This window comes from Rhea pennata, chromosome 11 (genome assembly GCF_028389875.1).
Source record: "Rhea pennata isolate bPtePen1 chromosome 11, bPtePen1.pri, whole genome shotgun sequence".
NCBI lineage: Eukaryota > Metazoa > Chordata > Aves > Rheiformes > Rheidae > Rhea > Rhea pennata.
In genome coordinates, this window is record NC_084673.1 from 2,222,485 (window position 1) to 2,293,425 (window position 70,941).

The 70,941-nt window shown below is 48.1% G+C and overlaps 3 protein-coding genes across 3 annotated transcripts in view; all 3 read left to right on the forward strand.

Moving 5' to 3' along the window:
* The first annotated feature begins 9,370 nt into the window (after positions 1-9,370).
* Positions 9,371-20,744, forward strand: LPAR4 (lysophosphatidic acid receptor 4). The gene is made up of 2 exons (XM_062584891.1): positions 9,371-9,663; positions 19,055-20,744. Exon 2 carries the CDS (start codon positions 19,208-19,210, stop codon positions 20,252-20,254), a length of 1,047 nt encoding a protein of 348 aa, XP_062440875.1. The 5' UTR covers positions 9,371-9,663; positions 19,055-19,207; the 3' UTR covers positions 20,255-20,744.
* A 38,990-nt stretch (positions 20,745-59,734) lies between these two features.
* Positions 59,735-62,347, forward strand: LOC134145249 (putative P2Y purinoceptor 10). Its single transcript, XM_062584593.1, has one exon. The coding sequence runs from the start codon at positions 59,753-59,755 to the stop codon at positions 60,725-60,727; it is 975 nt and encodes a 324-aa protein (XP_062440577.1). The 5' UTR covers positions 59,735-59,752; the 3' UTR covers positions 60,728-62,347.
* A 4,005-nt stretch (positions 62,348-66,352) lies between these two features.
* Positions 66,353-70,941, forward strand: part of LOC134145263 (putative P2Y purinoceptor 10) — a 5,597-nt gene continuing 1,008 nt past the window's right edge. Inside the window, exons 1-2 of the mRNA XM_062584619.1 lie at positions 66,353-66,494; positions 69,554-70,941. The exon at positions 69,554-70,941 is cut by the window's right edge and continues 1,008 nt beyond it. Coding sequence (XP_062440603.1) covers positions 69,604-70,719 — 1,116 coding nt within the window. The 5' untranslated portion in view covers positions 66,353-66,494; positions 69,554-69,603 and the 3' untranslated portion in view covers positions 70,720-70,941. The remainder of the gene's footprint in view (positions 66,495-69,553) is intronic.

Below are 70,941 nucleotides of genomic sequence, written 5' to 3' on the forward strand. Positions count from 1 at the left end.
CTGCTGCAGGAGAAGGAAGGGGGGGGGGGGGTTTGTAGCTGGAGCCTGGTTCGTATTCGGTACCAAGGAAACATTGTGCTGGTCACGGTGCCAGAGATGCTGCATCTCAAAGGAGGAATAACACTGAGCTCCAGACCACATGTGGTCTTCACGTTTTGTAGGAGATGGGGTGACAGCCCCAAAGACGTGGACACATTCCAGGTTATTTAATTGCTTTCTGCCTCCCTGAATTCCTCCGGCACTTCCCCCGGGTGTGCTGTACCTGCTTCCTGTCCTGAGCCGAAGCATGGTGCAGCTGGAGTCACATTCCCCCAGGCATGGAGTTGAGAACGTGCTAAAAAACACTGGATTGATTGAAAACTTGCTGGTTTTCAATGCTAGGATGAAGCTGCATCTGTGGCTCCTGCAGAGGAGCTGCCTCTCTCCGCAGGGCTGGGGCAGCCTTGCAGCAGCACTCACAGCTGTCCACCACCAGCAACCCCGTTGCAAACCATCAGACGCCACACACCAAACCTACAGAAAAGCAGGGAGGATCAGGCCTTCATCCTCCACCAGGACCTAATCTGCAGTGAAGGGGGCAGGGCGATGTGCACGTGCAGGCGATCAACAAGCAAAGGCCCAACCCGATGCTGAAGACCTGTGAAGGCTGGTGGAGCTGCTGCTCCAGGGCGACGCTTCTCCCCGCGCACGTTCTCAGCAGGCTGCTAGAGCAGAGCAAGGAAAAGCAGGGCCAGGGAAGCGCGACTCGCTCCTGAGCTCCAGCAGCCTCCCCAGCCTTGCGGGGCCTGAGCCCACCGAACGCTCTGCTGCCTGACGGTCACAACCTTGCTAGCAAGCAGGAACCCCAGCCCTGCCCAAGGAGGGCAGCTCAGAGCCAGGCACAGCAACTACCAGCTCTAGCACTTTGGAAGTGTTTGGATGCAGGGGGTTAATAAAAGCTGTTTCCAACACCTGCAAAATAGCTCCATCAAAGTTTCAGCGCACCTGCAGTGCTGAGCGCATCATTCACTAGCTGGATTCGGAGAAAAGCCTTCCCAACTTTCCTCTTGCTGAAAATCAGATCTGCAGCTCTGACAAAGCAACGGAAACTGGATTCCCCTAGTTCTATTTAAGTCCAACCAATACACTTTGGAGAAGGGCATCACTGTTAAGCATTAAGCAAAATCCTCCCTTTAAGAAAACTCCATGGGCCAGGAGCACCCATGGCGGGTACAGCAGCAGGGGTGGTTTCAGGACTCATCTTGGAAGGCCACCACCGGTGTCAGCAAGTCAACAGATGAAAGGCTAAAGAAGATTGCCTGTGTGGTGTTGCTTTCCTCTGCAAAAACAATGCCTCTTTTTTAAAAGAAAAAAAAAAGTGCTTCTTCCCCTGTGATAGCAAAGGGCACCGTCACACTCGTGTTTCCACACTTATCTAGGGACTTCCAGACAGAGTGGCCTTTCCCTGACAGGGCAGACCGCCTCTCCAAACTCCTCCTCCCTTCAGAAGCAAAAACACTTCAGAAGAGCAGCTTTTATCACATCGATTTTCAGTATTTGGTTTATTGATCTTGATGCTCTTTTTTTCAACCAGGAAAATGCCCATCTCCTGCGAAAGGCCACCCTTCTGCGCGGCGAACGGCACGGCACTCCACCGGTCCTCCCTCTGGAGAGGCACGGGGGCTGGCACGAGAACCGAGCTCGCGGCACTGAACCTCGTCGTTCACGCCCCGAACACCCCCCCCGTCTGCAGGTAAGTTCGGTTCGAGACGCCGTCATTCGGATTCACCTCTCTTTCTGAACCGCGCGGGCTGCCCAGCTCGCCCTGCATCAATGGCAGACTGTGAAGCTGAGCCTTAACCCATATGCCGCTGGGATTTGTAATTAGGTATTTGCCATTGCCTCCTTGCTGGTGGAAGCTATTACTGAAGCGTATGAGCACAGTTGGGCCTATTAATAACTTCTCTCCAGGTGACTCCATGAAACAGTGTTTGAATTCACTTTCTAGAGAACATCTGGTGACAGACGGAGTACAGCAGAGCTTCGCCAGCCAGGACGCTTCTTCGGTGTTAGCCAAAGCATCAATTCCGAGCTGTTAACCAGAAGCTTTGCGATTAATTTGTAACCTAAGACTCAACTTCCATTCAATGCCAAGAGACCGTCATGGTGCTGGGGAAAGACAGAGTTTGCAGGAAGAACGTCAGGTCCTGGCAGCACTGGAGGGGTTTGTGAGAGCTCCCTGATGTGCAGTTTTGCCCCGTTTTTCTCTTTGGGGGCGTTTCAGTGCTCAGTCATCCACCGCTCGGCCAAGAACGCGCTGTCCCAGGGCAGCGTTTCGTTGCAGGCTACCAAAGGGGGTACAGGAGCTCTCAGCTGAGAGCTCTCCGCCGCCGCCGCGCTGCAGGTGAAGCTTTGTGCTGTAGCCTTACTTCAGGGGAACCCTGAGGCTCCCAGCTGGTACTAAATGACTGCAAGTTACCTTAACTTAAAATAGAAGCAAGTTGGCCAGCGCTTAGCTTATAATTCCTGTCATTTACTGTTTGCTGCTTTAAGACAGACATAAATAGCAGTTCACAGAATTAGACCTGCAAAATGAAGTATAACGATCCAGGGCAACATGGAGAGAAACCGTAGGTGTTCAAGAGAGACTGGAACAAATACTGTGCTAGGTCAAATGTTAAAGAATTATTTTCTCCCTGAGATTTCTGGGTTAGGTGGATTGCAAACAAGAGAGGACTCCAGAATAGCAGAGCACAACATGGAGAGAGTCTCTGCAATCCCTGTAAGCTGATGTAAAATAAAAGATTTGACCAGCCTAATTCCTGCACATTGAGCTCATTTGGAAAAAGAAATAAAGAAAGAAAAGCAAAAAAACCCCAGGTACCAAAATAATGTCCTGAGGCAGCAAAGAATGCAAAGCTTTGGTTGCAGAAGGCAGGGGAAAATAGGCACCCCAAGCTTCAACCCAACGAACCAGCCTCCTCTCCGCGAGCAGGGCTCCCCAAGATATGGACCTTCCCGACGCTAATCCGACACCGCTGCCTCCGTGCAGACAGTAACGAGCTGTGAGAGACCTTCTGCTCCTTTGCAGAATAAATGATCGTCACTGCTCTATTATGGATTCTGCTGAGCCAGTCCAGCAAGCTTCAGCTGGAAATACAATCTATTTCCAAAACGAGTCGCAGGCTTCATTTTACTTTTATTTTATTTTATTATTTTTTTACTTTTATTTATTGGCAAAATAGCTAGCCCTGGATATCTATATCAGAATCTTTCCTTTATAGCTGTTGTGCACATAGCATCCTATTTTCATCGAGAAAACAGGCATTTTTCTGAGTCTTTGGTAAAAGAAACTTTGAGAAAGTCTTTTGCAGACTACCTTAGAGCATTAAATAGAGACTATTCTTTCCTTGGAAACCAGGAAAGCAAGAAGGTTAGTACCAAAATAGCCTTCCTGAGTCATAAAATACTATCAAAATTATCAGAGAAGGCCGTTAGCAGAGCGGCTGGCAGAATGTGCTCGGGGACACCCAGTGTGGGGAGCCTTCGAGAACACGAACCGTTCCGGCAGCCTTGAGCGACGCTTTGCAAAAAGCCTAATCGCAACCAGACGGACGCAGCGCCCGAGCGCTACCGGGGCCGTGAGCGCGGAGCAGCCCTGCGCCACCCAGAAACCGCGGGGCACCGCAGAGCGCTCGCACGTCGAGCAAAAGTGGAAATGCACGCTTTTTCAGTCGCTCTAGCACTTCCACCACCAAATTTCTTTGGCGGCAGCTATAGCCACGTACGTTGTGACGCTGCGGGAGACGGTGGAGATAGCGAAGCTACGGCCCGCGAGGGCTGCCGCCCGGCCGCCCCGCTCCTCCGGCCTTCCCCCACCTGCCTGCTGCACCCAACCGCTCGCAGCCGCCTCTTTTGCGAGAACGCTCGCTAAATCCGCGCGCGGAGAAAGGGCCGTGCAAGGGCGGCGCGACGCTCGCCAGGCGACGCGTCGCGGAGCGCGTATCGCCGTGGCTCAGGCCCTCTTTGCAGTACGAATACGCTCCGGCTTTGTCTGCGGCTCTGGTATTCCGCCCAGGCAGGCTTTAACCACATCCCCTGGGAACCTAAACTGAAGCCTAATAGCTCTCATTGTTAAAACCCGTTTCCTGACATTCAGCTGCTTCTTCCTTCTATTCATGCCCAGCAGAATCGCAAGCTCCCGCCTGGTTGCGCCTTCAATTGTTCGAGGTGCTCCGGGTCCTTTCAAACCCTGATTTTGTCCCCGGAGAGCGTGGCATGTATCCACCAGCTTTTCATGTCCTCTGGATTTGTTTTGTTGAAACCTAATATCGCTCCGAGAGCGCGGGGACGTGGGGCAGCTCGGGCTCCGACGGACCGGTGTTCGCTGCCAGCTTGTTGAGCTGCTCCGCCAACATCCATCCTTGGCGTTGCAGCTCTTCATTCTTAGCCTTTCCCAATTGTTTTGGAGAAACACAGTTTATTCCAGTAAAACACCAGCGCTTAGCAACGCTACGGTTAACGCCAGCAGCTACGCTATAGGCTCGGGCCAGGAAGCCCTGCTGTGCAAGAGGCAGCTTTGCCGGTGCCTGCTGCCAGCGCGGACAGCCAGCCTGGGCCCGGCTGCACGATGGCTATTCCTGCTAAACAAAAACAGCCAAAACAGCCTCCGTCCTGCCAGCAGCAGCAGGAGGCATCAGTGAAGCTTGACTATCGCTGGAATTCAGAAAAAGAATAACCCAGCGTAACTGGTGCCTCTCCTCAAAACAGGGGTATACGTTACCCCGCGTTTATTAAAGCAGGAACTCTGAAGCATGCAGGATTAAAAATCAGTCCCCTTGAACTGGATAGAAAGTGCTAACAAATCTAGATTCCCCCACCTAAGCAGGACGTTGCAAGTTTCTGAACAGATTTTGGAGGTATTTCCCACCTGAAGACTTTTTCCCGAGTTAAACCCGAAGCTGGACGCACTTGCTGAAGTGAGTCGACGTTACGGGCTAGCTTTGGTCATGCAAAATTGGAAATGGCTCCACGTGGTGGGGAGAACGACTAACGAGAGGGGAGTCTGCAAAATCAATCCGTTCTCAGTTGAAAGACTCTGAAACTACTGAGACACACTTGGAAGAGCCACAAAACATGGAAAGCGAAGAGAGACAGACGGGCCTTGAGGCACAGAGAAGACACTGTCCAAAAGACTGGCGTTCGCTTAGCCCATTGATGATGCTACACAGCAAAGGAAAGCAAAGGTTTAGGAAAAAATGCATGGTTTGGAGGATTATTCAGGTTCAGGTATTTGCTGCCACTGAGGAGCTGTACGACAGACCCAGCAAACTACAAATTTTTATTTTACCTTTTGTGCAATGAAACACTCTTCAGCAGTTCATAATCTAGTGCCTTTGCTTCCAGTTAATTGCACCTAGTAAAGCAAGGACTCATCGGAAAGAAAATGACCGCTCTTTGGTGGCTCTAAGAGCCCAAGAAATAACTCAAAGATTAATGAATTGACCCACTCCTTAATGAACTGATGGTTTGTATTTAGTGTTTTAGGAGGTTATCTCCACTGAAAAGCTGTCAGCAGCACTGGAAGCAACGGGGACCTTCTGGATGCTCCGTCGCTTGGCTGGCACAACGGCACCTTCCCCTCCCTCCCACTAAGGGTTTGATTTGAATAAACATTTGGAGAAGAAATATCCTGTCGTTTACTAGCAAAAAGTCTTGTTGGATTGAAAAGTAATGGAACTTTCAGTGCTGGCAAATCAACAAATCATCTAATTTTCAAATGAAGCTTTCCTAAAATTGTGAGGATACAGATTCAAATGGACACTCACATTTTTATACCATCTATCTGCAACATTTAAAATGACTAAATGAGGTCCTTCCAAATGTGTATTTTTTAAAAAATAAACAGGCTGAGGCTTTGAGCTTCCATTTGATTCCAATTTTTTTTTATGGCCATGTTATAAAACTCTTCAAAAAGGTTTTCAAATGGAAACACTGACAAACCATTAAGCATCAGTGAACACTGCAGCATTACTGAGCTCTTGCTGCATCCTGCTAGATCTGCTCAGGAATTTTCCTTCAGAATCTTTTCCAGCAGAGAGTGTGGTTTCTGTAAAGTGACACTTTTTCCAGGAAAATGTCAGTATTACTAACATTTTCCCCTTAGCTTTCCTAGGGAACATCTAAAAGAAACATTCTGGGCAGCCAGAACCGAACCTTCTGGTTTAATCATCCAAATGTTTCCTTGAGGTCACCAAACATTAACCTCTTTCCAAAGAAGCTGCTGTAGGGTGGGAGCTGTAGTCCTAAAACTGCTGTTTTAAAAGCATGAGACCTTAAGAAGACGCATGTATGATAGAGTGTGCAAGTAATGCAGATGCCACAGGGCTACACTGCAGACAGCTAGCGTTTCTAAACACAACAGCATTTGCAAGCTCAAAAGGGAACTATTTTGGCAAGGTGGGCTTCCCCGTTGCCCTAAGCAAGGTGACTCTTCCACTGTAATACCATCAACCCATTCCCGGATGGTTCATTTTGACCATACGGTGATTTGACTTCTGCAGCTTAAATTTCAGCTTGTTCATAGACTCTTTTCTGCAGGGAAGAGCTCCACCGAGTCTCAAAACATCTGAAATACGCCACAATACCAGGAACAAAGACATGTCACGATCAGCTACAAAATGACAAATTAAGCCTGCTTCTGCTGCAGAGCAAAGAAAGGAAATAAATCGAGGAGGAAGGAAAAAAGGTAATATCTATATCACATATAGTCTATTGGCTTTGGCCTTGATACACAATCTAGATTCAATTTGTGCTGTTGGCTCCCTTTGGCGTGCCCATAAACGCCCTAAAGTAGGAATCTTGACATAACGGGGCACCAACTGACTGCAAATACTGAGTATATTTGACAACATAAGAATTATGTGGAAATACAGTACTCCTGCAGGCACAGTTTCTCCTTAAATTCAGATATTCCTGCCTGGCTGAAATCACTGCAAATCTCACGTGCCTATCCAAAAGCCATGGCTCGATGCTTTGATATTAGACCACCGACACCGCCGACAACCAGAAACACGACAGAAGTTACCTATCAGTAAAGGTTTCAGCGCACAAGCCTCTAATCTGAGTAGCGTAAGCGGGTGGTAAATTTTTTGCTTGAGCATGCTATGCCTCCTCAGCAGCCGCGCTTCCCGACGAGATAGCAGTTCAGCGTGCCTTGTTTTCCAAAATAACCGGAGATTATTGATGTACTGCCAATGTTTTAACAGGAGAGCTCACTGAATCCCTCCCTGTCCCGAGCGCCGTGGGATCAGGGTGGGGACAGCACACGGGCTGCTGCAGGGAGGCGAGATGAAGAGCCCCAGAGCCTATTCATTGTTTTTCCATTTTAAAGAAAACACTTGCCTGTAACCGTAACCAAGAGGAGAAGCAGCCACCTCCTTTTTTCCTTGTTTGGTAAATAAACCTATGTTAAGGGTACTTTGTTGGAATGTTTATATGTTATTTATTTTAAAAAAATATACAGAGTACATTGATAGCACAGCATTTGGCCTATGTAAACAGGCATGGAGAAGGAGGGCAAAAGCATCTATGCACTGCTATGTGGAACGTCCTTTGGAGGGAGCAGGGATTTGTAGCTCTGCAGGCTTTCGCTTTCACGTTAACAGGAAAGATTAATTATGCCCCAAAGGTTAATAGCTTGATTTTATATATATATATATATATATATATATATATATATATATATATATATATATAAATATTATTTCTAGAAGGTCGAGAATAGCATCATGGGCCAGCCTTAGGGATTCTCCTCGTCCAGCTTGTAGGTACGGCTAGGGCTAGTGCAAAAGCACTGGCACAGGTTGCCCAGAGAGGTCGTGGAGTCTCCTTCTCTGGAGATATTCAAGGCCTGCCTGGATGCAACCCTGTCTAACGTGCTCTAGGTGAGGTTGGACTAGATGATCTTCAGAGGTCCCTTCCAACCTTACCGATTCTGTGAAAAGGATGCTCCTTTCTAAGGAAAACCCCATAAACGGAAGGTGACTGAATAACCTGTTCACTGGAGAAGTTTCTGAACTTCATGGAGACCGTGGATCGCTAGAAAGGCTTAGAAGGAGGGGCTCCACCGGGGCAGGTACCACCCCGTCTCCCACGAGGCTGCAGGTAGCACCACAGGGAGCTCCTGGGAGCCCTTGAAATTCACCACAGCCGAAAATTTCTGGTAGGAGGGTTTAATTAAACCAATAGCTCCAGAGGGAAAGCAAACAGCCTGCCTAAGTACGCCTGCGTGGGTAAGTACCAATGGCATCAAAGCTGGCAAAATTGCCACTTTTGGACCAAAGCACAGACGTTTTGCTCTGGTTTGGGATGTATCTCTATTTATTTGTTGAGGAGTAATTTGCCGCTATTCCAACTTCAGCAGAAATACTGCAAGCCCAATTTCTGACGGGTTTGCCGAGCGGTGGCTTTGGCGGCTCGGACGCGAGATGTTAGCCCGCAACGGGCTTCGGGGCCCTCGCTCCGCTCGGCGACATCGCCGCGGCACCGCCAGCCTGACACCGCCCAAGCGCCACGGCTGCCCCTAAGCGGGAGTCCAGACGCAGACCTGCTGGTTGGGCAGGCCCCACCGAGAGCACCCACGCCGCCGGCGAAGGGTCCTGGGGCGGGAGAGCTGGCCGCGTCGCACCGGAGCGACGAGGCTTTCCAGGGAGCCTGCGCCAGGAGCCCCACGGGGCCAGGGCCCGAGCCCATCGCTGCTCCCAGCGAGCCGGCATCAGCTTCCAGGCAGGAAGGCAGGAAGGAAGGACGGGAGGTGGCAATTTTGGGACGGGGTGGGGGGGGGGGCCGTATCATGGAGTTGGCTCCAGGGGCGAGCGGCAGCCCGCGGCGGGCAGTGCGGGGGGTCTCGCGGGCTCCCGCGCTCGGGAGCCCCCGTTTGCGGGCGCTGGGTCTCCCGTCCCCCGCGCGCGGGGGGCAGGCGGCTCCCGCTCCGGCCGCGGCAGAGCCGCGGGAATTACCCCCGTCCCGTTTGCTAACTGCCCCGGGAGACCGGCGCGTTTTGCATCTCCAGCCCTCCCCCAGCCCCGAAACTCAGCACCCGCGCTGGCACCTGGGTGCCACGCTTTGGCCATCCCTTCCCAGCGTATCCAGATTTTCCTCCTGTCTTTCTACAAATGCTTGCTCGGAAAAAGAAAAAACAACAACAACCCCCCCCCCCATCACTCCCGATCCGAATCCGCAGTGGCGTTTTAGAGCCTGCCCGCGCCAGGAACCCCCGGAGGACGCGGTGCCGCCGCGCCCGGGGCTGTTACGCGAGATCTCCAGGAAGTCGCTTGAACCGCCCGGATAAAAGCCGGCGGCAGCTGGGCGGGATGCAGAAGCGAGGCGGCGCGGGCTGCATCACCCACCGGCCCGGGGAATAAAGCGTTAGCCCCAGCCGCGCGATGACTCGTTCACCGGCCTCGGCCGCCCGCGGGAACTGCCAAAGGGAGCGGAGGAAGAGGAGAAGCAAGCGCCGCGAGCACGGGGCGCGCTAGCGGGGAGGCCGGGCTTTAAAAGCGGGCTCGGGCTTCCCACCCTATGGAACCGGAGACGGCTGGAAAAGCGAGGAGAGGGCAGCGACCGCCCCGCGAAGGCGCCGCGGCAGATCGGCCCTTCCCCGCCGGAGGGGTAACAGCAAAGGTAAGAGAAAAAACAGAGCGCGCCGCGGCCGTGCGCGGAGCGGAGCGGAGCGGCTGCAAGGCGGCGGGAGCTTCCCCGGAGAAGGCGCTGCTCCCGCTTACGTCCGTCAACAGCTGAGAGCCCACGGGTTTCCCGGCGGAAGCCCAAGCCTTTCGCGGCGAGCCCGGTCCGTGCTAGCTCGCTCGGTGGAGAACGTTTGCAAAAGACTCGCTTTAAACCTCAGCTTAGAAAGATGCCTTAATTTCTCTGCCCTGCAGCTTTTAGGGGCTTTCAGATGCCTCCCCGCTCCCCAAATCTCCCCTCGCCTCTTTGCTCTTAGTTTTGTAACTGGAAGGGAAAATAATTAGTGGTGCTAAAGAAGAAAAACCCAGGCTTTCCAAGAGCTTTCCGCGCTGCTCGTGGCCAGGGGCAGGCCGGGGCAGCCCCGCCGCAGGCGCCGGCGGCTCGGCCCGGGGCTCCCCCCGCCCGCCCGGCGCGGGCAGCGCGCCTCCCCCCAGCCCGCACCGCTAGCCGAGGGCTGGCGGCCGCCGCGCTGTGCGAAAGGAAGGGAGGGGAGAGGAAAAAAAAAAGAGATTTGAATGGTTTCTAAAATCCGCCGACCGGGAAGAAGCCGCGGTGCGAACGCGGTCGCCTGGCCGGAGCGGCACGCTGCAGTAAAGCCCCGCAGCGGTTTTTTTCCGTCCAGGCAGATCTCTTCCTTGAGCAACGCTGTGATTTGGCTGGAAGAGGGGAAAGTGCCTGTTTAAAGCACAAAAGATGGTCTCCATTTTTTTTTTTGGGGGGGGGGGTAATTGCTGTGCGAGCTGCTCGGCCGTGTTGTTGTAGGGGAAACTCAACCCTCCTCAGCCCGCAACGCTCATCGCGGCACCGAGCGGGCCGAGCGACAGAGTTTTCCGCCCTTATTGTTTGGTTCAGGCCTGTGGAAAATATCCCTTGCTGAGGGAATTTTTCTCTACTCGCAGTCGGTATCTTAAAGACACAAGCTGAAGGGAGGCTGGTAGATAAACGTGGCAAGAACGGAGGCTTCCAGCTTACAAGATGTTCTCAGCTTCGCGTACTGGGCTCAAGAGACCTGGTTCCTACAAGCTGCCTTAAAAAACAGGATAAAAGATGTATTTTTATACTGAAAACTTCAAAATATCACTCTGCCTTTCATTTATATCTAACATTTAGTCCTTTTAAGTAACTCGTTTGCAGAATTCCACAAGAAAATCTGAATATAGGTTTACACAAACAGAAAAAGTTGTCAGAGGTGAAATGACCGAGGCACACCACACTTGAGGCCATTTAAAGATGCAGCTGTTCGAAAGAAATATGACTTAATACAGAAGTACCACTGCAGAAGAGCTTGCAAGAAAAGCTTGTAATTTTTAATAATGTTCACCCTCTTTCTTTCTTTTTTTTTTTTTTTTTTTTGAAAGGAGATGATCATATCTTTTATTATTGCCCCCCTCTATGAACAGGGCAGTAAAGCCTAGAGGATGGGCAGTGCAGGGTCCACAGGTCAGTGATAAGGATGTTCCCCCGTCATAGCACTTTTTCGTCTTCTTTCTCTTACTAGTATTCTGAAAGCCAAAATAAAGCAGGCAGGAAGCTAACCTCACTACTCGGGTGGGTTCAAAGCCTTTTAATTTTAAAAGAAAGTCAAGGGAGGGAGGAAAGGAGGAGGGGACTCGGTGTGCATTTCACTTTAATCCCCAGAGAGTAAAAATGACACTTCTCCTTGGCAGAGGTTAGGTCAGTTGATTAAAAATCAATGTCTTTTAAATTCTGGAGTTAGGAGTTGAGCTCATAGGAGGACGGACAGACAGATCAAACGCCTGAATGCAGCTGCCCGCTCGCTTTTGTTTTTCTTTGCAATTTGACAAAAGACACGAAAAACAGCTGCACCTTCCAGCTGCTCCTGGAGGCCAGTCCGGCCCTCCGCAGGTCCTCCCAGGTGGAGTCCCGCGTGTGCGGAGACTCGCCCTGCTCCTTCACGCGTCGCACCTCCTCCGTAAAGACGGACCTGATTTAATCTCAGGGGAGAGGAGCCCGCTGCCCTGCACAAAAGGCAAATTCTCTCCTTGGAAAGAGAAGTTACTCACAGGAGCAGACAGTGGCCCCGCAAGAGTTCCTCAAACGGCTCATCTTCTGAATTTAGTCCCGTAAAGGGGGGTAAAGAGCCATGGCTTCAGAAGGAAGTTCACCTTAGCCGACCCCCGTTGCAAGGAAAGTTCTCTGAATTATCTGGAACGGGGGGGTTTCGTTCTGTAGAAAATGCAAAGCCTCTTTATCTTGGCAAGTTTGAGCAAGTCACATTGAAGGGCATTCATCAGCGCCTGGGCGCGGGGACAAAGATGCACGCAAGCAACAGAATACATTGCTTTCTCTGTACATAATACGCTTTTATAATATTTTAAAGTCCTGCTATGCCCACAGACAGCCATGACTGAAGATCATTCATCTAATATTTTTCCCATTTTAATTTCTGAACTTGCAGATAATGCACCGCCTTCCACCACAACACGCACTCGCTCTCACACGGGAAATAGGAATTACTGCCCTGATTCTCCTTCACTGGTGTCACTATTAGAAAGGTTTTTATGCAACTTAATGCAGAAACATCACTTGCTCTCTCTCATTTTGTATTTTTGCATTGTGTAGTCATTCTATGTTGAGCCTCTTAGTTCAACTTTGCTCTCTGTAGTAATGAAAAGTACTGTAGCTGCACGTTCTCTTTCCTTGCACACGCTTTCATTACACCCCACTAAGTATTTCTCAAGACCTTAATGCTTTTCCCAAGGAGGGTGGTGAGGGAGATGCCATGAAAACCCTGCTCATGCCTCCAGATCAGCCAAACACCCCGAGACGAGGGGGACGAGCGGCCTCATCCCGCCGGGGCGCAGCAACCCGGGAGGGCACCAGCATCTGCTGCTGCGGCGAGGCCGGCCCACGAACCGGGGGAAACTCAACCTGTCTGCACCAACCAACCTGCACCAAGCTTTGGCGAGGAGGGAGGCCTCGCACCTCGGACTAAAGCACCTGGAGAGCAAAGCCCTGGGCGACCAGCTCCCTCTGGCAACACAGCCGGATCCACCAAGGTCCTGAGCAAAGCGCTCGTTGCCGCTGGCCTCGCCGCGGGTGGGACATGCCCAGCACGCAGAGGGAAGGCAGGTCCCTGCCACCGAGTTTCACCTGGCGAGAGCTGAAACGGGCGTTTGTGCTGCTGGGAAGCTTGCTGAAGCTAATGCATGCAAAGAGGAGGAGGGGAAAAATAAAAGCCTGTAATTTTTGGATAAACAGAGGTGAAAGTTCAGCTCTGCCACTTCAGCCAAGCGCCTGGAAAAAGGACGGAGCCCGGAGGCAGAGGAGGAGCCCAGCAGCTTCCCAGGCACCAGAGAACCACTGCAGATGGTGTCAGAGGAAGCAAAGGAAGGCCACAATTTTGGGCAGAACTGGAAAAGGTTTTGGAGCCAAAAGCAAATAAACTGGTTCCTGTTGTTAGATTCCTGAGTGTATTCAGAGCAACAGGACTTCTTTCTTTCTTTCTTTTTTTAATGCTTTCTGTCAATAAACAAGACTACATCAAAGACGACGCTACCTCCATCATCAATTTCTCTTCCAGATTGAAAGCAACCTTCAAGCATTGAGTCAAATAACTGTTTTTCATCACTTCTTCAATTTTTTTCATTGCATCTAAATCTTCTCTTACCATGCTCTCTATTGGGTCTTGCAATACCGTTATAGAGAGAGGTCCCCTTAGCAAAAGGCCTGAGGCTCCAAAAAAGCAACATTCCTACAACATTCCAAGATCCGACTGAGATTCCTTTGCAAGTGAAAAAAAAAAGCCTGTCTTATAACAGCAAAATGATACAGGCCCAGCTGTGAAGTCTGGGGTGAATCCGTCATTACCAGCCTGTAGATTAGCCTCTTAGAAGGCCAAAGCTCGGCAAGGGTTAACCGGGTGATGCAAACCGAGAGAGACATTCTTAGCGAAAACAAAAAGAGAGTCATGCCCCGAGGATCAGTGGCTGAATATGGGGTAAGTCAGTTCACTATTCTCTTCAGAAGGAAACATTTTAATTAGCTCAATACAAAACAGATACAGCACAGAGAAGTCACCATGAGCAGGAAATGCTTTGTAGGTCTCAAAGGACGAAGGAGACAACGGCAGTGCTGACCAATTAAAAGGAAGAAAAAAAAGAGAGAGAGAGAGAGAGATGGGGGGTGCTTTGGGATTAGATCTGATGGGCTCAGGTTTCCATCTTCAAGCAGAATTACGCTGGTGTCCTGCTTCTAAACTCGCTCACCCTCCTCCTGCCTGGCAGCAGAAGGCAGCTGCTGCCCTTGGTGGGTCCTGAGGTCCCAGCAGCGGTGGGGAAGGAGGAGCGCAGAGGGCCGGCACGCGTCCTCCAGCCCCAGCTGCTTCCCGGGAGGACTTCTGGTGGCCGAGGCGAGGGGAGACGCCTCGCCAGCCCCTGCAGAGCCCAGTGCTGGGAGGTGGGTTTCTTCTTCTAGCTAAGAGGATTTGACAGAATTTGAAAATCAGATGGCGAAACCTCACTGACCGAGACGATCATGCGTAACTCATGCTTTCACCTCCCTCTCAGGTGCGGGAGATGCTCCTGGGCGCGCTGTAAATAGTGGGGAATCAAGGTGACGCCAGCATTGAGGACCCTTGTGCGGTTCTGCCTGTCTTTTACGCTAATCGGCAGAAAACGGCCCCCTTGCCCGTGGGCCGGCTCAGCATTCATTCTGCTAAAGCCTGGGGAAGAATGGTCCTTTGAAGCTGCAGAGACCTTTGCTGGACTTCAAAGCCACACTTCTAACTACTTCTTTCCTACTGTTCTCAAATACATCACTTCGGATTAGTAAATGAAAGAGATTAAAGCATTTGCACTTTCCGTCACTTTTTATAGTCAATAGTGCTTTGTTTACAGGCAGCGGCTTTGCTTCCCGTTGCATAATCCCATTGGCTTCTCCCGCTCATACCGCACCGGGAAGAAACGTAGGGAAAGGTTACTGTAAAGCCAAAGAAGTGACAGGGGAGACCTAGAGCTCAAAGCAACTTTGCAAGGTGGCCAGCTTAAAAGCTGAATCAAAACTTTGTCTCCATCAAAAGCAAGCTGCAAGTGCTGCAAGCGCTGTTTGCCCCAAGCAGCAGACAGCAGAAATCGGACCAGCAGCTCCTGCTCCGGCACACGGAAAAGCCCAAACACCAGATCCCTCTGACTTGCAACATTTATCCCTAAAACTGCTTTCAGTTAATGCTCTCAAAATTCTCTTTGCAACCAAAAAAAAAAAAAAAAAGGACTAGCAAAACTTCTAGTGAACAGAAAGGGTAACTAGTAAGCTGAGATCCTTTTGCAACCCCCGAGATGCTGCGAGAGCAGCAAAGCAGTCGCGAATGCAAACACAGCAGCAAGCCCGTCTCACCGCGCTTTCAGTTGCTGCTTCGCTTTCTTTGAATTCACATTTTCAAACAGCTTGCAAATGAACGTTAGCAACAGTTTAGAGGTGATCAGTTTGGTGTTATGATAGCTCCTGAGCAAGAAGAGTCCAAGTCCTATAGCCCTACGCAGAATTATCACCTAAACAAAAATGTTCAGGGAAAAAAAAATCTCGTTTGGACCTCTAACATAATTACAGCAGAACAAAGGACGGAAATAAAAAAGAAACTGAAAAAAGCGATAGCTGACGTGGCTGCAGAGGCGCACCGCTGGGTTGGAGGTGGGTCTGAGGTGGGGCGCCCGCATGAGCCCCGCTCGGGTGAAAACCTGCCGCTGAACGCGATCCTCGTCACGAGAAGGCACAAAGCGCACGCTGTGCCCCAGGAAAATGCTTGTTTATGTTCGAGGTCAGGGTCTGAGACTGCGTCGAAGCACGGCATCGTTGCCATAACCTCCAGACATTTCTGGACAAAACCCAGAGAAAACCCCCGAGGCCGGAAAAGCCACCTTTGGGGTCTGTCAGTTCTTTGGTTTCTGTACGGCCACCGCCACCTACACAGCCTGTTTGTCAGCTGGTTTAGCGATAATGCGGGTACAGATAGCGATCTGGAAAAAAGGTCTTTCAGATTTGCAAGGTTTTCATTTGGTCAGTCACAAACCTCGTACGAAACGGCGCTGTGGCTTTCGCTATTTCAGCGAGCGCGCACGCGGGATGCCCTACGCCGTCAGGCTAATAAGGACACGCTCATCTTACATCTCCTATTAAAAGTGAGGAGGAGAAAAAGAAAATATTAAGATGCAATATCAGCCCCAAAATTCACACTAATCTTTTTGGCTGTAGTTTAACGGACCGGTGGAGAACAAGGTACCCGCACAGAAACAGAGAATGCCCCATGCAGAATTACAGCATCTGACTTTAAAACGCGCTTTGTACCTGCAGCAATTATTTTCAGTGCACACAGATGGCTGGTCTGAAGCAAGCCCTAAGCTGGCTCTTTCGAAGGTTCCTCGGGGTGGAAGGAGAAGGGACTGGAAGGATTGGAAACGGGATTCTTGGGGGCGTCTTGGGGAGCAGCAGGTAGAAGCTGTTGAGGACGCGGAGGGTGGGATGCGGTGAGGATGCAGGCGCAGGAGCTGCGCTGCGGGAGCCCTCTGCGGCTCCCGGGGCCACGCGAGCAGCGCCCCTTCCACGAGGCAGGAGATGCTCTCCGCACCCTGCTCCGACGGCTAGGCACGGCCCTTCCTCCTCCTTCCCCCCACCCTGCTTTAGATGCGGGATTCAAAGTTTGGTCTGCCTGAAAAACACAACTGCAAAGCGACTTTGCTTACGTTCACTTAACCCTGCCTTTTGAAACGGGCTGTTGCGAGCGTTTTCCGCCAGCAAAGCCCGAGCGGCGGTGAACGTGATCCACGCGAAGATCGCCCAGCTGCTCTGCTACTCACCGGACGGGAAGGAAAACGCATCTGACGTTTGGATAACTAAACCTGCGTGGGAGAGGTGCCGACCCCCCGAGACGGCCCTCGCGCCAGGGGCTCGGACCGCGGCGGGCCGGCACGCTCGCTTCCACGCGCGGCGGGAGAAAGTCCGTTTATTGAGGTTACAGCGCAGCGACGTGCGCGCTGCGGGGGGTGACGAGCCACGAGCCCCATCTGTTCGGCTGAGCTCTACGCCAGGAGGCAAAACCGCGGCACTAACGCGCGCTTCTGCGCCCAAAGGCGTTTCAACGCGGAGGTGAGACTCCGGTTATTTAGATCACTCCGTGTGCGAGGAAAAAAGCACCTTTGAGATTTTAATACCAAAAAGTTTAAATGCTCAATGTTGTCTTTAAGCTGCTCTCTATCATTTCAAAACCAAGTTCATTCTGCCGTGAATTTAGCAGAAAAAACGCCGAGAAGGTGTGTGCAGAAGCCCAAGGGGGCCTACGGAGCAGTTTTGGGAGACACCCGCTCTCGGCAGTCCTCGCCACGCGATCCGCAGCCACCCCGTAGGAGCCGGTCTGCTTCTGATTTGAACGTTTGCTGATGCAGGAGCTCACTGCAAACGCGCAACTCAAACTGCAATTAAAACGAGGAAAGAATCTGCTCAATTGGTTGAAGGGCACGTAGCAAAGTCTTCCGAGGAAGTTAAAGTGAATTCTGCTAGTTCGAGGCGTGCAGGGCCGACGGCGGCCGCCACCAGGCACCGGCGCGAGGCAGCAGCTCGCCGCCCCAGTCCCGCCGCGGCGCGAATCCCTCCGACAGCATCGCGCACGTAAACGCGCTTCCAAAGTCATCTCGTTGGACGCCCAACGGTCCGAGCCGTCCCAGGGTCATCTTTCTGAGGAGAGCGCTCCGGGCACCCTCCCTTCCTGCTGTCTCGCTCTGCTCCCGGCCCGGGTCGCGGCAGCGGCGCTGCCGGGGAGGGCAGGACTCGCGCCTCCCCCCCGGCAAGGCTGCAAGCGCAACGCCCGTCTCAGCGCTGGACGTTTTACCAGCTGACTCACTGACAGCGTGCAAGAACAGGCGTCAGCGTAAACACTTCCAGCAAGAAAACATATGGAAAACATTTACATTTCATCAGATATTTTGCATCCCAAGTTGTCCCAATTCTGTGCTTTCTTCCCCCATTTGTTTGTTTATATGTTGCCATTTCAACCTTTAACACAAGCTTTTTCAGTTACACATCTGTCAGAGTTGCACCATGTTGTTAGATAACCACTTTCTGGACCAGATCCAGCTCTTCACAGTGGCCTCATCTCTCTAAAATGCTCCATAGTTTTAGCTACTAAGACACTTTTTTTATATCACAGTTTACAAGAGGACGCCAACTTTGCTTCATACTTGGTTTGGTACGTTTTACGGTGCAAAGGTCTCTCCTTCAGCTCTCCAACTTTGCTCCGCGTCTCCAAGCCATCACCAGCTGCCGTGCCCGCGCTCCACGTCACAAACTCTCCTTTCTCCAAATAGTGAGACTTTCTGACCACTTTTTTACAGGCCTCAGAAACACACACTTAGAATAGCAATAAGAGAACATCAAGAGAGCACAGAAAGCACTTATTTCTGGTAAACAGCACACTTTGACTATACACCTCTCCAAAGCTTGCTGAATTGGGACAAAGTCTTATGAGTGCATGATTTACGAGATTTCTCAAGCTTCTGTTTCCAAACCTCGACAAAGAGAGGGGAAAGTAAAGCTGTCAAAAACTACAGGAGTCCCCTTCTGAAAACTTTTTTTTCTAGAGGGGAAAACATGAAATGATTTGCAAAATATTACCATTTTGCAGAAATTTAGAAGGAACCCCTCTCCCAACTTTTTCAAAAGTGGCAAACATTTACTTTCTGGAAAGCATTTATGGTAAACATTTCTGAAATACAACTTTTCAGTTTTTCACTCTGAAAAACTTGTTTAGGACGTTCTTATTTTCAAAAAGAAAAAAGGCAAAGCAGCACTTGCCAAAATAAAGGTTTTTTTAATGCTTTTTGATTTAAAAAGGGGTTATAAAACCATAGAAGTTTTATTTTTGCACAGATAAAGGCAAACTCTAAAAAATTCAACTCCTTTCTGCCCTCAATACATGTTTAGGTGAATACTTCAGGCTGCCATTTGCCTCTATACCTGGGCAGTATCATGGGTTCATGGTCTAATTTCTTTCCAAATATACCGGGCCGCCGCCACCTGAAAATTTTTAAGAAAACCCTTTCCAGCGTGCAAAGCTGGAGTCAGCTATCACTCTCCCTTCCAAGGGGAGGACTAGCGAGCAAAGGGGGAGGGGAAGGAAAGGCTGAGTTCAGTACCTGCTGCGTTCAACTTTGAAAAATTCCAGTAATAGTAGAATTTAGGAAGACTACGTTGTAAACGAATTGCTGGTCTTGTCTGACGCCCATTCCTTTGGGAAGGAGAGGATACGTGCTCTCTGGCGCAGACGCTTTAACTGACAGTAGGCTGCAGGACTGATAACTTCTCTTTGTCTCTCCTTTAGGGCGAAGGGACTCGTGGCAAACTCATGGTAGCAAGGTGTCAAGCAACCCTCCTGGGATGTGTTTCTTCAGGATGAAAGGAGAGCACTACCTTATTTTATGGATGTCACTGAAATAGACTTTGAGGTTCTTTGGAAGCTCATCACAAGCCTGGCATGGGAAACCACAGCAACAATCATACCTGCTTGACAGATGATTCCTTTAAGTACAACTTGTACGGGGCTGTGTACAGCGTGGTCTTCATCCTCGGTTTGATTACTAACTGTGCCTCCCTCTTTGTTTTCTGCTGCCGGATGAAAATGCGCAGCGAAACAGCCATTTTCATGACAAACCTGGCTGTTTCAGACTTGCTGTTTGTGTTCACCTTGCCTTTTAAAATTTTTTATAATTTCAACAGGCACTGGCCTTTTGGAGACAGCCTATGCAAGATTTCCGGTACAGCATTTCTCACTAACATCTACGGGAGCATGCTGTTCCTCACCTGCATTAGCGTTGACCGTTTCCTTGCCATCGTCTACCCGTTCCGATCTCGTACCATTAGGACAAGGAGAAATTCAGCCATAGTATGTGCTGGTGTTTGGATACTGGTCCTCAGCGGTGGAATTTCAGCTTCGTTGTTCTCCACAACCAACGTCTCTAACACCAGCACAACCTGCTTTGAAGGTTTTTCGAAACGTATCTGGAAAACCTACTTGTCTAAGATCACTATATTTATTGAAGTGGTAGGATTCATAATTCCTTTGCTACTCAACCTTACGTGCTCTTCTTTAGTACTCAGGACTCTTCGGAAACCTGCCACCTTGTCTCAGATTGGGACAAACAAAGAGAAAGTACTGAAAATGATCATTGTGCATGTGGCCATTTTTGTCGTGTGCTTTGTGCCTTACAACTCCATACTCTTCTTGTATGCTCTTGTGCGGTCCCAAGCAATAGCAAATTGCTCCTTGGAGCGCTTTGCCAGGACCATGTACCCAATCACGCTGTGCATCGCAACAACGAACTGCTGCTTTGACCCGTTCATCTACTACTTCACCTCAGAATCCTTCCAGAAGTCTTTCAACATAAAAACACAGATGAAAATGGATTCTCTTTTCAAGACTGAAACACCTCTAACAAAGACTGCGCTACCGGCACCACAGGACGAAATAAGTGACCAGGCTATTACGAACGGGGGAGATCCAACATCTGAATCACATTTCTAGTGATGTGTTTACACATGGAGTTATCCCCCAGTCATTTCTGCATTAACACCATGTGCAAAATAGTTGCTTCTGAATGTGGGTTCACGCATGGTGCTACTGAAGAAAAGCTAATGGGGGATAGCTACACAGGTGGGCAAATGCTCTCACGGGAATTGCTCCATCAGATGCAACAGGCACCTCCATTTGAGAACATGAGATACAATAATCCAGATGGATCTCTTTGGAGATTATGGATGGGTGACCATACGCACCAGCTGAGGAGGGAATGGAACAGATTCTTTAATCACAAGATGCCAACATTTGGCATTTTCTCCCCTCAGCATTTGATGTGGGACCAGTTGGGAAACACACAATTTAATTTTCTTAGAGATATCTGCCAATATTTCATGTCTTCTGGAGATGAATCATCATATGCTAACTCAATAACTTCACACAATATGTATGTTTGCTTAAAAAGGTGTAATAAAAGCCTTGGCTTTTTCTTTTTTCACTGCAAGAGTATACATCCTGGTTTTACTAGATACAGGCATTTTACATTTATTTTTTGGAGCTGCCTGGAGTGTAAATAACTCTGTTTTGAAAAGAAGGCAAAATAGTTGCTTGCTGATACAAAAGAAAATTAATAAGAGAATAATTAATGAAGCAATTTAGAATTAAGTTTCACTCTTGTACAATTAAGCTGCTTTTTATTCTAAATGCCATCTCTAGGGAGAAGTAAAAAGTGCATTATGGCTGTGTTGCACCTGGGTTTTATATCCCAGGAGATTTGTGCAACTATTTCTGGTAAGAGCTGGACTACAAAGTCAGCTGAAAGAAAGGGTCTGAAACCCCAGAGTCCTTTCTAGGCCAAATGTCTTATATGAAAATTGTGCACAACCGAAGGACTGAAAAACCACAGAGTGCTGATCTTGCTAAAGAACTTGTTTGGATATAGACAACTGGTGTCCTATTAGCAGAATTAATCTTCTGCCACTTAGCACAAGATCTTGTAAGTGATTTTTTGCTATATTTTTTGCTACACAGTCAACTAATTAAGCTAGAGGTCTGAAAGCAATTCCAAAAAAGGAGTAAAACAAGTTAGCTGCACTGTTTTCCTAGCTAGTCATAGCAATGTGTTTTCTTGTTTTGCAATTAATTTATTACATCCTGCACTTCATTTTAAAGATATAGATTATATAAATATATGTGTAAAGTTAACTATCTGTATGCTGTTGCATTTTACTACATGGTTCATTCCTGCAGCCTTTGTAGGGACAGGTGCTGACCTTAACTGGTAGATTCACTCTTCGAGACAAGACATGTAAATGAGACAAACATTTAACATGGAAAAGAATTAAATTATTACTTATTAGATCAATGATATACATTTTCTGCTGGACAGCATAAAGCTGCTTCTAGGGCCATATTGCCAATAAAAGACAGATAAAAAGTTAATGGAACAGCTGCCTTCCACTCAACCACTTATCTTAATTCTCTTGGATCAAATCTCATGAAATACCGAGCGCTACACATCAAATGCAATTACTTCCCCAAACAATTGGAGGTTTTAAAAGTGTGAAAAGAACTCAGCTGCAAAAAATGTTTCCCTTCAAAGCATAACATTTTATGTAGCACTGCTTTAACTCTGAATGAAAAAGTAATTTGCTTAACAAGCCTAAGATAGGCCCTCGAGGTCGTTCTGTTTTAGCTCTAAAATGACTGTTGGTTACGTAGTGCCCCTGGCTTTCAGCACGCGTTGCAGAGAACAAGCATATAATAAATTCATTACATGACGGGAGCATCAGCGCAGCCAAACCATTGTATCGCCGCTCTGAGTTACGGCCGTACGCGCTAGAAACTTGCCCGTGAGAGGCGCTTGGGAGATTTTTGCTGCATATTAAACCCTGCCGGGCCTGTTTCAACGCTTGCCATGAAACGTGCATTTTCTCAAAGAAGCCGTTTCCGCAGCTTCAGATCAAAACCCAAGGTGAGGCGAGCGGGATTCGGAGGCTCCGACGCGAGCCGGGTTTTCCCACGTGCAGCAAAGCACCCTTCGCCCCGCGGCAGCGCCAGGCGAAGGAGAGCGCTCGGGTTTTCAGGGGTGGCAGACAGAACGGCGGTGGAAAGGATGCCTTAAAAACCTGAAATTGTGGTGCTGAAGATGCATTGCAAACCCTCTTCCTACCGGCAAGAAAAATATACGGTGCATGAGTAAGTGCAGTTATCTGAGGTGAAAATTCTTCTTATTTCACTTCTATAATGAGAGGATAGGAACTTGTTTGCATGCAAGCTGGTGCTCAGTGGGCAGCTTTTTACCGGGCAGCGTGCCTCCCTCCCGTTTAAGGCGCTGCGTTCCCCTCGCCAGCAAGCAGCAGCACGGCGAGCCGCGCGCGGGGCCGGGGAGCTTCGTGGGAGCGGGCGCAGCTCAGCACCGCTGCCCGCAAGCGGCATCTCGCCTGCACGAACCCTGCGAGACCTTCTGCTCTGCGCCCTGCAGACCTTCCCCTAGTTAAATTCGAAGAAAGAAAGAAAAAAAAAAATCTAATGCAGCAACCACTGTCTAGCCTTCTTAAGGAAACGTTACGAGAGAGGGGGGAGGAACTCGCTGCGGCTGGACAACATCCAGGCTGTGCATACATAGCTTAACTGTAATACGAGCATAATGGGTGTCTTTTTCTACGTGAAACTAGTGCCAACGCTTGCAAATTTCTGTTTGCAGTTTTATGGGGCAAGAGCTGTGGTTGATACTCTCACATAAAATGCAACACTATCATCATGTGCCAAAATGCTAACTGAAAAGATTCATTATTTTGTAATTTAATACCTTATAAATTATATGGAGATCATATGCTGACTGACACTCGCATCTGGTAGGATAGCTCATGACTAATCTTTTTTCTAGGTCAGGTATACCTAGCAAATGCTGTACGGCTTGCGTATAAATAACCAATTATGCATTCAGAGAGAGGAAAAGTAATTTTTCAGATGTTGGTCAAGACAAGCTGGAAGGAACGACGGCGGTAAATGAAGAGTGGATTCACAGGTTTTCTGGCTAACATGCAGCCAAGTTTTCCTCCTCCCCTGTCTAACAAAGGGCTATTGTCGGCGAACAGGGCAAACCAGAAGCAGTTTAAATGCAAAAAAAAAAAAGAAAAAAAAAAATCAAACTAAGAAGTCGCCAATGCTTTTATCTAGCTGAAGCCGAGAGACAGGATGCAGCAGCCCTCTCGGACGCTAAACGTACAACAACGTTAATCAAAGGTTTCACCTGCTCCCAGCCGGCTCCCCTCTCCCGCTGCCCCCGGGCGGCTCGTTGCACCCTGCGCTCCCCACCTCATACGTGCCTCCCTACAAAACGCCCGCCTCTTAGAGCAGGTTTTTGTTAATAAAAGATCGGGATCTACCCAGAAGGAAGGTGCCAAGTGCTCACATGACTGCCTAAGTCTTTCCCGTCCTGGTAGAGTTAGCGGGAATTACCCGGGCTCAAACCCGTGGAGGGGTCGCGCGTAGGAAGCTGCGAGCTGGCTCCTCGCCCGAAGGAAAGCTCTCCTCCTCCCCACCCTGCCCACCCCAGGGACCTGCCGAGCCGATTCGGCCTCTAGGTCCCTCTGAAAACAGCCCCGTGGCAATTTTTGAGAGGAAACCCTGTGTTTTTGCAGGCTAGACCCTCTCCTCCTCTATCTTTACCCAAATTCCCCTATATAATTCAGAGAAACAACCAGTACAGAAAATTGGGACCTATCCTACTTAAACGATAAGACTATGCAGCACCTTTAGGGATCTTCTCGAGGGCCCGTGTCCCTACGGGACCCCCCAGCAACGCTCCCATGGTGTTCCCAGCTGGCGGCTTTGCTATCGGGGGAGGCAGGAAGCGACCGCCTTGGAAATCCCGTGCCGGCACGGGAAACGGCGAGAGGCAGCAGCAGGCTCTCGAGAGCGTTTCTGCACGGAGGAGAGAAGGACTATTCAAAAAACCCATCTTTATTTCCCAAAACAGTGATCGAAAACGTACAAGGACTGTTGCTACTATTGGAAAATCTAATGGTGTTCACCAAGGTCTCCTCTCCTCTAGGCACTGATTCCAGCTCGTGAAACCTTTCCCTTCCCCGTTTCTTCTGTCCATACGTATATTGGTAAAAGCTTATCTCGTTACCGTGCTTTTTGCCGTGGATGGGAAGAGCCGAGGAGCTGCGCTAGGGGAAGCGGGTGAGCTGCCAGGCGGCGAGGATGCTGCGCTGAGCGGGGTCCGGGCAGGGCTTCCCACCGCCCCGGCTCTCCCTGCAGCAGCAAAGGCTGCCGGATTTTTAGAACCTGTCGGGGTGGGGGAAAGGAGGACAGAAAACGGACAAACGGACTTTCAAGGTTGTCATTTAACGCGGTGAATTTAGCCTCTGTGAAACGGGCATATTTCACGGCGAAGGAAAAGGAAAGCATTGCACTATTTCTGTTTTTCTCTGGAAAATGTCACTTCACTTAAAAATGATATTTAACTGCATTGGCAGTTCTCTCTAAATTCTTAAATTTCACCTCTTCCATGTAAAAGCAACAGGACCCACAAACACACCTAAGGCACTGGGACAAAAAAGGAGAGTCAGGTGGTTTCCTGTTAGGGTCATGTAGTTACGTTGTGTGTATGTTTTCCCAAAATATTTGTCTGTTCAGTACCTAAGAAAATCCTGCGCTAGCTTTTCTCTGCATGTGGGATTTTGACCAATATAAACATGGTATAGAAGTTAACATGCATGTTTTGCACCGTTTGCTCTTTTATGTATGTGTGTATATGCATGTGTGTGTGCGTGTGCATAATGAAAAAGGAAAGCTTTTTCCGGAAAAACAGTATGCGTGAGTGTGCTCATTTATTCTGACTTCTATAAATACACATATCAACTAGAATAATATTTAAATGGAAGGTTTTCTGTAGACCTCTTGAGAAACTCTGACTACATCCATCACACAGAGAATTTCCTGGAAACCAGAAGTATGGGAAACCGGTCATTCCTTTTTTTTGTTGTTTTATATAAATACCCCCAGCTTCTTCTGTGGCAACACATCATTAACCGCAAACGTCTCTGGAATCGTGCACTGCTTCCTTTGAAGTCATTCACTAGATCACTTCTGAAAGTCAGCATCCAAAGACCACAACAGACAGACGAGGAGGCCAGAGCAGTTGCCAGGACTTATTTTAATGACTTTACTTCCCTGAAGCCAGCATCTCTCTGACACAGGATAACCAAGCCAGCGGCTGGGCGGCCAAGGGCCCCTTCTGGCACTGCTCTGCCTTCTCCAGCTGCTTGCCGTTCAGCGCGCACGTCTGCAGCCCTCCTCTGCCCCGACTGCCCCCCACCTCCGGTGCCTTGCAGGAAGAGTTTGCCAGAGAGCAGGTTGGTGTTGCTGTGCACTCAACTCAAGGAAAACGAGAGGACAGATACCCTCTAAGGGAAAAAGAGAACCTTCCTCTAGGTGGGGTGGTTTGGCTGTTAAGTTTGAAATTCAAACTTAACAGTGGTGCAAAGTTTGTGTTCTCATACTAATGGCAAAAAACTTCTCAGTCTCTCCAACCCACGGGAAGGACTGTGCTGTTTCCAACACTGGCATCAGTCTGTCTTATCTCAGCAGCAAAACAAACTCTGCAAAAGCCTGCGTCGAGACCACAACAGTCTTCCACAAGGAGCCCGAGAACCGCACGTCACGCTCGAACGGCACTGATTTAGGAGCTGACAGGCGGGGGAGATGTTACCGCGTCTGCTAAATTAAATCAGTTGCAGTTGGGCAATGGGGGAAAGTGCTTCAGATACTGGCGTCCCACAACTGCCTCCTTCAAACACGCCCTGTATTGGTTAACTGACACCCCCAATAGCTGAATTCACCAGTGGTGTTTTGTGTGTTTGTGTTTTGATTATTTAACCCGGTTCCTGTTGAAGGCTCTATCTCATCAACAGGGTGGCTGCGCAGGTGGGACGGCAGCAACTTTTCAAGCCAGCTTTGCAGCTGAGGTCAGTGCAGAACAAAACCCCACTCCCCCATTAAAGGGTAGGTCATGTAATGGGGATGGGTTTTAAATTCCTTGTGAGGCCTTAAATAAAAAAAAAAAAAAAAAGCTGAACACTTGAGCTCCCAAGCTGAGACCAGCGCCTCACTGGATCTAGCTCCATCCTTAGAGGTCACACATACCTGGAACTCAAGTCGTAATCATCAAGTGAGGTTCAAACACTGTTTCACGGTTCAAACCAGAAACGAACCCACTGCACGCATCACTTACATTGCATAACACAGGCTACGTACATCCCCCAGCAAACAGCCACCTTCCTTCACTCACTAGCCTGGTTCATGCTATATTCTTACTCAAACACATTTAAGTTTGCTCTCCAACCCTCACAGCATCAAAGTACCTTCTACTGATACAGCAACATGCCCTTGGAAAAAGGATTGGCAATGCTGTTATAACCATCCTTCCCAGTTACCAGCATGCTTACCGTTGAGGGGGGACGCTTAGCACTTTATCCCTCTTAGACACAGCAGGACAGTTTGAGTGTGTAGAACAGTAAAAAGCCAAACTGGAAAAAGAGTGAGGAAAACTACTGTCAAGCAATGAGAACGTTTGCTTGAGCTCCTGAAGAGTCCTTGCATATGACAGCCATAGCCTTGAGCTAGACTTTGACTGATGTAAGAACTGCAGGTTGGATGTTTTGGCTATTTAGGGATTTTTAAATCACGTGTGGATTTGTCTGACACTAAGACCTCAGACTTTGTGTGATCTATAGCACTTCAGCGAAGGGCCTAGTAAGAAATTTGGAATGTTTAATTTTTAAAAGGAATTTACCCAAACAAAATGCAAACTCATAATTACCAAACTAGAGCTCATAACTGACAGTCCAGCACCTAGATCACTGCAAGTTAAGCCCATGCAAGCCTGTTACAAGCAAAGTGTCACGCTGCAGTAGACCAACTAAATTGGGTTTTAATTGGATCTTTGCTAAGGCCATCTGTCCTTTTACACTGACAAGGGCTATGGGACAGTGTGTTGCATTGGAGCGCAAGGCTTGTTACTCGTTTTAACAGGCATATTCAAATGTAATTCAGTGCTGACAACAGCAATTCATGTCCTCGTCCCCTGAACAGCTGCCAGACAGTAATGCCTAACTCACAGTAATCCAGAGGAGAAAGTTCACACATGGGGGATCAGTGCTCAGAATGACACTGGCCCGGCAAGGTGACAAGTCATTAGGTGCAAACACCTCTTGGTGATGGTGATAGCAGAGAAACGTGGCAAGTCTGGTTCCTTCTAAATAACTTCCAGTTGAATTGCCAAGATTATTTGCAAGGTGCTATGAGTCTGAAGAAACAACGTAGCATTTCAATGCCCCCACCCCCCCAAAAAAAAAAAAAAAAAAGGAAAGAAAAAAGAAACATCCAGACAGTTGGTCAGGCTTGCTGCCCCTCAGCTCTTCTACACTGACGAAGGTATAGGAGGAAGGAATGCTTACGGGGGCTACGTCGCTCATTCGCTCAGCTCCGGTGCTCTTGCAGGGCACTAGACTTCCTGACCTTGTTCAGGGCACATAATAAGAAAAAATAAGTGCCAGAAGTGCCCTAAGATTTTCTCACATCTCTGGGCAATGCCCTAAAAGAATTCCCTCACTCTAGCCATACTGGTATCCAAAGGAATACAAGGTTTGAAAGAGCTACAAAGACAGAAGGGTAAGAAACAAGTACAGCTAAGAGTTCAGGGTACTCCCACACGCGTATTTCCCAAGGAATTAATTCAGTGATTTCTAGAATGAGTAGTTTATACTACAATGAAGTAAAAGGATTTGGGAAGGGGAAGGAATTAGGGGAGAGAGAACCAAAATTAGAACTTGGATTTCCCCAAATAATATATGAGCTTGAATCTTCCACAGGATTTACATCCACTTGCCAAGCTGGCTGGACGCCAGCCAGTCACACCTGAAATCCCCGTCACGGCCGCAGTGCAGCACTGTGCTCCGGGCTTAATAAAATCGAGGCTCTCTGCAGGGGCTGCTGGCTCGGGAGCAACGCTGAGTTAACATGTTGTTTCCATTGCAGCGCTGGCTTGCACCTGGCCCCCTCGGACAGCCCACATCCAAACGCAAAAGGACCAAACCTAAACACATCAGGTGCTTTGGAGCCAATTTTGCAGCGTGACTGTTTTTTTTGATTACAAGCAGAAGTTTGTAACCAGGGCAAGCTGGAAATTGGTTTTGCAAATAAGTTTCATCTAACACACAGCATCTCAGACTAGAGCAGGGAGGAGGAGCTCAACCCGCTGCCAAAGCGATTCCTCTTTGCCTGTGAGTCAACAGTTTGACTCAGCTCGGTGGGACACGAGCCATCTGACAACAATAGAAATCTGGCAGTTTGCATCTGCAAGTTAAACACGCTCACGCGCCCTAAAAATAAAGTCCGCTAAGCTGCTGAAGTTGTATTTCCCCACCAAATTTCCTGCTGAGCAATTCCAACCATCATTTGACCACACTGATAATCTTCTTGGTTTATTGTAGGTAAAGAAATATAATTAGTAAGCAAGGAAGCAAGGAATTCCTGTTTTTTTGAGGTGGGAGTAGGAAGGAAGAACAAATGAGACAAAATTATGAACGATGTGCATATTTGTTCTGCCGCCGTAGTCACCTCAGAATAAATATGATGCTATGAAACACACCTCCTTCCTCTGCATGTATGTCTCACCTTCCTTCCCTTCAGGGAGTACGGTTTAAATAAAGAAACATCTGCAGAAGCTCTACAGCAGATAAGCCCTAATCAGGCAAAGATAAATACAAGTATCTGAGGCGTGTACAGAGGTGTAGGATACCAGGGCTCTTTGTGAGGAATGGGTGCCAAGTCACTTGAGTTGCAGATTAGAGGTGGCAAGGATTTCAAGGGAGCCAAACACCTGGCATCTGGTACTGGGAAAATGTGCAGCAGTAAAGATAAAGCAATGACAAGTACTTACAGGAAAATACGTGTTGAAGTAGCATGGCATGAAAAGGAATATATACGTGCATATAGATATCTCAGTAAAAAAAAAATACATTACAAGTAGATCTACATAGCAGATGTATAGGACAAGATGGTGACAGCACAGCATACTGACACGCAGGTTCATAGCTAGAGCTGGAATTAATCTGCGATTCCAGGAAACTTCTCCTGTGCGCGGGAGCTCTCAGAAGCGGGCCCCATCTTCCTGCCTTTTCTCAGGGAGGATCCAGGGCAGGGAAGTCCCAGCCCTGGTCAGAGACTTGTAGGGGAAATGAGCTCTTTGGGGCTTGGTCTCCAGCTGAGGCGCTCTCTGGATGCTCTACGCAGAAGAGGAGCATGGGCTCTGCTCCCAATGGACACGCTAATACCACTTGGCATTCTTAAAAAACCACTCTACACAAATGATATAATCACCCTGATTCATGAAGAATCTCCTAAGTATACGACTGTCACCGTTAAAAATGATTTTTATCTGCCAACACTGATTGTCACCACAGCCGTGTCCGGGCTTAGAACAGGAAATCCAAGAAAACACTGCGCAGGGCTCTGAACGAACAGCGACTTTTTGAGCAGCCGTTGCTGGTATTTTCACACCTCTCTCCTGGACTGCTGTTTCTTTTCCTATTCTGCTAAAGATTTCACCTGGGGGAGATGGGTAACACAGGAGATTTAAAGCTGTTGCTCATAAAACCTGCTCAGTTTCACAGCCCTTGCTCCAGCAGTAAAATTTCATCTGGTAAAGCTGAACAGACAGTTGCAGCTGGAGCAGGGTGAGACCAATGGCTTGAACAGGATATACTTTTACTGGCTTTGTCTCACTTGACTGCAACGGAAAGAAACCTAAAGGCTCTAGGAAAGGACTAGAGATCAAATTTATTTCCTTTTCTTGCAGAGTTTAAAGTGAAAGAGCATATTTCAAAATGCACTCGCATGAAAACATATCCAGCGTATTTTTAGTCTTTTTTTTTTCCTCCTGTAATAGGTATGCATGACTGCACTGGACGAAGACCAGAGACGAGGCCTGGTATCCGTCTGCATCGTCGACGTTGTACTGACGGGGCTGAGCCACATCACGAAGCTGCAGAGATGCATTAAAGGACACATTCACGGGAAGAGTTCAGCCCGCCAAGTTTTCACGTGCTCGGCCGTGAGCGCGGAGCCAGGAACTCTGCGAGAGGCCCGCGGGCACCTCGCGGAGCTGACGGGAGGGAGAGGGGCACAGCTCTGTAACACTCTCCAAGCCCGAGCTGCGAGGTGCTTACCGAGGAAAGTCAAATCTCGCAGCTCAAGGTCACGCGACTCACACCCTGCACGGAAGAGCGCGGTCGGACGGGAGCCCCGCGCCGCGGGAACCGCCCTCCCACCGCGGACGTTTCACGGGAAGGTAACGCTTCCGAAACCTGCGTCCCTCCAGGCCCCACCACAGCGACGGGGCTCAGCCTTTCCCAGCACGGCGCTCGAGAGCTCTCGGCCTCGGGAAGCCGGAGGCTAAAACCAAATAATCCCAGAGATTGCTCAATTGCCGCTTAGTTTCTTTGGGGAGGGGGGAAGCTGTTGGTAGGTGTTTGGTTTCTGACTCATGTTGCTCTGTTCACACTGGGAACACTGAAAGCGAGTAAGGAAGGAAGCTCCAACCCCATCTGGAAAACAATGCTTTAACTGAGGAAACACAGGATAAATTGAAATAGGAAGGGACACAGAGGCTGCATTGCTGCGCCTTGGCTGCATAAAGCTCCAGTGATACTTTGGAGACCATCCTAAAAAAAGGGCTATTTTCTCCTAGCAATGGAGACTAGGTTTGTGTCAGCTCCTACTGCACTGCAGCAATGCTGCCTGTCTAAGCGCCTCTAGCCGGAAATCAGGGTAGGAATTTTGGTTACAGGTGATCACCACTGAAAACATTTGGATGAAAGAGACTTTATCCAGTTCCTCCTGTTGCTTGACTCATAGATTATAACCCTGTCCACACAGCCTCACAAAGCTGAGCTTCCTTTACAACTCTAAGTTAGCTTCAGGAAAGCAGAAAGGTCATTATTTAAGTACTTTCTTACTATAACTGAGACAAGAAATCTGATGACAAACAGACATCTCAACTGATTTTTAAGTTTAATCTATTTCAAAGTAAAAATTCCTCTAGGGTGAAAATCCTTCATTTCAGGATCTGCAAATTGTTGCTCTGCTATTATATACTCGTACTTCACCTAAAACATTGTTCTGTACTGGAAGAGGCAAGATTTCCAGTGAGGGCGTAGGGCGAGAGAGTGAAACCGGCTCCGTTTGCAGCGGTGCATACACTGGAGAATCACGCGGAAACATATTGTTAGTCTTTGCTGCTACAGTCCCTAAGCATCGAGGTAATTCCCTTCTGCAGTCACGCTGATCCGCAGAGGAAGAGGCAGGACGGACGGCTGACGTGGAAACTAATTGCCTTCGAAGAGCCTAGATTCTCGCCAGCAGCTGAAGTACTGACACTCGTATCGTTTATTCAGAAAGACGCAGAGCAGAGGAAAACCTGCCCAGAGCGCTACGCACCTTCATTCGTTTCCAAGCGAGCGCGCACCCATCGGTTCCTCCAGCTCCGACGTGGCTCCGACGCAAGGACGGCCGAAGCTGACTCCAAACAACCTTCAGGCCCCACGTCCAGACCTCCCTGGAGCCGTCCCCCAAAGCCGAAGGGGGAAAGGGAGCTTCCAAAAGCTCTCCACCGGGCTGGCCCTGAGGCGCGATGCCAGGTCCCTGCTTACTGCGTTTCTGTATCAGAAGCAGAGCTGTTTGCACAGCGTACTTTTCCCCATCCACGGAAATGAGAGCTGTTTTTTTTTTTATGGTGAAAAACCCCCCAAACCATACCTTCGATTGTACAATCAAACCAACAAAACAAAGCATCCTGTCCAGAGCCTGCAGACCGCTGCAGTTTGGACACCTGAAGCAGCAAACCACTGCCGCGGCTTCGCGCGCGTCTGCGGCCTCCCGCTCCGGAGCTGGGCGCCCAGCGCGTCTCGTCCGTCCCCTCTGCACACCCGGCGCTTGGGTCTAAGCTAGAAGGGGGGAGGATGCAGCTGCCGTTATCCGGCTGTGAACATCCCACACGTGCTGGATTTCGCGTCAGATGCTGCCACGATCATTAACGCGCTGACACGCTGCTGATACATTTGTTTTCACGTTAGAGCTCTGAGAGCAGGATGCAACGATGTGGGGCCCAGGGCCATTGCTACACGCATCCCCCCTCCCCAGTGCCTTCCCCCGTGTCCAGGGTGGCTCATTAGACACCAACAAACAAAAACACAAAGCAACTCTTCTCCAAAGTAAGCCTCTGGAACATGAATCATCTTTTCCTTTCAACTTTTACGAGCAATAAAAACACAGCATTTCTGGAAGAGCAGAAAACAGCAGCTGGGTGCTGCCTCCTTACCTCCAACGGATCCAAAGGCCCGACGCTCAGCAGCAAGTGGGGTGACACTGGCTGGGATCTATGGGCAGGAGCTGCCCCTCACGCAGTGGCAGGACTGATGAGACGAGGTCAGGTACGAGGATCATCCCACACGTTTCCTCTGGAGGGAGATCCTAAAAGGAAGGTGATTGTCAGCAGCTGGCGTTTAACACCCTCATCACGTTCCAGGTGCAGCAATGCGCCAGGTGCGCTGAGGCACATCCTGCTTGCAGGACCTCCTGTCCTCTTTGAAGGCAAAATTGGTCCTGTTGCTGGTTTTGCAGCCACCTGATTGCCCTTGGAAATCCACCTGGCACCTGCTGCTCCCCCAATGCCTTTCCTAAGATCTTAGCTTGATTTTACCAAGTTAAGTGTTCCCCACAACTCAGCAACCCAAAATTTAGCTGGGATCAGCAACACAAGTTAGTTGGATAACTCAAACACTTCTACTTAATTAAGCAGAAGGCAGATCTGGAAGTCTATGTTTAAGTTTGTATCAAGCCAGAGAGCAGACAACACCTTCTCAAGCTCATAGCAGTCGCCTCTGCCACATGCACTCCAGAGAAGGACCAATGTGCCAAGCACCCCCGGCCAGGCAGCCAGGCCTCCTCCTAGCTGCTGCTACGTTGCTAGCAGGAGCAGGGGAAGAGGCTCTGCACTGCCTGCCTCACTACGGCATAGACCCTTCCCCTCATCCTCTGTTCGTCCTCCAGAAATAACTGTACGCTACTGTAAGAACTCAGAAAGAATAAGTGTATCACTGCTAGTGTCAAGAAAGCCAGAAAGGTCCAAATTCTCTTGCAAGACCCCACATGTAATCATACAGCTTAGGCTAAAAGGGCAGACAGTTGCCTTCCCACCACTACACACACATGCAGTCACCCCTGAACAGTTATCAGGAACAAGAGAGTTGAGTACCTACAACAGCTTTCCTGAGCGGAATTTCACCGAGCTGTTATATCTGTTACAGATCTACATTTCAGCACTTCCTCCCACCGAACTGACATCAGGCTCCCCAGACACACACACTGTGACAGCCCTTGCTCTGCACAGCTTACAGATTGCTGGGGAAGGCAGCTGTTAATTCACTACACTCAGAAATCACCCAGGGCCAAGGCATCTGCTTCCCTCAGCTCCTAACCGGCATCACCTGACACCAGGTTCTGCAGAAGTTCCTCCAGCCCAGTTTAACTAGAATCTGATGCTATTTTCCCTCCCCAGTCAAACCCTGAAATTCTCAGTATTAATCACAGGCAGCAGCTCAAGCATTTCAAAATGAGATCTTAAGTGGAGATATCCAACCAATTCCCGGCCATGCAGCTTCTCCTGAAGCACCGCTGTGAGGAGGCAGTTCATACATCAGCTTTGGGAAGTCATTTCTGCAGCAGCTGCTGCTCATCTGAGCCCTCCTTAAGCACAACAGTAGAGTCAGAGCCCTTTATCCTCCTTCCTCCACATCCAGGGAAGACTGATTTTTCTTGATTTTTCTCTACACTATGTATCTGCCCTGCAGTGACAGCCCAGACTGGAATTAAGTGAGCTCTATCACTGAGCTCTTGTTAAATGCTCTAAAAAAGCATATCTGTAACACTCAAATCTCTCCCAAGCACATAATTCAGCTGTAAATTATACCTAAGATACATATCAATTTTTCATCTACAAGTTTATGTTTGAGACTCCTTTTGGCAATGCCAGTAAGTGGTTCATGGTCAGTTCCAATTTATGTTTCTTTCCCATTAAGGAGACCTGAAACCCTTCCCACCCATGAGAGCTGGCTGGAACTACTTGGGAGCACTGATGATCTGTTTGCATTAATTCCCTAAACACACGAGCTACTTGTCTCCTTTCCTGATCGTCCTACTGTAAGATGACTATGTCAATACACTCCACTGGAAATGTCTGGGCAAAACTTGTAGTTTTGCACTTACTGACATTAGGACTCGGGCCTCTTTAATTAACCTCTCCAGGGCTGGAAGCAATTTGCTAAGACTTGTTACCAACATCCTTTGAATTTCAGGACTTTGACTGGAGAATACAGAGCATGCACAAATTCTCTTTTTTTCCCCCCAATGACACCTGTCAGAACCATGCTCACCCGGCAATTTTATTTTTTAAAAGTAGTCTTTATAAAACATCTGACCCCTGAAGGTGCTGAAGAGTCATCTGAATTTTACACATCTAATTTTGGGGTTTGGTGTACAAGGAAAGCGTTCCCCGCTGACAAGCAATTGTATTCACGTGGTCAGTTTTTCTCTGGTGCTTAGAGCAGTAAGAGTGTCCCCTTCCCTTTTGTTTTTTTCCCTTCACACACGAAAAACTGCCCAAGGCACTGGAGTCCCAGAGAATAGATGGGCTCTGCCATTGCTTTGAGCTTCTGTAACGCTGGAAGGCATCCACCACCTTCCCCCGCCTGGATGCTTGACCAGGGCCTTGACTAGCAGCTTACTTTCCCCACACTTCTGCTAAAAAGCATTATTTATTCATACCGTTAGGTACACATATATCTTCAGTGATAAGATGGTCACACTTTGGGCCTTGAATTTCACTTGCTTACTGCCTACCTCTGTTGTTTTCACCAGAGGGCAGGCGTGGGACACGAAAGCAAGCAGTCATCAGAAGCTGAGAGGAATCAGTAAAATACATCTTGATAAGAACTATCTTCTACAAATTCATCTCCTGACAGAGGAAATTGAGAGTATTTTGAAGACTGGAGGGGCAAAAAATGTATGGGAAAAAAGTGGGAATATGCAAAAGACCCCACAAATAAAGAAAAAAAAATCATAAAGATCCTTCAAAAAAATCATATCATCTAACAGCCTTTTTTCCAAGCAAGTTGGAGACACTCCAGATACTTGCACCATATGTTCATATCCAGAATTTCTCCCCTGCCCCATAATTACTTCTGAAGGTTGTCTAAGCTCACTACCTTCTTTAATCCACCACTGACAAATCCCTTTGATGAAAGGTTTGCTGCCATAACGTCAGATACTACTTTTCCCATCACACCACCCTGAGCTATAGATTGATCCATCAGTAGAATTCCCAAACGTGTTATCGACACGAGAAGCAGCACCCTCCAGAAGCAGCACTGTGATTCAAAGCAATAGGACACGACACCAGGAAGGAATTCAGATGCATTAGGAATATGGGGAGAACTGACTTAAGGGGGAGGAATTTGGAAAGGATTGCACTTTTATCACGGAGAGGAAGATATGGTACTCAATGGGGCATAAATACAATTTCCACTTTTTCAAGTTACTGTAAAGAAAAGGATTGGAAGTTTATGGTCGGTTACTTTTAGTATTAAAAATTGGAGCTGGTGCCTAAGGTACGTACTGCCCTCATGTGTTCAGCAGCAGGAAAGCCAGAGCCATTCCAAACCAAGCATTTCCACCCGCTCCTCCCACAGGTCTGCCCTCTCCTGGCTTCCCCAACCTGCTTCTGACATGAGAATGAGGTTCAGGTGGGGAACAAGCTGTAGTGCACCTGCTTTCTAGGCCTCCTTCCATCCTTGCCTTGAGAAATGAGTGATGGATTACCAAAATGGTCTTGAAATTGCACCCAGCGTCACCCCTTGGCAAGTGCTGTGATGGCAGAGCCACATTCTGCAAGCAGGTAAGAGATGGCAGTATATACATGCTGGGAATTAGCAGTACAAGACTCTTGAAAAACTGAGGTACTGAGCATGCTCTGTGCTGAATTTGCTTCTCAACTGCCTGATCCAAAGCGTCACTGCCCTCAAAGGGAACATGGTCATTATAGGAGATTTTTTAAAAACTATTTTTAAGATTCATCAGTCATTTGTTCATAAAGTTATCAGCACATTAAAAGTGCAAATGATGGGATTAGTGTTCAGAAAAAACAAATCTAATAATTTTAGAGGGTATATTGCAACAGGACAGGCTAAAGAGTGACCGTTAGCTAAGAAGGCTGAACTGCTGATACCTTCATTATTGAACATAGCTGATTGAGGAATCTGAGGGTCTTTCACACTGCTTCGCCTATTAATATTCCCCCAGAAAACTGAGGTGAAACTATCTGAGCCTCAAAGACAAAGGGGTTCAAGCAAAAAAAAAAAAAAAAAAAAAAAAAAAAAAAAAAAATCAAAATGCAAACCTGAGCCAAATTATTTCTCCTTTGAGGTTTACAAGAGCATTGCTCCTCTTGCCCCTACCTTCACACCCCTTAGAAAGCTATTAATGAAGCTCAGATTGAAAGCCCTAGTGCTTTGCTTGGACCCAGTATAACATTACTCTGCTGAATGGCAGGTTTCTTTTCCCTTTTCTAATGAAGCACAGGCACAGTCCTGAACACTCTAATTAGTGACCCACCAGCTTCCACCTGGTTGCTCAATTCATGAACACACCCAAGTGCTTTTGCAGGTCACCCTCAACTTCAGGACAGGATCAGCTGGTGTAGCTCTTTCCAGAGGAGCAGGAGATAAACAGTAGAAGCTAAAAGTCTTCTATGGTAACACAGCTGGGTGTGCTAGAAGGGACCATCTAAAGGAGAGGAAGGCAGCAGCCTGGGACATTACTTGTGTTGGTGTTTGGGGAACAGTCCATCAGTGATTAACAGCAACCAAGTTTTCACAATTTTTAAGCAGTCCCCATTCCTTAAGGCAAGCAGATAACCCAACAGAAAAAGCTGTGCTTTACTCTAGCATGTTACAATACTAATGAAAACATGGCAGCTATTTGCTGCTTTCACACACATTAGGATATTGAGTTATCACAACTTGTCAATAAATTTGCTAGCCAATATGATAGCTGTAGCCATAGCAGGTGGCAGAAAGCTTGTGCCACCTCCTGTGATTAAAATGGAAGTGGTGGGAGTCTGGAAAAGAAGAACCACTGTGCTGAACTTGAGCTGATGTCCAGTCATCCTGAGATTCTGGCTTGGACAAGAGGAAGTGGCAGAAACACAGTTAATTCTGTAGATTGTTTGGCATAGACAAAGATTTTATATTTGTATTTGAGGGTGAAATTATCCAGAAATTAAGTGTAGAAGGAGAATCAAATGAAGGATAAAACCTTTTATGAACCCTACAAAATTCAAGGAGAAAGATGTACCAAAAGATGGATTAGACAAAGGAGGAAAAACAGAATTTTACAGCATTTTAGTTGCCGACAGAAGACAAATACTTCAGGAAGAACACTGCTGGATCAGTACTGGCTGAGGGGACAAGGAGATTGAAAAATAGAGTACTGCCCCTAAGAAGGGCTCTTGAAAACATGATTTAATACTTGAACAAGAGCAGTTTGAATAGACTGTCAAGAGCAAAGGAGGGCTAGACAAGGAGAGGAATAAGGAAGGATAGTATGGACAAGGTGATCGCAGATGATGGTTGTACATTTTATCATTTCTGTGTGTGGAAAATTTGAGATATGTGAAGGGAGATGCAGAAGCAGGAAGTAGTAAGGTCTTGTGAAGTGAATCAAGGTGACAAGAAACAATTAGAGTTAGATTGGGATTTTATTAACCTGGAGAAGGAGAACTGTTAAGTACATCAGCACAGCATTACCAAGAAAGAAGAAATCACATATGCAGCGGAGAAAGGTGACAGGATTCTTGCCAGATATACGTGGAACCAGAAAAAGGGTGTGGGATAAAAAGCTGAGTCTGGAGTTGTCAGGCTGGACCATGCCACATGAGGAAGGAGTAAAAACACAAGATGAATCATGGAAGTGGTGGAGGGTGAGAGGAGGAGCCCGCAAGGAGAAGAGGAAGAAACAAGAGCTGACATTGGAGAAGGTGGCTGATGAGAAAGAGCTGAGTGAAGATAGCTGTCAACAACGAGGACATGGGGAAGGAGGAGAGAAAGGGGTGTGGGATGGTGCACGAAGGTGGGATGGAAAGCACCAGAAATTAAAGAGGTAAAGCTGGAGCTGATCAGAGGCAGGAGGAATGCCTGGAGGACAGAGACCTGAGGAGGCCGAGAGCAATAAAGGCCTTGCTAGAGACACAGTAAGGGTTTCAGAGACAGCAAAGGGTAGGGGATAGGCAAAGCAAGCTGATGAAGCAGGAAATAAATGTGAAATGAGTGCCAAGCTGGCAGAAACAGTACTGAAAACAAACATAGGAGATGTAAAGATAAAAGGTGATCTGCCTGCATGGTAAAGAGCCTCCAGAACTGAGGACAACAAGGAGACAGAAAATACTGGTGAGAAAGACACCAAAACAGATAGCTGCAGAGGGGATTTAACAGGGGCTGAGCCAGCAAGGATGGGGGGAAGCTAGTAGAAAATGAGAAGGGAGGCAGAGAAGCACATCTCTTGGCAGGAGAGGTGCACAGGGGAAAGCAGAGGCCACGAGTGGTCAAGGAGTTCCGTCAAGCACGTGCAGCGACGAAGATCAGGAGCGCTGGCGTCGCGTTGCTGGACGTAGTTAACAGAAACGGCAGGCCAGCCGGGGGCTGCCTCACCGCGCTCACGCTTCAGGTACGCGCTCTCGGCATCGCTTCCTTGGGCCCATCTTACACAAAAGAAATGGGTCTAAAAAAGGGAAAAAAAAACCCAAAGAAAGCGGGGGAGGGGGAAAGGAGGCTCTCTGAAGAAGCATTGCCCACAGCAGGCAGCGCGCTGGAAACTCCCCCACCCCACCACGAAGCCAGTGGGCAGCTCCAGCGTGGCCGGAGGGCAAAACCGGCCAGGACAACGGCTCCTGCCGCCAGGTGCATGGATACGGCGAGAGATGACTCATTTACAGCCGCCAGCAGCAGCCCAGACAGCGGCTTCCTCCGCTCCGGCGGCTAACGGCGCTGGGTGCTGTCGGTGGCCGCCTGGCTTCCTGCTGCCGGGCATCCTCCGGAGAGGAGGAGGAGGAAGGGCAGGAGGTGGGAAGGCTGGGAGGGAGCGGACCTCGCTATTGTTGCCTGTTCACTTATATTTTTAATTAAAGGGAAAAAAATCCAGCAGCTACCAAGGGAAAAATAAGGGAGGAATGAAGAAAACAGGACTAGCAGCGTTGCTCAAGTTCTTTGGGCGCACATGGACCGAAGAAAGGACGCGCACCCCAATGAACGCGGTTCCCGAGCGTCTGCCAGGCTAGGAGATGATACCCAAGCAGTTACAGTATTTTTTTTTTTCCTTTTTTTTTTTTCCTAAATCAAGATTGTTGAAGTTAAGTTTGTTTCAAAACAACACCTTTCCCTAATTTCACAGTCTTAGTAATAGTGAAATAATCCCCTGCTCTGTCCACCTACAAATACCTAGGTTTTCCCCACTCTTGTGTTTTTTTTTTTTTTTTTTTTTTTAACTTCAGCAAGACAACTTTTAAAACTGATTTTTAACTTTTAAGAATAATTTTAGGAGGTTTAACACTTTTGTACAGCTTCACATATATCATTTCTTGTTCCACATAGACTTTTTCACACAGATTTCAGGACAGGGCCCAGACTTTAACACATTTTCAGTTTTTTTTTATACATACAAACTCATTTCATTTGTTTCAGTAGCAGATACCTCAAGCCTGAGGCCAATAACTGCTTACAGAAGAAATTTTGCTATCTGAAGTGGAACTGAAGCTTATTATTACAAATAGTCATATAATTAGGTTAAAAGGGACATAAATCTTTATAAAGTCAAGTTCCTTCCTGTTCTGAAGGCAAATTTTCAGCAAGGGAAAGTCCATTTAGCCAGAGTTTGAAGCTGAAAAATCCCCTTTAAACAGCAAGAAAGCCCAAGCAGCTAATACATCATAGTTATAAATTAATTTACTCCATGAATACCACTGTATGAAATCAAAATGAACTGCACAGCCATGTCTGCCAGAGAGCCAGAAGCAGGTCACAGGTAGGAAGGACTAGGTGGTCCCTTCACTTGCAGTTGCATATTTCAAAGGACAAAATACTGTTCAGCACTTGGAAAGCCACCAGCTTGAGAGAGACTGGGGCCCGGTTCCTACTTCTGATGTTTTTATCACATATATCAACCTATAGCAATATAGCAAATACAGATTTGGAGAGCTAACAGAGGACTTCAGTGAATTATAGAAGCTTATATCCAAACCTGAGATCCTACAGGATCTTCTCCTACTACTGCTACCTAAACTTTGTAGGCACTTCTCCCCTCTGCCTTATAGCAGCTCCAGACCATAGGATACAAGTTGCATAACCGGTGTTCAGATGCCAACTAGTCATCTAGACTTCTGCTTAGTCACCAGTGAAAAACAGACACTTACAATGGCTACATTTATCTTCTCCTAAAATAGACTTCTAAAATAATCACATCCTAAACATACCCATTTCTCTTTGGTAACCAAAAGAGGAGTCCAGCACAAACAGCTCAGAGGCCCATGGCATGCCTGAAGTTGGAGGAGGTTACTGACTCAGAGCTTGCCCAAAGCACGCTGGGCTTGACCAAGCAACAGTGCACCCGCTGTGGCCCTCCTAGGGCCTTTAGACTGTCCTCTAGAGAGGAAGAGCCCCACAGACATCCACAGCTTGACAGCAAAAGCCATCAGACCTCCACAAAGCAACACAAGCAGCATTTTTTCTTTAAAAAATAAAGAAAACAAGGAGAGGGTCCCTCTGCTAAGTGTTTCTTATCATCTCAGCTCAGGCTACTACCTGCACACAATACTGGCTGCTCCAGGTCCCAATTTAATAGAGCTGCCCTGGAAAACATGGGAAGCACAGGCATCTCCCTCAGTTCTTCAGCCATTCCAGACCCCTACAATGAGCCTCTCTAGCATCTAACTGAAGTCCTTTATTTGCTCTAATTCTTTTATTTGGGTGGAAGCAGCTACTCAGGCAATCTCAGTCAGTTATTTAAAGCCTCAAGCAAAACAGAAGATTGTCAGGGAGCATGAGGGCCAGCTGCTCCCTGAGGGAAGATAAGCTGAGAGCTGAGGTGACCCTGGTGCCAGCAAGGTCCTCACTGATGGGTGCAATCCCACCAGCACCGAGCACAGTAGCACAGGCAGGAGCTGGCAAGAGGCTCCATCAAGAGTCCAGGCACAGCCAGCGGGGAGCCAGGTCCAGGGACCACCCAGGGAGCTCCAGCAGCAGCAAAAGGAGACAGGGCCAGAGGGAGGACTGGAGACAAGGCTACGACACAGGTCCCAAGTCCCTCCAAGAGCCAGAGCTGGAGACAAACTACAGCCTACCACTGAGGGGTCCGTCCAAAAGCCGAATATTCACACTGCAGCTCTGCAGCCATCCCAGAGACAGGGCCTGGGCCAGGGCCAGGAGCCATGCCCACCTGTAGCTCAGCCTAGGAGGGGAGAGAGGGCCCTGGGCTGAGCTTAAATACAGCCGCAGGGCCATGGGCAGGGTGGGTGGAGGCCCCAGGTGGGGCTGCTCAGGGCTGTTCAGGCCTATTGATTTAGCATAACGATTTAGCATCAGGTGGCAAACATCACTGCTATGAAGTGGTCGTGGAGTCTTGCAGCCATCCAGATGTTCGTACAAGATACTGGTATGGAGTCACGCTCACACCAGGCCCTAAAAAAATCCTCTTCCTTTTCTAATGAACCAATGCCCAATGCTTTCACCTTCCACACAGCTCCCCTGAGCAGCGGGGGGCCCTCCAAAAGCAGAGAGAGGCAGAAGAGCACATGTGTTTCCACTGTAGGAATCATCAACCGCAGCTTCGGCTGAGGCAAGAGCCAAGGCCCAAACAGCTTCAGAAAGGGCTGTGAGTGGTGTGTGAGCGGTTACACGCACAGCCGCTGCTGCTGGTTCCCCACCTTGCTGCCCATGGTCCTCTCAGACACCTCCCTCCACGCTGGGGCTGGGCTCTGAGAACTCTGGAAATCCTCTGCTGGTGCTCAGTGCAAGTTGTGCATCTACCTCACTTGTCATCTTTCTCATGTGGACCGCTCCAAGAGTCAGGTCTGAGCTGATGCAAGCAGCCTTGTTTTTTGTGCCAACAGAAAACCACCAAAGCTGTGGCCTACCTTCCTGCAATACTGCACTCAAAATGCTTGTTGCCATTCTCTGTCTGCCTTTACCAGCCTCATGTGTTTCAATCTTTTTTCAAGGGTTGCTTAGAAATAAACTCTACTCAGAGTGGCACATGAGCAAATAAATAGAAAAGGCAGCACGGGAGCCAGCCCTAGTGAGCGTGCAGTTTAGTTTAGCAAGCGCAGCCAATGAAGATAGCTGACCTGTCCTGCAAGGCAGGAGACGTGCTAACGACACCTCTGCTGAATCTCTTTCTAGATGCAGTGGATGGATTGAGAACCAGCAGCTTTTTGGGAATGGCGTCATCTGAGACCTGCCATGGTATGCTGGACACATTCTGAGTCTCTAGTAAGGCTAAAGGGTCCTAAAATCTGCAAGGGTCTTTCTGGAGGACTGTGGGCCAGCCAGCTGGTTTGGCATGGTTGCATCTATCAGCAAAATCTGAGTGTGAATCAGCCTCTGCACATCATGTTCTCTCACTACGGGAGCAGCTGCAGCGGCAGAGCTGAATAAACACTGACATGAGAGGTTGTGTGGGTGAAGAGACCAAGACCAACACGAGAAATCAGAAGCGTTCGTCTTTGCAGTCCCTTATCTGTGAAACAGGGCTAGCACCACTGCCTTGGCTAGCAAGTTGAAAACATTAAAAGCTGTAAGGTGCTGATCTGCTACATCGGAGGAGTTACATAAATGCACAGACATGTGTCTGCACTTTTTCGCATACCTCAGGAGCCTGCAGACCTGCTGCCTGGGGAATTAATAGCAGTCTAGCCACAGCTGATGAAACAGTGTGGGCTATGAAGGCTGCCCACAAAGCTGCGTGAATATCCAGACAGCTCATGCTAGGGACTGTGCTCTTGCAGCCGCGCTGCGCTTGGCCAATGGTTTGAAGGCAATGCCTGCTGCAGCAGCCGCCGCGCAGGCACCGGCAGCTGTGCACCGCTGCGTTATCCAGCAGGCCAGAGCTGCTTTGGATCCTGGCCAGGCTGCTTACGCTTCTGTCAAATTAATGAGGACGTGCAGTGGGGGGGTAAACGACAAGTTTATGCAGGAGGACAGGCTGTTCCCAGGCGTGCCACTGCAAAGTGAAAACTCTGTGAACAAATGTGAAACCCCGGCGACTTCACCGCAGGTCAGTGCTGCATGCCACGCAGCTGTGCAGTCGGTGCTCGCGTTAGCAGCCCTTTGCTCAAGTTTACGGTCTTGCCAAGAAAGGGGCTGAGAAGAAAGCATTTTTTCTTGGCGCCTTCTTTGGTGACCTACATGAGGAAATCTCTTGACTGTCCTTCCTGAGTGATCAGTTTTCCATCAGCAGTCACAGAACCGAGCACTCAAAGCTGAGCTTGAACAAAGGACTTGGCCTTCTTAAATGAGGCTTCGGTAGAACAGAGGTCCCAAAATCACGGTCACGTACAGCAGCTGCTAGCCTGGATGTGCCCAAGTGCTGCAGACGCTGGGCATTGCTACTTTGCCCACATCAGATCATGCCACGTGCCCGGAACTGCCCATCTGGAGCCGCTGAACTCCAAACTCTTGCCTAAACCCCTTTCTAATCCAGGAGAGAGCAGTGGTGGAGGTGCTGCCACCCCTTGTTTGTAACTTCCATGTGGCTGGAGCACCCACTTGGGCTCAGGCCTGGCATTCGGGGTGGGTTCACACCGCTGCCGCGTCCCTCGCAGGAGGCTGCCCTAATTGCCGCACTGCTAAATCATTCCTTTTCAAGAGGAAGGTGCCTTCTCCAGCCTTCCTTTCCGCCTGCTCACAGGACCAGCTCTCCTTCGGTGCCTACCTGCCCTGGGAGTGGAGGAGAGACCCAGGAGCTTCTGCCTTCACTCCTGAGGCCAAGTGTCAGGCACAGCAATGCCGGTTTCTCAAGGATACATGGAAGCAGCGGATCTAGCCCCAAAGCGCGTGAGCGGAAAGCAGCCAGGCGCTGTTCTCAGCCAGTTCCAGAGGGGGGTTATATACGGCCCTCTCTGAACAAAACAGCTCTGAAAAGAAGGGTGGCTGAGTTTGCGGGTTAAACAAGTAGTTTTTAAAATACGGCTGCAGCAGAAGAGGCTGCCAGCTCTGTGAGCAGGTCAGTTCAGACCTCACCGTGAAGGGGCTCACATCTAAAGAGCATCGCAGCGGGAGACAACGACCCTCCCTCCGTGGTTTGGCTCTCTGTCTCTGAGAGCTCCTCTCGCTTCTGCAGTAGCTTTAATCTGTGCTTTAAGCAGGCAGGAATGATTTTGCTGCCGTTACCCGGGAGAGCAGGATTAATTGCTTCTGTCAGCGTTAAAAAGAAACCATGTTGCCTGCAAACAATCAACATTTCCTGTTTGCAGATTTGGCTTGACTGCACATGCAGGCAGCGCCGTTCCTGCCTCCCGCCCTGCTCCGCGGCTCCGCGGCCGACTTTGCCCTCGCCGTCCGTGCCGGCCACCGGCCACCTCCCGTGAGCCGTAAGCTCCGTTTGGCCGCTGCCCCTTCCTCCTGCTGCGAGCTGCTCCGCGGAAGGCTCGGGACGCGCTTGTCCCGCTCGTTTTCCTACGCCTTTTCCACGGCACGGGGCACCGCTCTCAGGGCACGGGCGCTCCTCGTCCGCCCGAGCTGTCCCAGAAAAGAAAACCCCCGCGCCGGGGTTTCCCTCCCCGCTCGCTCGGAGACGTGCCGGCTCACGGCCGCGCGCGCGGCAGCAGGCAGAGCCTTCCTTCCTCTGCAGCATCTGGTGAGACCAGTGACGAAAGGCAGGATGCTTGGTGAGGGCTGATGCCTTCTGCTCCGTGGAGATTAATTAATACATGTTAATAGAACTAACTTGACATTCCTAGTGCAGTGACTGTTTCGTGCTACTTCCAGTTATTCTCTTTCCAGCTAGAAAGAAAGAAAGAAAGGAGAACCGTCATGTCCAATCTTTACACCCTAATGACATTGTTTTATTGATTAAAGTTCTCACATGCCTTGACCACAAACCAGTGGTTTCTTCCTTTCTTTTTTTTTTTTTTTTAACTGTACAATAGTTCTCAGAAAAAAACGGTTGCATCATGCATTTACCAGATACCAGCTAGCCAAGATAATATGTTTTATTACCCAGTGTGGCTAAAAATGGTTTTATCTAGAGGCAAAGATGCTAAGAAGACCTGGGAAAATAGAGGGGGGAGAGGCAGATGTAGAAGAGAAACCTGCGAATTACTAACAGATCTGGGAAACATCTGTGTTCTTCTTATGAACAGTAAACAGAAAAAACCAAAAACATTTCACAAAAGCTTTGCATGATGAAAAAGAGAAAAAAACAAAACAAAACAAAAAAACCCCAAGAAGTCCAGCTTGAAATGAGAAAGTTTAGAGCCCAGGTCTAGTTCAGAGCCAATTATCACTTCTCAGCTAGAGCCCAACACAAACTGTGATTAGCTACGGCTTGATTTACGTGGGCTCACCTGACAGCCGAGCTTCTTGGAAATCCGGGGCTCAGTCCAATACCCCCAAGACCATGTGGGATTTTTCCACTGAATTCAGGAAAGAGGGGAGATAAGGAACTTTGCTTTTTATCTAGGGTTAGATTTTTTTAAAGAAGCTTGTTCTGAACTTTTACTCTCTTTGACGTGGAGACCCTGCTCCTCAGTGTCTGAGAAGCGTTATCCCAGTCTCAAACGCTTTCTTCCAAATCCCCCAAACAGCTTCTTAAGGAGGTTTTCATTTTAAAGCAGCAAAAATTAAAAGTTATAATCAAATTAAAACTGATGCTCTTTAAAAATTCTTAAGGGATTAGGTCTTGATTTCATGTTCAGAGCAGGTTTTCTTTTATACAAGAGAACACAAAGCAGACTGAAGAAAACGGTCAGTGCAGTGGCTGCTCTCACCAGCTGGAGCACGACTCGCAGCCTGGCTCGGTCTGCTGAGCGAGTGGGTCCGCGCATCGCGCTGCAGCCAACAGCCACTCGCAGACCGTGCTCTGATAGCGCCTAAATTACAGAGTCCCACAGTGAAATGCAATTGTAATGTTTTAGCTTATCTCCTTCTCTTCGAAAGAGATTCACTGGCTTTGTGATGCTTTCCCCATCCAATATTAATATCTCTGTGGGTTTTCTCTGTGATCAGGCTACCGAGATACAAGAATTAATGTTTACCAACCCTGTCATTTCAAGCTTCTGTTAAGGAAAGCCTCTAAGTAATGGTAACTGTAAGCTTTCGCTGAATCCCCAGAGACACAATGAATTCTCTTATGAAGAGCTGGAAGTTTATGAAACACTTGCATGCTCAGCGGGGAGCAGAACTATTGTGATCTGGATCCTTAAGCAGCTGCAGTAGCTAAATGCACATTGTGTACATGGGAAGTCATTCGCCAAGACTTGTTTGTAGTAAATACTCCTAGTGTTTGCGCACGCAGCTCAAACACACTTTAAGTGAGTCTAATTTCTGTGCAGAAACTTCAATAGTTTACAAGCTCTAGAAATTATGTGGAGAGTTCACATGGGATTTGGACAGTTAAAGCTCAGATTTAAACCCTAATGAATAAATAGGACTTGTGGTACTCAGGGGTAGTGCACTTTCCCTCTACAAGTGCAACTACCATACAGAAAGAAACAAATTTAGATTGACTCCAGTGCAACAAACACTCCTTTTCCAGCTCAATAAGCCCCCATCTGATCATGTATACTTAGAATCAGCCACTTGAAGTCAAATCCCGTAGGGCGACCAGCAACCCCCCAACTTCAGAAATAGTATTTAAGGAACGAGTAGTTTGACACAATCCACATTATGGTTGGAAAACAAAAAAGGTGAGAAACTAAAAAGGTGAGAAAGTAGGGGGAGAAAGTAAGAAAAATAGCATGTAGCTATTTTGTACCATCCCAGAATTTGAAGGATGCTCCCTGTTTGCTTAAAACATGGCAATGAAGAATGCTGCAGACATAATTAGGATATTATTGTGTTGCATTTCCTCCCTGCTGTCTCAGAAAAACAGCTCCTGCTGTTATGTGACCAAAGGCAACCTGAAAAGAGCAAATAGAAAAAAGGAGACAAGCTAAAGACAGAGGTAATGGATAAGTCATCAAAAGGAGAAGTAGTGACTGAAGAATCAACAGGGCCAATGAATTACCATTGCCAAGGAAATGTTGACTCCTCTATCCAAATTTAACTGCCTGTAATAGAACAGACTTACTCATTCCTTCCAACACACAGCTGGAGTTACGGTCTTCATGACATGCAAGCAAAGAAAAGCATTCTCCAAAACGGGAAACAGGCCACACGTCTGACATGCAGTCCCTGTGACTCCTGCTGTGCTCCCTCCTACCAGGTTCAGAGGACCAAATCCACCTTCTTGTGGGAAGCCAGAGCTCTTTATCAAGCCTCTTCCCAGATCTCCTTTGCCTATTTGCTCTGAAATTGCTCTGTAGATCTTCAGTCATAGCTCTGTCTATATCCACAGGTCGATGTAACCTTGGCCTTCACAACTGGTAACATTCAGCTTCATTGGAGTCCAGCGCAGTCATGCAGTCTGACAGTCTGTTACATTCGGTGCTAATATGGCTAAAAGCAAGAGCGGGACTTAGAAAGAACTTTTGTAAGGTAAAAAGCAACAACAACAAAAAGACCAAATTAAGCTAAGCAAACATCTCTTAGGAAGGACTGAGATAAAGCTGCTCTATCTTCAGGTGCACACACATACATGTACCCCTACCTTGGGGCAGGAAAACGAAACCAGCTCCCAAGACTGTATCCTGCTCCTTTAGAATCATGGAAAGTAGGGATAGCAGGAAACCTATTTCCTGTCTTTTCATTATTTCCAATGAGTCAGTAAAATCCTTGTGGTAGATGCTTTCTTTGTAGGTGTTGTCAATGCTGTTTCTGATCTTAATGGAATGATTAAGCGGTTGTTTCATGAGCCAGTTTTCTCCAGTGAATCATCCTCCTTGGATTCCTTTACCAGGCAGGTGCTACTCAAAGTAGACCTGAAATACGACTTGTGCTGTTCTGTTTGCGCTAGGCGTTGACATCATTGAACTTGTTTTTTTCTCTGAACAGGTTTACATCTTGATAGCTAGGCACATGTCTAGACCTGTGTTAAAGCTCTAAGACATCCTGCCTGTCCTACATGTCACCTGACCGGCCTCTTCCCATTCTAATTCAGCAGGATGTTGCCAGCTCTGCACAACTTCTGCAGATGTAGACACCTCCTAACCTCCCATGGGAAACACCCTATTTGTAGCACAGCCCTGTCCTACTGAACATGAATACCGGGCGTTTTCCATTGCGGTCTTGCTTGTCTCTGTTCCCACCTCTGCTGGCCTGTCTGCCCACCCCTCATGCCCTTCACTGCCTGGACGCTGGAGAGAGCTTTTCAGCTCTCTCCTCTTAACGCTGTGGACTGCCAACAACATTCACAGCTGCTCAGGCCTTGGCCCATGTGCTGGGATTTCCTAGTGGATGGCCAGTGAAGTTGCAAAGGGTTTCATCTTCCTTCAGGTGCAGTTGGCTTTGATTTAGGGCAGAAGATATGTAAGGGTCTTACGGGCGATTAGCTTTAGTACCACCTTCCCCATTAGAGTACTGAGTTTAGTTGACTTGCTTTGTCTTTTGTTCTTGTATGGTTTGACTGGTGCACTGGTTTCATGTGTGTATGTGACCAGTCTGACCTCATTATCAAGTTATTCCTAGTTTTTACATTTCGTGAAGTTCACTGTTTGCTAAAACCTTTGCTGCTGTCTACCCAGCTGAAGTGAAAGGGGAAGCCCAGCCTTATGAAGTAAATGTGATGAAGTACAAGAGTAGAGGTGGCTGGTATTTGTTTGGAGGGTGTTTTCCAGTCTTGGGAATCCCCTGTGGAGTTTATTGTTTTTTTTGCATACCAGCTCACATGAAAATACTTACCCTCCACTTTGCGGCTGTCGTGCAGGCTGCAACAGCCTGCAAGATCACAGGCAGTATCTGGGACACCGGCACACCATCGGTTTTTGAAGAAGCATTATTTTCCTTCCAGCCTTCTTGATACACACACCTCTGCTGCTCCATGCATACTAAAAGCCTGATGTGCAGTCATATGCTGGCAGGTAATGTCTCTTAGCCGATGGGAACTGCTTTGCCCTGTCTATAGCTGAGAGGAAGTACTGCAAACATGCAAATACCTCAACTCAGAGCCTTGGATCTTCCCACACCAGTTTCATGAGCTTTCCCCTGCAGACCCAGGCAGTACTGTCTTGACAGTTAACACATCTGCTGCCTCAGTGGTTCCAAAACAGGCTGAAAATCTCATTTCCTGAAAGCCAACTATTGTGTTTCACGTATGTTCCCAATGGCAACAGCCTAGGGATGTACAACTTCATATCCGTATCACAGACTTTCATTACCGCTAGTCTCATAATTGCCTTGACAAGACAAAAGCGGTTACCCACAGGCACGTAAGAATTGAGATAGTTCTAGTGGCTTACTTCTAAGCTGATTTTGGTTCCCTTAGTCTGATGATCTGATACTAGAAAGTAGGAGAAATCTCCTTGCAGAAGTCCATGAATCCTCACACACAACCTCTAAAGCCTGCTGTCTAATATCTACGTTTAGTTGGGTCTCACCAGACTACACAAATCTTTCTCCTCCAGCAGCGCTGCTGACAGGTGAGCAATGACGGTCGGTATAAAATTGGCCTCAAATGTTAAACAAATTATTTTCTCTGACAGCTTGTTCGCCAGCTGCTTGCACTGGAGGGCTGCCGTGTGATGAGACGCTGAAGGACGGGAGCGGCTCCGCAGCCCTGCAGCTCCCAGCACTCAGCGGCGCTGCTCGCTGCCATCCGTCGCAGTTGCTGCACCAGGCACCGTCGCTAATGTCCAGCTTCCTGGGCCTCACGCCAAGGCGAGCTGTGATAAAACACTGGCTGGTAGGACTGCGGAGAAAGAGTTGGTCATGGTTAGATCTGGGAAAGAGCTGTGTTCTGCAGAGCATCATCTTCATCATCTACCTGCATGCTGATTCTAAAGACGCTTTAAGGACGTGTCCAAAATGCTGTGCAGATAAGAAAAGGGATCATACGTAGAGGCTTACAAGAACTGCTACAGAGTGTAGGGTTACTTACCACTCTGTAGACACCCCAGGAAGGAGAACTTCAGCAAACCCCTTGGAGAAGATGAAGAAAGAAAATTAAAATCACCACCAACAAAAATAAGCAAGTATTGCTTCCCCCAGGCCCTTCCCCACAGATATTTTCTTCACCCAATCCAAAAAAGCATAGGTTACTTGATTTTAGGCATTGAGAGATTCAGAATTTTAGGGCAAAAACATTTTAGCAAAGACAACTGATGAACCTATTTTTAGAAGTAGCTGCACGGAAAATACTCCTCAGAGGCTCTGGAGTGTTAGAATATAAGACATATTTCCTCCTTTTTAGTTTCTGCTGAAAAAAGAAGTTCAGAAGTAAATAATAATAAAAAACCAACTGCTCAAATGGGTAAGCACTTGTGACCGATATCGGGGAGCCCATCTCCCATGAAAAAATCTCTGAACTTTGTTCAGTTCCAAAGATTCAAAGTGCTCAGCCAGTCTGAATAAAATCTAGGGTGATCTGCCAAGGTTTTGGGTGCCCTGGGCTCTGAAGCTTTCTAAGATTTCATATCTCTTTCTACTATCAGGGAGGAACATCTCTGTTTTCGTAGAAACACTTGGATTAGGAGTCTTCTCAGTACATTACAGCATCCTAGTCACAATTTTACTAGCGCATGGAAGAGAGTGTTGTGGTACACAGCAAGTGATAATCTGAGGCAGAAATAACAGACTTCCCTATTAAAAAATACTGCTGTGTTTTGAATAAAAAATGTATATTTCATGTATAATCTGGCAAAGAGCCTTTTGGACAAAAATAACATGCACTTATACTAGGACTAGGGAAAATCACTAACAACATGATTTAACTATGATGTTGTGTAGTTTTAGCTACGTAACAGTAAAAGATCCAGCGAAGAGCAATGTTATTCCACTTGTCATCAAAATACAGGCAGGTAATTAGAAATTGATTCAGAGTACACCCAGTTTTTGCCTCTCCCTAACACTTGCTTTCTTTTCTTTTCTTTTCTTTTCTTTTCTTTTCTTTTCTTTTCTTTTCTTTTCTTTTCTTTTCTTTTCTTTTCAGTGTGGAAAAGAGTATATTATCATCTGAGGGCGCAAATATGCAGAGAGAAGTGCAGAATTTTGAAATGCTTTCCATTACATGTTCCTCTTTCTGTTATCTGATTTAGAGCATGGAAGAGTATTTTCTAATAAACAACACATTTATGTACTTTTATCCCCACATATGTTTTTCATGCCCTCTTATCAGTGTTTGCACTCTTTTAAATAAGTCCTTATAACTGCTGATAAGGACAACTGGGATACCAATATTTACTTTTTGCTTGTAGTAGTACAACTTTTGACAAAAGTCAAATAGCTTCTTGGTAGCAGCTTTCACTGAATATGTGCTTGTCCAAAGCTTGAAATGCTTGAGTTGGCAACAAAATAAATTTGTTATCCATGGTCATGGAGATAAAAGACACATTTTGACATGAAATCTGACTCTTTTTCTTCAGGAGAATGTTAACATTTATACTGTATTAGTAATAGTGAGAATATTTTAGACAGGGGGCTGTTTTTTTCCCTAGTTCCCACTCAAGGGCTGTAATTTTTTGCTAGACTGATTTTTTTTTCCTCATGTGCCTTCTTCCCTTGTGGAAATGTGGAAACACGCATAACTAAAAAATACCTTCAGATATTCTGTGAACTAAAATGTGTTAATGCTGTTATTACCTAGTAAGACAAATAGCAGCATCTTCAGATTTTGGAAAAGAACTCAGGAAGTGCACACATAGAAAAGGCACGGTGACATGTTTCTACATGTGGTCACTCTTGCATGTTGAAAGGTGCTTCCTAAGAGACAAACAGGCAAATTTGGAGCTTTTTTTTTTTTTTTTTTTTTTGCATTAAAGCCACGAGAACACGTGTTGCTCAATTATTCTTAGTGAAGCAATACGTAATGCGGCACTGCGGGCACCTACGAGCTGCAGCCTCCTAACAGCTGCTTTCTGCTCTGTTAAACCTCGGCTCTTCCAGCCGGGAAGGCGGGATCTGGCGCTTGCGGAGAGCTGCAGAAGCATCCTACGAGGCAGCTCCGCAGCGGCCTGAGCCGCGGAGCGGCCGGCACGGCCACCCGGCACGCCGCCGGGCACCAGCCACGCGCCCCAGGTGAGTAGCCACCAGCGGCGCGTCGGAGCTGAGGCCGAGCAGCTGCTCTGAGATCTGCAGGTCGTTCTGACAGCTGAGTATTTCTGGTAAGCCCAATATTCTGGTAAGCAAAAACCAAGAGCAGGCACAATTTTAGGCATGCTATGCAAATCAAAGATTTACCTACACACAGCTAGGGCAAACAGAAGTAGGGGGAAAGTACATCAGTAACCAGTATAACTGTCTGCAAAGTCTCTAGAGTAAATTCAATTTTATCAAGAAAGGCCACGTCCCACTCCTCAGCTCTGGGATAACTTACTTGAGAAACTGATAGGCAACGCTAGCAAGCAAGGTTCGCGTGCTCCAGGCGGGCCACAGGAGAGTCCTCTTCCAGCACAAACCATGCCTTGGAGTGACGCATGCTGCTGGACCCTTCACTAAGCAGTTTTGTGAATGTATGTAATCCTTCAGTTAAATATTACAGAAACCCAGGCAACATCCTTGTGTTTAGGATAGGAAAATGTTATCTGCACTCTACAACTGGGTGAATTCAAGCACAGAGAAACCCAGCAGAGTTATTCTGCAGGTGCTGTGACTTGGGCCCTTAAACTTCTGTTTCGCACCTATACATTTTTTAAAGCAACCTGCACTGAACTAGGCTGCCAGGACACTTTATATGGATAAGCAGGTAGCAGCAATGGTAGCTGCATCTCTTTGTGGGTAGATCTGTTCATAAGTGTCCAATGTATTTTCACAAACACAAACACTGTTTTGGGTGTTACAGTTTATTTTGCAACCGTGCAATACATTTCAGTTACCAACACGCACAGTTGCAGCTATGGTTAATTTAATCTCTCTTCTATAAAGAATGTAGCTTTTGCTCAAATCAATCAATTCTGTTAGTGACAACCGAGTGAGGGATGAAAGAATTACAGAGACAAGCTCAGGCAGACGACAGCATCTGCAGAAAAGCTGATAACGTCTGCTTTCCACAAACATACCTCAGGTCAATCAGTGAAGTATTTTGGAAAAGCTGGTCCAAAATTGGCTTCTGCTTAACTTGCTGGGCTACAGAGTACTGTCAGGTGATTTAAATAAAAAGACATCTGTGCTATTGGATAGATTCCAACAAATATGTTCCCATTGCTGGCCATGGGACCAGAGCTGCATGGCGAGGAGGAGGAGGAAGAGGGAAGACATGTGCGGCTCTGTCCTCCTCCCCTCCAAGCCTTGGTAAGCTGAGGCAGAATCCCGAACGTAGGTTTCGGAGGAGTCAGGCATCACCACCTACGTTGTCCCTAGGCCGAGAACAGGTGCAGTGATGTTTTACTCTGGACTTTCAAACCACAACACAGCAGAGCGTTCACCTGCTGAGCCACAGGGACGGTTGGGTGCCGCAAGCCACTTCGACGCCGAAGCAGCAAGGCAGCTCAGATTCCCTACGGCTTCCTGCAAATCCAATCACACCTTTGAAAATTTTCAGTACAGAAATGAAGGTGGCTGAAGCCCCAGCCTCATTAAAGCATTAACCCCCTGGATTAAGGGTGAGGCCGGATCTTTCCCTGTTGCTGGAAACGTTGGAGGATCTGCTGCTCTTTAGCATTGCTGGCAGCGAGCTCCAGCAGGCGTAATCTGAGTTGCCTGTTTATTAAGCACAAGCAAAATAACAAGCAAGGCTCAAGCAGGCTCTATAAAAAGCCACTGGGACTTTTGACCTGCCTGGAAAGAGGAGCTGGCGCTGGGTCGAAGAGAGCGAGGGCTAGCCAAGGCTCCCGCATGGCAACGATGCGCCCCGGCCAGCTCGGCCAGGAGGCAAAGCTCGGCTTCCGAGGCAGAGCGGGATGGAGCGTCGGGAGCGTTTCGGGGCAGCGCGGCGGGGAGCCGGCACGGCCCTTGTGGCACCTTGCAGCAGCTCGTGATGTCACGCAGGTTGCTCTGCACATGTAAACACGGCCGCTGCGGTGCAGCGCGAGACGTCGCACTTCCTCCTCCAGCGGCGCGCTCGCCGTTAGCTGGATTCCTGCCTGATAAGGTAAGGCTGCTTTTTAAGCTCTCTCTTCTCGGTTTAGCGCGAGCCTTCAGGAGCACAACGGTCTTTCCTGCAGCAGCGTTGCCTTCCTCGAGCTTTGGGGTCAGCTCGCGCTGGGAGGAGGTTTGCAGCACGTCGAGCCTTGTAGAGCCCAGGGAGCTCCTCCGGCGCCAATGCTCCGCTCCAGCGCACGGAAGAGTTAAAGCAGCCGCTGCATGAAACTGCCGTTCCGAGAAAGTACGGTTTTGTAGCACAGGCGATAAATAATTCTCTGACTGGTCTCGTATGTCTTTACTAGGCATAATTTTCTTCTTTTGCCTGATTACTCAACAAGTACCTTCTATTTTAATATTGTATGTGACAGTGAGGGAATTCTTGCAAATCTGTTCCTTCTGGCAGTAATTTATACTAAAAAAAGAAAAAAGAGAAATCTACATGCTGTATTTGCGACCCACCCTGCTCAGGCTGATCGCAGCAGTGGCACACGGATACGTGCTCGAGTCGGGGGACGCAGCACGACACAAGTAGCGGTGGTTGGACGTATTCTGATTCTCAAGAATTCTGGGCGATTCCAATTCACACTTCAGGCTGCAGCCTCCAACCCCGATTAGGATTTACTCTGATGCTTTGGCTGATGCTTTTGAACCATACCTGCAAAAGATGGCTTACTGATGAGACTGAAATCGCCCCGACCTGCCGCTCAGCTCCCAGGGAAACGTAAGCAGTTCGTGCAGATGGGGTCGGGCAGCAACGGAGGAGATTCGAGCTGGGTGGACCTTGAATCTGAAGGGTCACAAAGTACATCAAAAGTGTGCTTTGGGGAGAGCTTTGTGCTATCAAGATAGCGCAAAGGGTGAGTCAGGATGTCCGATCTGTCTTGCCGCGGATTCACATAGGAGAGGACTTCAGCAGGTTGGTGTGTGTGAAACGGGAGCATGATTTTGTTCAAGGGTGTATTTTCTCTTGTTGAGTTATGCCTCAGCGAAAGCGCTCAGCCCTTGGCTCCTGTGCAGACATCACAAGCCATGGGAATCTCGTCCACGAGGCGACTCCGTGCCCGGGACGGCCCTCGTCCGGCAGAGTGAAAGCGCTCGGCCGAGGCTGCCAGGCTTCCTTCTGCTTGTGCGTGCAGTCTCTTCAGCTGCTAGAGCTGCAGAAGTGAAAATTAGATTAGCAATGCCAAACCAAAACATATCGTTTTTACAGATCAGGCAACCCAGATCTGCTTTTTTTTTTGAAGAAGAAGAAAAACAGAAAAAAAAAAAACCCTTAACTGTAGAACTTTCCACTTCTGACTGCAGAGGTTTCACACTGAAGCAACTGCAACAGCGTGACACATTCACAGCTGTGCAATGAGGGCAGAGTCTACAGAGAGGCATTTCTGCCTTAATTAAATCAATTAGTCTGTCTGCTGGTGGACCTGACAGAAAGATATAGGACTGAGGAATGATATTCCTGTATTTCTCAGCCCTATCAAGATGAACATCCTTTTCCTGGGAATGCCATGAAATAATAGTTTCCAAACATGCAGCTACAACTAACAGCTTGCACGCTTAATTCTTTCCTTATTGCAACCACCTCAGAAATACAGGCTCTACTTAAAATGTAAAAAATCACTAGTTATATACCACTGTGGTTTTTTATTATTATTCTTTTTTGGAAAATGGCATATTCTGAAAACAATGTTTCAGGTAGACATTCAGTCGAATTCCTGCCTGTGTGTCTGCTGCTGTGCTCAGGCAGGCAGCAGGCGGGATGGTGAGGATGCAGCTCCAACCTGAACAAAAAAAGTGGGATGAAGGACAGATCTAGACCCATTTTATGGTTCCTTGCATAAATCAGCCCTTGTGTATATGCCTATGTGCATTTTAGCTTCAGGGGTGGTTAAATCTCACTATATGCTTATGTCTTTGCAATGAAGTCATTTGGTATCAGAAGGCACTGCGTGCTGATGAGCCAGCAGGCTTTACACTTGTATATATTTATTGTGTATGTGGCTTTGCACTGCCAGCCAGGTAATCTGCATTTTGTTTTAAATGGCCTGACCTGCAACTCGAAGGAGAACCTTCATCGGGCTCCGTGAGGCTTTGGCTTTGGTTCATACGTGTCCTAAATCAACCAGAGGCACTAGATTCCCCACGGGCGGTTGTGGGAGGACAACACCTGCATCTCTGCGACCTTGCAGCGCTTTGCCGCAAAGGCCCAGGATCTGAGCACCACCCTTGGGGCGTCCTTACGTATCATATATATCAGTTTTATAGGCACACAATAACTTCTCGGTTTGGGCACGTCTCAGAAGATAGCAAGGCCAAGTCAGGAAAAGGTGGTGGTGCCAGCTCTGCCCCTGCACCCTGGGACAGCCCTCGTCACCCCAGCCGGTCCTGTTAGAGGACTGCCAGGAAGAGGAGGGGGAAGAAGTGAAATCTTGATGAACTCTGACACCTTGTGGACAATTAGCAGAGGGAGATGAGCTGGGGGTGGTGGTGGTGGTGGTGGTGGTGGTGGTGGTGGTGGTGGTGGTGGTGGTGAACCTGTTGCAGCCCAGGCACGCAGTTTTCTGCCCCAGAAGGCAAAGGCTGAACCGCGATGCCATGTACGTGCAGACGGTGTCATCCCCCTGTTTCAACAGAGATGCCCTGGGCATGTGGGTTTACCCTAGACACCCCCATTCGGAAAGGGCAGTGTGCAATCTAGCTGCAACCTCGCCCCGTAGCCGTCACATGGAGCGTGAATACAGGCCAGCTGCATCTAGGGGCATCCAGAGCAAACTGCTGTGACTCACTTGAGCTCAGACTCACTCAAGAACGCAGATCCACTGGCCTGTTTTTAAGTAATAATATTCCTTAAAATGGAACATTTTGCAAACGTGCCAAATCCTCCCTGACTTCAATGGCTGCCTGGCACCCTTGAGTTTCAGAGAAACATAGGTCAGTCAGCCTAACCTTGACACCCGAGGAAATGCAGACAGCTAGCAACTTTGGAAGTGACTGCTCCATGGCTTCTTGCCAAACGGGGAGGTCACATGAAGAGACAGCAGCTGGGTGCACGGGGCAGAGCTGTCACTGAGGATAGGGACGTCAGCCACATGTTCACCTCGAGCTGCGAGTGGCACAGACAGAAAGGGAGCACAAACCTCCCGAGCTCCAGGAATTCAAAGCAGTGTCAAGAAATGGGATGCAATGCAAAAGATGACATTTCATTCCTCCTAAAAAGGAGGAATGCCTGGATGCAAAATTGAGGTTTAGTGGCCAGCTCCTGGACAGCCAGGAACACCCTCCTGCCACCACTGCCGAACACAGCATCTCAAGCGAGCTTGTTCCAGAGCTGCCTCAGGGACGAGGCTTGCAGCCTGGAGCAGTTGTCCTAGAGGGACAGAAAGAGCCTGCGAGGGTGGCTTTGAGACGCCTGGCCTCAGTATACTCCTGCTGTCTCAGTAAAGGAGACGGACTGGATAGATTTTCTTGATTATGGCATTTCGTTGCTGCTTCAGTGCAACTAAGGGATGTAGCCCATTTGCTAAAGCTGATGGAACTGCAGGAGATAAATCAGTGGGCCTTGCTTTTTGAAGACCAGGAAAAAATGAAACTTAAGGAAATGGAAGTTTAAAAAGAAAAACAAGAAAGCTGGCGGTAGAGTCTGTTGGGAGCTCCCACAGGCACAGTGTATGGTGGTCCTCACCCTACGGGTACGTGAGCCAGCTATTACAGCAACGTTGAGCTTGGAATATGTCCTGTGCTAGGACCTTGCCACATCCAGGCATTTCTGGGGCCTGAATTACAACCCTTCCGTAACAGCCTTGAGTGGAGTCTGTACTAGCTGCCAACTTCAAGTACCACAATTAACAAACAGAATCTCTGTGATTTGAGAACTCTGAACTCTTTACTCTTTTTTCATAATACAAAGAAAAAAAAAAACATTAGCAACAGGATATGAGTTACTAATATCTACCTACAGAGACACTTTTTCTGGCAAATGCCCCTTTTAAATTATACTTGCAGAAAGTGAGTCACAAGCCATGAATCAGTGTCTGCAGAGCCACATGAAATAGGAAGCTGATATTCAATTTTTTTAATTATTAAATTAGATGAAGGAGGGAATCACTATACCAAGCATTACAACCCTATGAAACCAAAGTGAAACCAAAGTTTTCCTGTGTTACCCTCCTGAAAAAAGTCCCAATTAAAAAAGCTAATAAAAGAAAGAAGTCCCAACAGTCTGATCTGTGACATTTAGCCATCTCTACTCATCTGAATCAAAGGAGAGCCAGAAGTTGGAAAGATCTCAAAATAAAGTTACCCAGTGAAGAGAAGTGTTAGACAGAGGGTGTTGGGGAGATCACATTTTGATCTCAAGGCCATGTGGTTGTTCACACGCAGAAGCTGGGCTATGGCACACCTGCCTTTAGCTTATTCCTGAAACATCGTGTGGCTTATGCCAGCTGCTGTTATCCAGGGACCCAACCATAGGTGGTCCTGAGCTACTGAAGGATGGGCAGCTTCTCCCACCCTTCGTGTAGGAGTTTGGCACAGCTTCACCCAGGCTTATGTCTTTGAGGCAGTCCCCACCTCATCTCCTGAAACTGGATCACTTGTTTAAATACATTTAAAGTAGCCTGAAAATTCCCCAGTTCAGTGGGCTGTGCTGCCATGGGCTCCCTGTGTGACCTTAGCGGTGAGCCTCTCAGTGTGTGAGCTCTCTGCTTGACAGATGGGGACAGGAGCAGAGCCTTTGGTGGGGCATGTGGAAAGCACAGCAAGGGCACTGACAGCGACAGCTCCGGGAACACAGCAGTGGTGGGAGACCTCTGAGGAGGCAGCTTTGAAGAATAAAGTGAGATGCTTTATATAGAAGACATTTCCAAACCTCTAATTTCTACTGAATAGTCAAAAAAGAAATGCAAATGTAAATATAACTATTGCAGTGCCTTTGTCTTCACAACCTTTGTTTTAACTCCCTACAGAAATGATCCACCCAAACATTTCCAGCAGCCCCGTCATGACGCAGAATAACCGAACTTGCCCTGATCCTGTTATAATGTTTAAATACAGTCTGTATGCAACCACTTACACCATCATATTCGTGCCCGGGCTTCTGGCAAACAGCGCTGCCTTGTGGGTTTTATGTCGCTTCATCAGCAAGAAGAACAAAGCTGTGATTTTCATGATCAACTTGGCTGTGGCCGACCTGGCTCACGTTCTCTCCCTGCCACTGCGAATATACTATTATATTAACCACACATGGCCTTTTGGGAGATTCCTTTGCTTACTGTGTTTCTACCTGAAGTACCTCAACATGTACGCGAGCATTTGCTTCCTCACCTGCATCAGCATCCAGCGGTACTTCTTCCTGTACCACCCGTTCAAGGCCAAGGACTGGAAGCGGCGGTACGACGTGGCCATCAGTGCCGCGGTGTGGCTGTTCGTCGGGGCGGCTTGCTTACCGTTTCCCATCATGCGAAGCTACGGCCTAGCCAACAGCACTAGTACCTGCTTTGCAGACCTTGAAGTCCGGCAGATCGAAAACAAGGCGGCCACGGTGCTGATGACAGCGACGGCAGAGCTCTTCGGGTTCGTGGGCCCTCTCGTTATCATTTTATTCTGCACCTGGAAAACCAAAGTTTCTCTTCGGGGATTCCAGATACCGCCGCAAAACAGCAGCGAGAGGCAGAAAGCCTTACGGATGGTTTCCATGTGTGCCATCGTGTTCTTTGTGTGTTTTGCACCGTACCACATCAACTTCTTTTTCTACATGATGGTGAAAGAAAACGTTATTACCGACTGTTTCTTACGTAGTATCACTCTTTACACCCAACCCTTTTGCTTAAGTCTTGCAAGCCTGGACTGCTGTTTGGATCCAATCCTGTATTTCTTTATGAATTCAGAGTTTCAGGATCAGATATCACGTCACAGCAGCATGGTCATCAGGAGCCGGCTCATGAGCAAAGAAAGCGCCTCATCGGTTAAGGAATGAGAAGAAGGCCTAAAAGAGTAACAAAATGCTTCACATGCAATCCGAGACTGTTCTGTGATGTTCATTTAACAACCGTTACGGAAGATCCCGCAAGATTGTTTTTCCAGGTGAGTTTCGTGGCAGTGGAAATCTTTTGATATGCACAACATAAAAGCTTGTTTAAGAGCAGCGTGTTAGTAGCTGACGAGTGACCGAGCCGGTGTGACTGCGCCTGCCGACGCGATGCCCGCGCCTGACCAGAGCGGACCGGGGAAGCGCAGAAGGGAGCAACGAGGCTCTTGCTGGGAAACATCCCAGCAGCTTTTTTCTATTTTCCCAGCTTCAGTGGTTCTGCGCCCACTGAAGCATCTTCTCAGCTGAACGCACGCAGCGCCTCCGGCACCTCCCCGCCGCGGGACCGCGGGGCACCACCGAGAGCCCGTCTGCTCGCGGTTCTGCTGTGAGGTCCGTCCCCAGCAAACCCAGGCAGGAAACCCTTGGAAGAAGTAAGGAGCCCTTGCTGAGGGGATTTCACTGATGGAGCGACGGCTGATTTCTTCCAGTAAATTATTCAGATTTTTTCCCATCGGCCCCTCTCACGATCTTAACGTTTACATTTTTATGATTTCATTAGCCATGAATATATAAAAAGCAGTCACAAGGTGGGGTTACGTTTACCCCTGACGCGTGTTGGGTCAGTCCCAGTTTTTAGGCCACATTCCCACAGCTTGTGTAGCTTCCAGGGTTTCACTGTGCTGAGAGCTGGGGATCATTTCGGCACCGATTTACTCCCTTCGGAAAACCTGTGGCTTTTCCAAAGCGTTCTGAGCAGCTCTCGGTGAGCAGCAGTAGCAGCACCTCATGTATTGCTATAAAATACAAGAAATTTCAGAAACACTCACTAAGTTAATCGAAATCTAGCTACTTAATCCCACTTTGTCACATTTTGACTCAACCAAAGATTTTCTGTGTTAGCTTTACACAAAGTGAAGTGGGAAAAAGCAAACAACAGCCAGGTTTAAATAACTAGAAGCTAGAGTTCCTCTCAAAGGCACTGAAGACCTACTGCTTCAACAGAATAAGCTACTGTAGTTCTCCCTTTTGTAAAAAGATGATTAGGGTCTATAGTATGATGAATTTAATCTCACATGTACGTAACAGAGAGGACTGAAATGTGCTTATCTGAAGGAAATAGCTTTCAAGAACAGCGTACTCTTTCAAGTTTCCTTGGTTTTCTAGTGAGAAAACTGCCAAATAAGTGAACAGTCCATCTCCCATTGAAGTCAATGGAAATATTTCTACTGGTTTAACTGGACAGTTTTTTTATGCCAATGATATACGTACACGTGTTTACACACTGCAGGTAATCCCTTTAAAATGTGAGCAGAGGCTGATGCTCAAGCATAGTTAAGCATGTATAACGCAATTCTTGCCAATTTAGCAACTTTCGCATGAGCTAGATGCTGTACAATATCATCCGTGAATGAGACTGTAGTTTCAGTGGTTGTTTTGAGGATTTTTTTTATAGACCTTGGTCACCTAGCATGTGGCTGGGAGCTGCTTACTGTAATTCCCCTCTCAAACAATTCTGCATTTATGGGGTGAAGGCTGAAGACACTGCTATGGTAACGGTGTAGCTTGCTCTGCATTTTTCCTTCCAAACATTGATGCTTAAAAAATAAACGCATTTTGGCAAATGTAAGCTGAGTTTTGTAGTTATCACTTACACCTGCAGAGCCAAATGAGACCAGTTTCTCCATTGCATAAATCACAAACTTGCCTTCAGATGACTAAGTGCATTGACCACTATCAACTTTTCTTACCCTTAAGCAGATTGCTTACACGTCTACAGAAAGGTTTTCACTCTCAGTCAAATAAGATTTTTTTAAAAAAATATTTTTACACTATAACACTCAAGTTGGCTTTAGCCATGTTTTGTGGACAGAAGGGTGCTACAGAGCAGGACAGCTTTCCACCCTTCCCTGCGGGAGAGGTGCGGGGCTGGAAGAGCTGCCAGTCACAGCCCCGGGGCTGCCCGCTGCCCAGCATGGGGCACGACTGGTTGAAGACGACTGACCGATGCCATTTTTACGTGCAGGGACAACTGCAGAAACAAAGACTATGTCTCACCCAACAGTCATCTTGTAGATCCAAGCCTATGTGGCTTGAAAAAGCACTAGCACCATTTAAGGGAGGACTGGAATCAGTAAGGACAGTCCTCTGCGTACTCAAAGCTGAGACCTGTAACCGCCAGGGGAACGTGGCCTCAGTTTCTGAGGAGCAACACCAGCTCTCCCACGCCGAACGTTGCGTTCTGGGAGGGAAGGCTTCTCAGGGGAACGCCATGGACAGTACAGATAACCTTGTGAGGCCTGAGGTCCCCAGGCTCATGAGAGCAATCATTTGGGGAGCAACATGCTCTCTTCTTTGCCGCTTGCTCCAAGGCCACTTTGCACTTATCAACCCTGATTCCTGGTAGGAATGAGTCAACATTAATATAAACACATTTGGTGGCTCCGTAAGGGTGACATCCCTGTCACCACAACAGCATCCCCAAATACCCTCAGCCTTGACCACTCATGCTGGAGCCCAGGTCTTCCTGCTGCTTTTACCTTCTGAGCTCCCTTAGGCCCACAGAGAGCCAGTCCCTTTTCTAGATTACAGTAGAAAGTGGGGGCAAAACCAGTGCGTGATGTATTCTCCTTCCCTGGCACTTGCTCAGGGCAGAAGACGGTCTCTGTTATGTCCAGGAACATTGCATCTGCTAGCAAAAGAAAACGCAATCCTCTGCAGGGTCAGCAAACAGACGTCCTATCTTAACTGATATCACAGCGCTGATAATTCCTTTCCCAGCCCCAGCCCATAGATACGTCTATGAGAACAGGGCCTCTGTGCACGACACCAAATGCACTTGGTAAGAAACAGAACCGCTAGCAAAACTCACAGTATGTAATGCCTCTCTTCCGGCCTCAGTTCGAGTGGCAGGGTTTAGTGAGTACCTCAGCTTTATTTTCTCTCCCCAAATGAAATTACCAGTTCTCTGTGTAGGGAAAAAAAAAAAAAAAAAAGTCAAGAGATGCAGTAAACACAAGATAGTGGCTCAAAAACTAGGAGGCAACTCAAGAAGTATGAAAATTCTCCATTCTATTTCATAGGTTTAGGAGACATGACCAGAAATCCCCGGTCTACAGCTTACATGAGGTCTTAATCTGAAAAGGGCAAGAGAGACTAACACTTATTTACTCTAAAATAAATCAAACCCTCCTATAAACACCACCTCTGCACAGGCCGCTTGGGTGTAGTGGTGGAGCTCAGCTGCATGCAGCAGGCCACCAGCGCCCCGCTCGTGTGGCACCAGGAGCCCGATGGTGATGCCTCAGCTCCGAGCATCCCAGCTCTCTGCACGAGGGCGAGCTGCTATTTGTGTGGTTAAGACCTCTCCCTTCTGAAAAGCCCAGGCTTGTTTTTCCATACGTCCTTCAGGTGCATCCTGTCAGATATCACCAGATGCAGCACATTAAAGAGATGCCCATTACATGCATTTGGCCTTCTGCCCACAGGATACCAGTCCAAAGGCAAAGAATCAAAAGCCTTAGATAAAGTTTCACCATTATTTAAAAATTCCTTTTATCTTCTACCTTTAAAAATGTAAAATTTTATAGTGTGAAAGGTGCACATTTGGTATTAGTAATGAGCCAGAAGAACTAAGTAAAAATAGACACACAGTTGAAAGAAGAACAAAGAAGTTGTTTAGTGTATGTTGAAGGGACAAGCTTAACGCTCATCAGCCTACTGACCTTCCTTGGCCACAGATGCCACCATCTTCTGCGCCGCGCAGCGGCGAGCTGACAAGCAGAGAGACCTGGCACGACTGCGAACCCGAGGTGCGAGTCCAGCCCTCGGCGCAGGCTGACAGCCAACAACCCACCACCCCTCTCTGGGTGGGTGTCTATAAATAGGCTGCAGCACCAGCTGGAGAGGATGCTGGACATGTGCCTTGGACATAGGAGCAGGAAGGCCAGCCCGGATGTCCTGATAACACAGACACTTCGCTCGGGAGAAACCTCTAAACTCTGGAGAGAGAGACGCGCTGGAACAGCGCTACGGGCTCGTGCGCGCTGCAGCAAGCACCTGAGCATCGCTCTTGCTGCCAAGGATCTGCATCAGCTGCTGCAAACGCTGCGCTGGGAGAAATCCTCGAATGACGAGCAACGCTCCCGCCCGGCCAGGCCAGGGCTTTCCTCTCGCTTGAGACAAGAAGCACGGGGCTTTGCCGGCTCATTTCTGGAAGCGGGCTTCATTTAAATGTTGGCTTAGCACGCGGTGCCGGAGAGACCGTAGATATGTCTATAAGCGTTGGTACCTGACCTGTCTGGACCTCCCTAAACGCGTCCTCCTTGTGAAGCCAGCAGGACGCACCCGCAGCTACGCAGGGCTGACGGCGAGGAGCTGCCGTCCCCGCGCTCTGCCTCCGCTTCCGCCCAGCGCCGGCACGGCTTTCGGCGCCGGCACGCTCCCCCGCGATGGGAACGGCGGAAGGCTCCGCGCCAGAGCCTGAGCTCCCAGTAAAGGCTACGCACAACGGCTTCCTTTGTCGTTTCTGCCCCTTTTGTGGGGTCAAATAACCAATTTAAAAAAAATCCAGAAAAAGTAATTTTATCTATATATTACATACAATAAGAAAGGGAAGCATGCCAGCAGCCAACGTTTGCATCGTTGCAAACAGTGGGCCGTAAGATGCGACGCTGTATGTCCGATAACACTGTCCAGCCGGAAACGAGTCACAAGGCACAGTACAACGTATGCATGTATTGTATAGGCAACATATACATGTACTGACCACAACAGGCTGGGAGGGAGGCCTTCGTTTCCAGGTCTTCTGTGGGCACTGGAATTAAAAATCACACACATATACACACATATATAATAAAAATCATATATAAATATATATATATAAATATATGTGCACACACACATGCACACTATGTTTTTATATGTATATATAAAAATGTGATGTGTGATTTATATATACATATAAAACATATAATATCTATATATATCTTAAAGGAGGTAGAAGAGAGACAGTGATGAATTTGGAGATGATGGACACTTTTTTAGAAAGTGAGTGAGTGAGTGAGTGTTTTGGAAAACTCTCAACCTTAAACCATCATATTATTTCAGGAACAGAGCCTAAACCCTTAAAAGCTTTTGCCTACAGCCTTAAAGTCTCAAGGCTAACAAAACTCCCAAGGAAGGGAAGGAAAGGGAGGAATATTACTACCTCCCAGTGAATTTCTACTGAGACGCTTCTCAGTACTTCCTGGAAGATTTTTGTTTCTGTATTTTGTAGTTTTTAGCAAGAAAACAGCAAGTGACTGCAGATAAAAGCAAAACCAGCTTGACTGAGGGAACGAGTGCACAAATCATTGTAACACACATGTTTTTTGCAAACAGAAGAAGAAATCTGCTCCTGAGCCCTAAATCACACTGCAGTTGGCTCAAATGATGTCATCATCTTTCCAGTTGTTTTAACGTCATTAACTGTACACATTTTGTGTGGCAAAGAGAAACAAAATACAGGATTTCCTGTTCTACAGACACTGTATTGGTCTGCAGATGCCGGCAGGATTTCAGCGCTCTGAAATTTCCCTCAACATGTTGAAGTTTAAAGAAGAATCTTTGGGGCTGGGATTTCGGAGAAAAATTGTAGCAAATAAAAGCAGAAAGATTGCTCCTCCCGCTCGCTAGTATGGATGTCGCCCCCCTGAAGAATGGGAGCTGCAGGAAGGTAAGCCTGATTTCTCTAACATTTTCTTCATAAGCTATCACAATTTTGAACAATATTTTCATCTGTATTTTTCCAAGAGGTCTTACCAGACAGATGCTGGGGCAAGGTCCTCAGCAGCTTTGGAGAGCAGCAATTTATTCCTATTTCTTTTAATTCTGAAGGGCTGGGGAGTGGAGGACAGTGCGTTAGAGCACAAGCCTGCTATGTGCAGCAGTAAATGGGGAAAGCCTGTTTTACAGAAAATCCTTCAAACCTGTTTTGATTGACAGAAGCTACTACAGCTGATCCGTTCTGTTTACATGTTTTCTATTAGTGCCTGGATTGAAAAAGTAAATGAAATTACCGCTTAAAACAAAAGGTCCAGAAAGCCTCCACTGCTTAAAATAAGAAGCTTTAGAAAAACTTATTTCAAGCCAAAAGCAGACTCTTTTTTTTTTTTTTTTTTTTTTTTTTTACTAGACTGCTTTTCCTTCCAACATCCAAGGATTTGGGCAGATCCGAGGGAGGACGCTTTGCGGTAGGGAGTGGGCTCGGGCTTGGCTCCCCAAAGCCGGGGCTCCTCGGCGGTGCAGTTTGGAGGGCAGCGTCGTCACTCTTTGAAGAACAAATACATGGAAAAGATGAGGGCGAGCATGACCGTAAATCTGGGAGCAGTAAATGCAATACCGCAGAAATGTAGGGCTGGGTGGGGCACGCAGTGATTCAGAATAACCAGGCAATTTTCAATAACGACAGCCGCATGCGGATCTAGGAACAGAAATCGCTAACACGCTCAGAAAAAGAAACATGGGCGTTATCGTTGCTGTCTTAAGCTGCTAATTAATTGCAAAAATCAGCTGTTGATTTAAAAAATTGCAGTGCTACATGCACAACCAGTGCTCTGATTCTTCTGGTGGCAAAACCTTTCTGCAGCCAGACTGCAAAGACCCCAGGACAGGAGTTAATTTTAGAGTGCAGCTGGATAAAACTCAGCAATAAAAAAAAAAAAAAAAGAAAGAAAGAAAGAAAAGCGAGCAACGGCACAATGATTAAGGAGTTGCAAGGAGTGTTTTCTGCAAGTTTGAGAAAGTCACTGACCCAAAAGCCGGCCGAAGTGCGTGGGACGGGGGCCCCGAGCAGCACCTCCGCCCCGACCCAGCGTCACCGGTGACAAAACGTGGAAGGATGTGGAGGGACTCGGGGTGAGGGACGGCAAAAGAAAGTCCCCCGCTGGGTCCAAACCGAGTAACAGGAGTAATAAATAACCCACTCGCTCTTTGAGGAAGCGCTGCGCTGGGCAGCACGGGCCAAGCGCGGGCTGGTGGCTCGCGGCCGCCCTCTTGCCAGGAGCTCCAGCAAGCGCTGGCAAATGCAAGCCCACGGCATCGGCTCGCGACTGCAAGGTGCCCGGGCCGCCGCCGGCACGCGCTGGGGCTTGGCACAAAGGCAAAAACAGAAAAACAAAACAAAACAAAACAAAAAAAAAAACTCATGATTTCTTGCTATCAACTCAGCGCCCAGAGCACGGACTCGGGCAAAGAGGTGCCCAGGACGCGCGGTGGCCGGAGAGGTTCCCGCGGGGGGAGAAGGTCCCGGCTGGCGGCTGCCCCTGCTCGTCCCGGCACGAGGGTGCGGGCCGGGGCGCCGTCGGCCACCAGCCCGTCCCGCCGGCACCAGCGCCGGCCTTCGGGGTTTCAGGCGGGCGGCGAGAGCGCGGGAACCTCGCAGGATCCCGGGGAACGAGGTTTTGCTTCTCGCTCCCATCCCCCGCCTGCTCCGGTTCGGCTTTCACTGCGCCCTTTCACTTTTACATCCCCAAAGAGGAGAAATAAGTAAGCGAGGCCGATTTCGCAAGGGGGGAAAATCCTGCTCCTTGCTCCGGTTCCCTGCAGCAGCGCAAAGCTCTTTGCTCAGGAATAGTGAAATCCGTTAAACTCATCACGTCTTGGGGACCTGAGTGAGCGCCCGTGAACCGCACACGACCCACAGATCCCCCCAGCATTGACGATAGGAGGCGAAACGCCTAAACGGATGAAGCGAATTTCTGGTCTAACTGACGGGCAAATGTATTTATCTTCCTCCATGTCCTGAGTTGTTGCTGGAAGATAATTCCTGTTGCTACCACACAATGCCTGCGTAATGTGCCATGCACACAGAAATTGAGTTAGCAGCACTGACAGATAGGTCGGTATGTTCGGTCAGCTATTAGCATTTAAATCCGCTCTTAAATCTGGAGCCAGAGCGCTCATAGATCCGTCTGCACCTCTCCATCACCGGCCCCCGCTGCAGCCCGCCGTCCACCAGCACCGTCGTTACTCACGGCGGTCGCTGCCCTTGCTGCTGGTTTGCATCGAGCCTCTGCTCAGCTCCGAACGGCAGCGGCTCAGTCTGCTCTGCATTTACTTACGGGTCCCTCCTGGATCACCTGGAGACCTACCAAAGAGCACCAGCCAGACAGGAGTTTAGCATAAAATTGCAGGTGATAAAAGCCAAATGGTCCTGAAAGAACCCCCTGGGGAGCTGAAGAAGCGGCCCGAGGTCAGGATGAGGGGCAGGAAAGGCAATGCAGATATTTTAGATGTGGCTATGACGGCTGGGATGTGCGCTGGCTCACGATGCCCCCAATCAGGCTTCCAGCCCAAGATGAGAGACTTTTCATCCTCTTTGACCATAAGTTTGACCTGTTTCTTTAGAGAGTAAATCACCTACCTGTTCCCTGCTATCTCTCTTTTGAGATATACACACTTACATACATATACTGTACACAGGACCATAGTACTCAAGGACCATCTGAGAGCATGAGAAGCAGCAGAGTGCAGGGCAATGCAGCAATACACCAGCTTATCCACTCTGGCGAGGTCAAACACTTGAGTCCAGTTGTGGCCAGCTGGACAGTCTGCTGCAACGAAACACCCGCTGGGGCAGGTGAACCTTTCCATGGGAGCATTAAAATCTAAACGCATAAACGTTATGAGCCCTCTCACTTAAAACTTGTATTTCTATACTGAAGTGCATTTATTCAATGTGGAAAAATACTGAAAAGCTTATGGCTTTACAGCATCTGTTTTTTCTCCCTACAGAAACCCTCCATTCACCTTAGTTGTCTCTTGAGTGAAGAGATTCAGTTGAGATGGAGAGCAACGTGTTCTCTGGAAACTGTACTGATCCCCAGATGTCCTTTCAGTCCACCCTGTATGCAACCACTTACACCATCATATTCGTGCCCGGGCTTCTGGCAAACAGCGCTGCCTTGTGGGTTTTATGTCGCTTCATCAGCAAGAAGAGCAAAGCTGTGATTTTCATGATCAACTTGGCTGTGGCCGACCTGGCTCACGTTCTCTCCCTGCCACTGCGAATGTATTACTATATAAACCATATGTGGCCCTTTGGAAGTTTTCTTTGCCAGGCGTGTTTCTACCTGAAGTACCTCAACATGTACGCGAGCATTTGTTTCCTCACCTGCATCAGCATCCAGCGCTACCTCTTCCTGTACCACCCGTTCAAGGCCAAGGACTGGAAGCGGCGGTACGACGTGGCCATCAGCGCCGCGGTGTGGCTGTTCGTCGGGGCGGCTTGCTTACCGCTGCCCATCGTGAGGAGCCCAGCCTTATCCAACACCACAAACACATGCTTCTCAGACCTAGGTGTGAAGCAAATGACACCAGGGGCCTCCATCGCTTTGGTGACGGTTGCGGAGCTGTTTGGGTTTGTGATCCCCTTGGGCATCATTGCCTGTTGCACGTGGAAGATGAGGCAGTCCTTGCAGGACTGTCAAACACAGCTGCAAAACACCAGCGAGAAGCAGAAAGCTTTGCGAATGCTCTTTATGTGCGCCGCCGTGTTCTTCATATGCTTCACCCCGTACCATATCAACTTCCCCTTATTTATGATGGTGATAGAGAACGTCATCAAAGACTGTGCCATTCACAGGAGCACCCTCCGCTTTCACCCCATCTCCCTCTGCCTCGCGAGCCTCAACTGCTGTCTGGATCCCGTCCTCTACTACTTCATGACATCCGAGTTTCAAGATCAATTGCTGCGACACAGCTGCGCTGCCCTGAGGTCTCGGTTTGCACGCAAAGGGAGCAGCCTCTCTGCTAGGGACACCAGCAACGATATTCATACGAAAAGGGGAAGTTTTCCACGTTTCAAATTTTGGTCCCTTCCAAAGTTCTTTGGTCGAATAAATAGCATGGAAATTCCTCCGATGCAACCAGATGAGCTTTTGTTAGAGTCCATCTCTTGAAATACAAGGCATTTCCCTCTTGGTAAGTGCTTGAATGAAGATTGCATTAGGTCTCCAAATACGCCTCGAATTATCTTTGTGTGCAATAGGTGCAGGAGCGTGACACAGAAGGACATTTGGCTGAAGACATATTTCACAGTTGCATTGTTGCTATTAGTGACTGTTTGACCTGCTGTGGTCTCTATCATTTATTGTTAAAATATTTGAAACAGCCCTCACTAA

Bases quoted from the DNA above. Each gene is read 5' to 3' on its own strand.
- LPAR4 (XM_062584891.1), top strand. From the start codon at position 19,208: ATGGGAAACCACAGCAACAATCATACCTGCTTGACAGATGATTCCTTT.
- LOC134145249 (XM_062584593.1), top strand. From the start codon at position 59,753: ATGACGCAGAATAACCGAACTTGCCCTGATCCTGTTATAATGTTTAAA.